At 40.3% G+C, this 72,089-nt stretch overlaps 1 protein-coding gene across 1 annotated transcript; it reads left to right on the top strand.

Annotated features, from left to right (window-relative positions):
• The first annotated feature begins 15,162 nt into the window (after positions 1 to 15,162).
• On the top strand, positions 15,163 to 69,098 carry ITCH (itchy E3 ubiquitin protein ligase). The gene is made up of 24 exons (XM_014886254.2): positions 15,163 to 15,271; positions 40,113 to 40,203; positions 42,625 to 42,763; positions 44,629 to 44,753; positions 45,979 to 46,116; positions 48,183 to 48,225; positions 50,224 to 50,393; positions 51,489 to 51,723; positions 52,586 to 52,681; positions 53,941 to 54,115; positions 54,971 to 55,037; positions 56,510 to 56,594; positions 58,078 to 58,206; positions 58,856 to 58,928; positions 60,338 to 60,409; positions 61,045 to 61,133; positions 61,782 to 61,941; positions 62,223 to 62,356; positions 64,504 to 64,644; positions 66,294 to 66,414; positions 67,339 to 67,443; positions 67,667 to 67,763; positions 68,127 to 68,199; positions 68,851 to 69,098. Exons 2-24 carry the CDS (start codon positions 40,134 to 40,136, stop codon positions 68,948 to 68,950), a joined length of 2,637 nt encoding a protein of 878 aa, XP_014741740.1. The 5' UTR covers positions 15,163 to 15,271; positions 40,113 to 40,133; the 3' UTR covers positions 68,951 to 69,098.
• The last annotated feature ends 2,991 nt before the right edge of the window (positions 69,099 to 72,089 follow it).

Raw genomic sequence — 72,089 nt, 5'->3', positions numbered from 1 at the left:
TGCGCTGCTGCTGGGCAGGTTGGTGGGGCTGGGGGAGACCCTGAGGGGACAGGGCACTGGGAGGCCACGAAGGGATGAGGTGCTGGTGAGGTCCTGACGGGACAAGGCCGTGGGAAGGCACGAGGTCCACATGGGTGGGAGGGATTGGGTGCCAGGAGCTTCCAAGGGGACAAGAGGCCCCTGAGGGGCCGCGCTGGTGGAAAGCCCTGAGGAATTGGGCATGAAAGGCCATAAGCAGCACCCCAGCAGCCGCCTTGTTCCTGCCACCTGGCTGCCCTGGTGCTTCACCAGAGAGTCTGCCACGCCTGTGGCAGAAGCCCTCGAGGCTGGGCCTCAGCAGGAGGGTGGGGACAGTCCCGAGGGGCCCAGGCTGGGCTGGCTGAGGACAAGGAGGCCGAGGGGGCCCTGCCAGGGCCCGGTCACTGCGGGTTGCAGGGCAGTGGGAAAAGGCAGGGCTGGTGTGCCCAGGCCACAGAGCTGAGACCGAGGCACCTCTGACACAGAGCTCTGGGCCCGCAGAGCTTCTGCCTCCATGGGGAGGGCAGCCATGTCTCCTTGAGCAGGGCGGCCGAGTCGCTGCTGCCCCAGTGCCTCTGGGCGCCACACAAACAGCACCAGAGCCAGCACAGGAACAGCAGCGCCCTGAACACCAGCACCTGCTCAACGCGGCATCTGCACTGGCCGCAATGCCAAAAGGGCCATACTGTGGGCACCATTGCATGTGCTTTGGCTAAAGGCTTCAGCAGAATTGGCCACAATGGTTTGCTCTTGACTTGCTAGCCTCACAGCAACGCTTGGCAGCTGCAGCTGCAGCCTGTGCCCCAACCGACTCCAATGGCCGTGCTTGAGGGCAGACTTGCCTTTCACAGGCAGGCATCCCAAGGCAGAGACATGGTGCCATCGTGAGAGGGACATGTGCCCTGTGCAGCAGCTGCCATGCCTCTCCTCCATGCAGGCACCTTAAAGACACATGCATGAGCTTCCAAACTAAATCCTGGACTGGCTTGGAACAAAGGAAGAAGCAGCAGGCACTGAAGAAAAGTAAGCACTTGTGGCTGATGTTCAGGGCTGGAGGGAAGCACTGTGGTGTCTGCTGAGGAGGTGGCCCCCTTCACAGTTTTGGGCTTTGCTGCTAGAAGATCCTGCTTTGCCCTTGTTGGAGGCCATTCCCTACCAATGCATGGCTCTCCATTGTTCCTGGATCAAGTCTGGTGGACCTGTGACAGCAAGTCTGTCCCATGTGCATCTGACAGCAGAAAAGGGCAGGACACGTCAGCTTGCAGCACTTGTCTCGGCTGCTCCTTCAGGGGGGTGGCAGCATCATCAGAGACACAGAACAGAGTGTCCTGGTTTAGGGCAAATTTGGGAGGAAACCTCTGAATGAGGTCCCTCGGGAAAAAAGGAAAAAAAAAATTGGAGAGAAGTGGAAAAAAAGAACTGTTTATTCAACAGGCAACACACCTCCCAACACAACAATGAACAATATCAAACAGCAAAACCTCTCGCTGTTCCGAAGAGACGGCAGATTTAGACGAGTTCTTTCCGTGGTTGCCCGGCTCACTCAGTCTGCTCCCAGTCTCTCCTGTGCTGGGGATGCCGCGGCCCAGGCCGGGCCCGGTGGGCCACAGGTGTGAGCTCCCGGTGCTCGTCTGGGTTTTCAGTCCAAAGCAGGTTCAGACAGTTCCAGGAAAATAGGAGGGAAAAAACAAAAAAACAAAAAAACAAAACAAAACAAAACAAAAACAAACAAACAAAAAAACCAAAAAACAAAAAAAAAACAAAAACAAAACAAAAAAAACCAACAAAAAAAAAAAAAAAACACAAAAAACCACAAAAAACCACAAAAAACCACAAAAAACCAAAAACCAAAAACCAAAAACCAAAAACCAAAAACCAAAAACCAAAAACAAAAAACAAAAAACAAAAAACAAAAAAAAAATCCAGGGGGCTTCTCTGCCTCAGCTAGCCAAAAAACTAACCAAGAGCAAAGGAGAGCCCTCTCTCTCGCTGTCCACCGCAGACTACACAGTCTGAGAGCAGGAATGCGGGGGAGCCAGTGCAGTCTCTGATAACAAACTCTGCACTTCTTCTTCTTCCCCCCTCTGCCCTTTCACTCCTGGAACCAGTCTAAAAGTTGCAGAATTTAATATTCAACACCAACAGAACAGACGATTTGGGGATATAGGCATCATACAGTCACCCCAAGACACAGAGTTATCCCTAGCCTCTGCACTTTCCCAGGTGTCTGCCTTGATGTTCAATGGGGACCTCCCTGTTTGTGGCTGTCCATTGCCATATTCAGCAGGCACCCAGTTGCGTTTGGACATGAGCTGCTACAGGCAGACACACAGCAACTGGATAGCAGAGGCTGGGCCAACTCTTTTTTTTTTTCCAAAATGCAAGAAAGACAGAAAAGCACAAGAAAATATGGCAATGTCTCTGTGGAGTCTCTTTGTCCTGTGAAATTCAGTAGCTGTTGGTGTTTTTGTACTACTGCTAATCCCTTCCATGAAAAAAAGCATTCCAGGAAGGAGCAACATCATCATACACATACCAAATGTTGCCACCACTTGCTGCAGGTGCTCCTGCCAACAGCTCCTGTAGTCCCCAATGCACCTTGGCTTCGGCTGCCCTCTGGCAGAAACCCCCCCGGGGCACAGGTCTCTGGGACAGGAGATGGGCACCCGTGCTGCCGGGGCTGGGGGGTAGCAGGTCTGCTTTGGCTGGGACTCTGCCATACCTGCTGATGTCACTGCTCCCTGGGACCCAGGGGTCAGAGCAGCATTTGTGCCCTGGTCCACACATTCCTTGTCTGTGTCACACCGCCACATTTAGGATGGCCACCAGGCAGGATGTGTCCCACGGAGGCTGTGCCAGCTTCTGTGGAAGGCCCTGTGCCCTTCCTGTCACTGCTGCCTCGGCAGCCATGGGGGATCCTTCTGCTGCCCTGAGCCCGCAGAGCAGGACAGTGTTTGCTGATGCTTTGAACCATTCCTAAGGATCTTGTCAGGCTGTCTGAGACACTTGGGGCAAGGCATTCCTTCATACCTGGGCCACTTTGGGGGAGCTGGGGACAGCCCCAGGGCAGGTGGCGGTGTGTGCGAAGGCTCTTTGTGACATGGTGCTGGGAGTTGGGGTGTTGCCTGCATCTGGTCCCTGCCTTGCTCTGTTGTCCAGTGTCAGGATATGCATTACTTCCAAGATTTACCTTTCAGGTGTAAGAAACTCTGAAAGAAGTCACAGTGGAAGGTCAGTGGCAAGTGGGGCACAGAACCTTATGTATCCCTTGGAGAACTTTTTGTTTTGGAGAGGTTCCCGTGGGATTTGCTAAGACATGGGTTCCTGCTATTTCATTTTGTGGGTTTGTATGTACAAGAAAGATACTTCAATTGTGAATTCAGCTATGTTGGGACTTACAGGTGTGCTCAGGAGGACACAGAACCTGCCAGGCTGCAGGTGCTCTTCCTGTCCCAGAGTGGCACCTACAGCAGGTTTTGGGGAGTATGATAGAGTCTAGGCCCTCTTATAATCAACAGCCAAATATAACAACAGGTGGGGTGCCTGTTCTGGTCCTCCCCTACCAATCAATGTAGTCCTCCCCCACTTGATCAATGTCATGCTGCATGGACCAAAGTCCAAAGTATATCACTGACCTAGTAAATGTAGCACAGAGGGGCATGGCCCAGCCTGTCCTAGTCCCCATACAGCTGGAGCCCTCCCTCCTCAGCCTGGCATGTTGGGTGGGGAGCTCACTGGAAACAGCTGCAAAACAGCTTCTTCAGGGCCACTGCACTGTTCACCAAATATAAGGAAGGTCCTCAGGGAAGGGATAAAGCCTTGGCAGGCTGGATACTGCTCTGGGTAAACACAGCATTGGGTCATCCCATGGAGCTGGCCCCAATGTGTGAAGATGGGTGGGATGTTGTGTCACTGTGCTTTTCCTGAGAGTCTCCTCCTGTGGGCTGTGGTTTTCAGCACCACTTCTGGTGGAGTTTTTTTCCTGCCTTGTCCTAGCTCTGGATCTGACAGAGAAAATAAAATCCAAATTGCTGTCTTCAGGGGAAGCAGCCAGAGGTGTCTTCAGTGAGAGGTTCTTGGTTTATTCCCACAGAACTGTGAGTTTTCTTTGCCTATCTTGTTTATCTTTGGTGGTCCCCAAAAGCCTCTTTCCACTGAACAGCTTCTACCTGTTCAGGTAGTACTCAGCAGATGAATGGGGGTGATTCTAATGAGAACACAGTGGATAATTCCTCCTGCCCTGCCCATACCTCAGTTAAAGCTGCAATTTTCTGTCAGAACTCTTGTCCTTCTCTGTGTTTTGTGCTCTTATTTGCCCTTGACTTTGTTGGAGAAAGCCTGTAGAAAGTGATGAATGAGATATGGTGGGCCTTTGTTTGCAGCCTGTGTGGGACACTCAGGATGTGTGGTGCTAAAGGCTGAAGGCACAGATCTAACTGTGTGAAGAATTTGGGAATTTGTACATGCAGGGCAGAGGATTTGGGAAAAATGATAAATTCTAGAAAAATTATGAATGGTGGATTCTTTTGGACTCTTCCATGGCTACTGGAAGGAAACCTGTTTACTTTCATTAATCTTTCTCACAGTTGATCAATTCTCCAGGTGTTTGATTTAGGCACTGAAAATAAATGGGCATTTTTAGCACTGCTCTTTGTGTCTGTCCTGTCACGGACTTACCACCCTGCACTGCACTATTTTCTTTGAGGACATGGTGAAACCCCGGTTGAAGAATAATCACAGTTGCATGACTTCTTCTCTTGCACACATCTGGATTCCTGAGTAATTCCTGTGTTATGTGTAAATCCCTTTTCTAAGGATATCAAAGTCAAAAATATTTGGGGGGAGAGGGAGTGTTGTCAAGGTAGCAGGACAAAAGGGATTTATAGCAACTCTTCTTCTTTAAAGCTTTCCACAAGGTACCTGTAAGCAGCTCTGTGAGTAGAAGTGAGTAATTCCAGAGTATTAAAGTTTGTTGTAGAGACAACAGTGCAGCAGAAGTTATTTATCTTGGCTCTCGCTCATCAGCACAGTCTCTCCTTGTCTCCTTTGTGGCTCAGAGCATTGTTAGTTTTGCAGCTTCAGTAAAAGCATTGAAGTATCAGGAACAGAGAAATGTTTGCAAGAAACTTCTGGGTATGTTAAAAAAACTACAGCAATAGATTGGGCAGCCAAAGCAGTCTGTGTTTTAAGGATGCTGCTGGAGCTCTGTGCCCAGCCTGGCTGCACAGGTAGCTGTAAGTAGTGGGGTATGTACTGTACAGTGTGAGCAGGGGATCTGGGACCCTGCCGGCTCCAGAGATCCCACTGGATGCATTACAGGCAGTGGAAAACAGCAGACTATCTTTTTGCCAACAGTAGTGTTGGGTCATGCTCTCCTTTGGCATTCACAGGTTTTTTCTCTTACCTTCACAATCACTTGTTTTATTAAATGAGGACAGATCAGCTTCACTTGGTGTGAAGATGCTCCAGTGACAAAACATTCTCAGTGGTTTCTGGGTGCATAAGGAATGCTTAAGGAGAAGCCACTCTAGCTGCATGGTTTATCCTGACCCTCTAATTTAAGAGATCAATACCTCACAGCACACAGTACTGTAGTACTACTATGTCGCTGGTGGGGTTTTTGGGGTCCCTTTGGGATCCCTGAAACTGCTTCTGCAGCCCTCAGCGACAGAGCAAGTTCCCGAGCCTTGCCCAGATAGAACTTTGGCTCGCGGCAAGCTCTCAGACCAGCGGGGAAAAGAGACTGGAATATGCAGAAAGGCACAAATCCATAGTTTATTCTATGAAGGCATCCTATCTAGCATATACAACGGTTAGGGTTTTACAGGGGTTTTTATATCTTTTGAGGGTTTTACAGTTTGCACCAATTACCAAGGGAATTTTACATTCTAACCAATCGCCGAGGGATTTTACATTCAAAGCTGGCTTATGGATACTAAAAGAAAATGAACCACTAATACTGAAGATAGATAAGAGGGTCTACCAAGGGGCGGAAACTGGATGCCTTTTTGTATTTGTCATTTAACAAGCCATTTCTTATCTTTAAGCTATGGTTTTCCATGGGGCCTGTTCTTAGGATGCAGAGGGACTTTCTTCTTTATGAATGTTTTCTGCTCCCTCCACACTACTACTACATTTTCATGTAAGTATTTCATGCCTTGAGTGCTCCAATACACCTTGGTCCTTTCATTGTTTGCTATCACTGGTGAATCTAGGACACCAGGTGGCACAAGATGGTCATGAAAGGAAGAGAATAGATATACTGAAAAAGAAAGACAGGAAAAAGAAGAGTACAAAACCCTGTTACCCAACAGAGTCCATGTGTCCTGGGGTACAATGCAAAAATGTGTATTCTATCACCATCTGTTAAAATGTAGGAGGGGTGGTGATCCTTATCTCTGTGGGAGATATCCTCTGCTGATGTGCCATCTGATAAGATCGGGGGATGATCATCGTTATCTATTCACAACCCATCCTTCCTCCAGAAGATATATTCCGTTAATGGGCCATTAAGTCCTATTGTGTGACTGATAAGATTACATCACCCCATTGGGAGATGCCCCAGCCAGGGGCAGGAGCCAAGCCTTTCCTACCTAGATAAAAACTGGGGTTTGGGACGCGAAGGCAGTCCTTTCCACTGGATCCCAGAGGAAAGTCGGACCATTTCCACATCATCGCTGGATCTTCGGAGGAAAACTGCACCTTCTACAGGAGCACTGCTTCAACGGAACCACATCTGTCATCCAGGAGGACTGCAGCCACCATTTATAGGGACTGCTACCAACACCCTGACTGACAGGGTGTCAGGTTGTATTTCTGACTGTGTCGGTGGTTGTTTCTTTTATATTATTGCATGTATTTTATTTTTTCTCTTTTCTCCTATTAAATTGTATTACTGACTCGGAGTCTCGCTCTGGTTTTACTTTCAAACCAACACACCATGACACAATAACAGGATGTTATTCATGTTACAAATCCTGTGACTGTTTCATTTACTGTAGGAGTTCAAGCAGGGAAGATCTGGGATGTAAATTTACATTTTTCACAGTCACTGAAATGCTGTAGAACTCAGGGGAGAAAGTCTCACTGCTTTAAAATTAAGAGTATGACATTTTTTCAGAAGTATAAAAAAAAAAAACCCTGGGTTACTGGTATGGCTAGGAAGTGATGTAGACGTCAAGACGAATAGGAAAACATGAGTCTGAGCTCTGTAATACAGGGGATACTGACACAGGTGCTCCATACAAAACCAGCTAGTGGCTTGATTGGGATGATTTATATGCCATAAATATTATGAGAAGGATTTTATACAATCTGATATTTTATTATAAAAGTAATGATTTTTTCAACAGGATTTTCACTTGACAGAACACCGGGAGGATCTGTATGAGTGTGAATTAGAAACACAGAAAATGAGGCTGTTGTTCACAGGATTTCACTTGTCAAGGCAGGTAGAAGATGGGCACCAAAGAGTGGCAAGGATGGTCTGACAATAAATGCAGTGCTGTGAGCACAGAGAACAGGGTTCTATCCCCTCACAGCACATCATCCCCTTGTGGTGCTGCCTCAGCCCCTAGGACAGGCTTTGAAGTGATCCTTAATTTCATACTCATTTTCTCAGTGTCCATGACAAGTGTCCTCGCTCTTTCCTATTTCTTGATCCATGCTCTTGATCAATGTCAGACTGCGTGGACCAAAGTCCAGAGTATATCACTGACCTTAGAAAATGTAGCACAATTCCAAATACTCTGACAAAGTACTCCCTGCATGTCTCAAAGTGGTAACTATGGAGAAAAAAAATCACTTAATGTTATATTCTGTACCTCAGGTTGCCCTTGCATGCAAACTGCAATGATTTCACCCTTCCACAAACTCAGATATACATTTGCAAACACAATTTCAGTTCTGCCTTTCAGGCACTATAATATTATGGTGGTGGCCTTCAGGAGACCCTGGTCAGGGTGTTGTGTTGCTCTATCCTGCATAGTGGTTTGGTGAGGAGTGAAGAATCCCCATGTTGAATGATGCAGATGAAAGAGGAGGTGTCTAACTGGTATTCCAGCCAGCACAGCTGTTCTGTGCAGAGGGACACATGGAATGTTTGATGATCCAGTTAGGTCACACCATGGCAAATGTCATAAGGTTCCTAGTGAAGACCTTCTAAGCAAAGTGCTTTGTCTGTAGCCTCACACTTTTGAGGGCTCCAGCCAGCAGTACAGAATGGCTGGGATCCAGTTCAGTTAATACTGTCTCCATCCACAGAAATGTTTATATTACTGTAGCAACCATTTGCATCATGATTATACCACTTACCCCAGTGATATTAATTTTAACACATTCCAGTTTTACTGCAGCTGACTTTCTCCCACCTTGTCCTCAGTAAAGGCTTCTGCACGATGCCAGGTCCCGATGCTGTAATGGTACCATCCCTTCTCACCATGAACTGCCCAACAGAGGGCAGAGAGAGACTTCATTTTGCTTCCCTGTGAATAAAGACAAGCAACATTTAAAAGGTAGGTATGATTGAGTTGCTGCCTTTTGGGACTAGTGTAGTTCGTCCAAGGGTTAAAAGATGACTGTGTTTTTGTTTCAAGAATTCTAGAAATTATTTACTCATGAACATGCTGTGTGTACACCCAATGCGGGCAGAAATTGAAGCAAGATCCAGAAGACAACAAATGAACTGGTGTGAAGGGAATCTTGGACTTTTTATTACTTATTGCCTCTTATTTTCCTTATATCCTCAACAAGAGGATAAAACAGAACATTTTGTTCCTTGTGGGAACCCTGAGGCCAGCCTGTTACATAAGAGGCTGGTTCAGTCCCTGAGAGCCCCAGGCTCTGGGTTGGTGGTAAGTCAAGTGCATCATCTTCTCCTCCGTCTCCAGTCATTGCAAGCATGTGCAGAACATAAACTGAGGACCAAACCCTGGGCCTTGCAGAGCAAGTTTATCCGAGTAAATTCTCCCTTTATCCAGTCTGGGAAATCATGAGCACCGCACCTGGTATGTTAATGGCATGTGATGGGACTTGTACAACAACCTTCTTGCTCCTGCTGTTACTCACCCTCAGATTGCAATTCAGTGCCCAGTTACTCACTGCACACTGAGCATAAGAAAGGCTAGATAAAAGAAATATTGGAGCTGCAGCTCCAAGGGACAGAGAGATGTAGTGAAATACACAACTCCACCTCTCTCTCATCAGAATTGAAAGCTTGCATGGAGTTTTAAATTTTAGTGAAGGACACTCAGGTATTCTGTTACGAGGTGCTACATAAAGTAAGGAAGGTACAGACCCCTAAAGCTGATAAGGACTATTAAAGAGTTATTAATGGAAATCAGTTCATTAGCTTTATTTGGCTTTGGATCTAGCTCCAGTATGATTTAAATCATACTTCCTCCCTTTGTATTAATTTTGACATTACATGGCTTTTTATCAGCACCTGTTCTGCTCTGAAACACAAGCTGATTTATACCAGAGCAATTTGCAAGGAGGCAAACCACTCAGGAGATGTCTGCCTTTCAGATGTAGACACATCACAACTGTATAACTGAGGGAGGTGATTAGGTTGGGACAGGAATAAATCTGCGTCTAAACAAACGTCTGCTTGTCAAAAAACTCCTCTCAAAGAGCGTGGTGGAAGCAGGCATCCAACTCACACTGACACTGAGCAGCACCTCCCATCGTGTGTCCTCAGTGCATCATTCAGAGGGCAAAGCTGTAAGTGAGACCCAAGCGGTGCCTGTGGACACCCTGCAGATCTGCTGTGGTGCCTCCCACGGGCCCAGCTGACCCTGGTTGCAAGGCCCCTGTGGAGACAAGAGCTGGACAGAGCCACCGGTCAAGCACTGCCTGGTGTGTTTTACTTTTCTCAGCAACAACATCTCATGTCTGCTTCTGAAAACCCCCTAGCACATTTACAGTGTCATGTTCTTCACTCCCAGGGAAAAATAATCTTCAGTCTTTTGCGTGGAGAAGAGAGGCACAATTTTCCCAGTAGCTGCTCCTTCCTTTAAAATATCTGCATATCTTGGTTGTGTCATTTCCGTTCTCAAGACACCTAATCACTCCCTCCCACTTCTCTGATTATGCACTGTAGAGCAATTGAGTAATAAAACACTTAATTAAATAGCCGCATGTCTTTGTTATACCCTTTAATTAGATTACTTGGAAATAATAATAGTTTCTCGCCAACCTGAAGGGTTCATTAATCCCCTCTGCAGATAACAGGAAGTAATCTATCTTTTCCTACTGGTATTTTTCTAAATCTGAAATCAAGTGAATCAATTCTGATTTTAAAGTCAATTAGAAATAGATACACTCTGATACTACACCATTTTCTTCATGAGTGAAATGAATTCAGACTCTTTTTACAAGGCAGCTCAACAAAATTTCTCCTCCTAGGGATGACCATTTCAAGACAAGAAGTCAGTTTTTAAAATATAAAGCACTTCCTGGAATAATTACCCAACTAACAAAATGCTCCAGAAGAATAAGAAGATTGACTTTATAGTACTTATAAAGTCTTTTAACACCAGTAAAGAAAAATTATGTGAAAACAAAGTAATCTTGCATTTACAAATCACCAACTTTACACAGCCTTAAGTCAGACAGCAGCATTAAGCTATAGTTAGAGACTCCATTGCTTAGGAGCTAATGGGTGCTGATGACACCTGATGATTATTATACAGTGTGATACTTGCTCGGGGCGCTCTCTATCCGCAAACAGGTAAACATCCACACTACCAAAACAACCTCCATGGAGAGATGGTCAGTGTGGTCTCCCCAGTACTAGGACCAGCTTTGTGTTGTCGAGTTAATCAGCAATAGGGACTGAGGTCCTACAGGAAGGTGAACAAAATTCTCAGGAAGCTCAGCAAAGACAAATGCAAGTGGTCAAAGATAGTGCTAGGTCTGGGAGGGAGTAACTCAAATTCAGCAGGACATGGGGTGCTGTCTCGAAAGCTTGAATTTGATGGAATATGTGCTGTGGTCCTCATACGTTGAGTAGGACCCCAACTGAGCACTCTGTGTCAAAGAAGGACTTTCGAGGCTGTGTCACCAAGAGCGCAGCCAGCAGGGTGAGGATCTTCACTTTTTACTCTGCAGTGGTGAGAACCCACCTGTGAGTGCTGGGACCAGCCTGAGCTCTGAGCCTGTCCTATATAGGCACCAAGCTATGAGGGATGTATCACAGGACACGTGAGGAGCTGCTGAGAGGTTGGATCTGTTCAGCCTGGAGAAGAGGCAGCGAAGGGGCACCTTACTGCTGCCTGCAGCTGCCTGCTGGGAAGGTGTAAGGAGGACGAGCTGTACTCTTTGCAAACCTGTGAAGTGAAATCACAAATAAATATAAGGAAATAAAATGGACTGAGGGGCATCAAACACTTGACCAGGGCATGAAGGGGCTGTGGGATCTCCAGCCTTTAAGGTATTTATCTCTAGGGTGGACCTAGAGACCTCCAGAGGTTCCTTCCTACCTGAATTATTTTGTATTTAAGTGATTCTGTCAGGATTTTTGTGTGCCCCACAAAAACAAACAAACAAACAACAACAACAACAAAACCACCACCCCCCCCAAAACCCAAACAAAATACCAAACAAACACCCCAACCCCCCCAAAAAAACCCCAAAAACAAAACAAAAAACCCAAAAAGCCCCAAACAACAGCAACAACAAAACCCTATACCACTAAACTAAAAGATCATTAAACACTTGTCAAGGAGCTAAGAAACCCAGGCCTGTTTCCAAGTCTGACAAGAGACTTGCTGTGCAACCTTTAGGAAATTATGTAATGTTGGAAAGAAGAGGTTTTTCATGTGTGAGGGCAATGGAGTTGGTTGAGAATGGAAAAACTGAGGGAATGAAGACAGTCTATTTCAGGAGAGGGAATCCCATACTCTAGGGATAGGAGAATAAGAGTGTCCAGTGCTTTGGTTACACAGTCTTGTCCCAGCCCTTTAGATGAAGGAGCCCAGGGCCCAGAGGTATCAGGGAGCAATCTTCATTTGCAGACTTCTGCTCAAAAATCAAAAAGAATCCCAATATTTTGATGATCTTGCAGGATTTTTTTACTACCACACAAAAGGTTCAAACATGGAAATCATTTATACCACTCTGCCACACAGACCCTTATCCTCAGTGGCTTCCCAGTCAGCTCTCAGCACCAACAGCACTCACTGAGTGTGGCAGTTCTGTTACAATAGGTTAAGTTTCCATTAGGGATGTTAATATTATCACTTACCATAGCCCAACCAAGAATAAATGCTACACATATTTTGCCACAAGCACCAATCTGTGTCCAACTGACGAGTCTGTAACTGACTGAGTAATAAAAGAAAAATATTATGAAAATTATTAAATATTACTTCTCAGAAATTATCTCCCAGAAGCACAGCTTCACCATATCAAACCCAGCAAATGTGGAAACCTACTAAACATTCAGTTTTCATGAAAAGCCTTTGCATAAGACCATGCTGCACTGTTGTGGGAAACTTTTGTATCTGTTGGGGTTTGTACTCGTCAAAAGAAAGCGATCACATGGAATAGCAAGAAAATTCCATCCTGCTTGAGTATCTTGTAGTCATAAAAAGCATAGAGGAAAAAAGACAATAATCAAGCATTCTACTTCTCTCTCCAAAGGTAAAATCTTAGGTACATAGTTATTCTGCCACTCAATTATATTCATCTTCATTCACCACCTATTCTGTGTTAATTGTTTGTTTTTCCAGTTCACTGACAGACCATGATTTTTACCAGGAAAAACGATATCTGAAAGAGTGTGCCTTGAGGATTGCTCTGTGTTCCTCTTGCCCTGGCATGCACAAACTGATCAATAGTCTGCACCTGGAATACATTATTTTTCTCATTAATTTTACAGAGCAGATGGAACCAATGGAACTTGACTGGAGGCATCAGAATCTGGAAAACAAAGAGATTAGAGCTGCTGAGGTTGAAAAACAAGCACTTTGTCTGCAAAAGGAGGGGAAAAACAGTAACACAGAGGACAACTGATGTAATGTTCTTAAAAAGAGAGTGTCATTCACGTCTGCTTTAGCAACCTTTACCTACCAAAACCCAGTAAGACAAAAAGACACTGCAAATAGTCACACTACCCTAGGGATGGATATATGCACGTCTGCTGGATTCCATAGGGGGTACAGGGATGTGTCCTTGGGGGTAGCATCTGGCTTCTTCCTGCAATCACTCAACTCTGCTAAAAGTAAAATTAATCCAGGAGGCTGGGGAAAAGTGTACAGTGCAATGTTCCCACCGTTGGGAATCAAACCACAGGCAATCTGCAAAACCAAACAGTGTTATGTGCCAGCTGGAAGACAACAAATCCACCACAAAGGATGCTCAGCTGGGCAGAACTCCATCTGCAGTCAGCCAGAGCGTCACTGGCCAGGACAGGAACTGGACAAGAGACACCATTGTTTATGTAGGTGATGCATGAGACAGAGATCTCTGTTAAGCAAGGCTTGTAGAACTCATTTTTATCATAATTAATTTGAATAGATTATTAATTATTGAACTTTAAATGTATGTGTATGTGGTCAAACATCTCTAAAGGAATGTAAAGACTTAAAGGTTTAGAGAAAATAAAAAACTCTCTCGACCTTATTTCAGCTGATCAATTTGCTTGTTCTTATACTGGGCTGTAACCTTGGCTCCAAACTTGCTTCCCAGGGATTTCCACCTGTCTGACAAAGCCGCAGGCTCCTGACTTTTCCGTACTCAGCCTCTGGCTGAGCAGCACACATTGTTCTGTGCTGGAGTTAAAGTGATTTCTGTGCCTGAATTGATGTGTGTGTGTATCTTGGTCAGTGGGAACTACAGATGGCTGACTGGCATCGAAACGTGCATGTTGGTCTGTTGGGGAAACAGTTGGAGCTCTTTTCTTGCTTAGGCCTTATCAACAGAAATAGTCACTGAATTGTGGCTGTGAGATCTTACTGAAGTTTATGCATGGAAAACAAGTGGATTTTCACATCCCTACCAGTTATAAAAAATGCTAAACTTTGTACTTGCAAAGTGTGTAATTTTTCTGAAGAATTATTGAGGATATTCTCCTACTCTCTGAAGATTCAGTAGCCTTTCCTCTGATTTCAGAGCGTGGACTCTCTCATTCCTTACTGTCAAAAGAGGAGGTGTATTGTAATTTCTATGCGTGCACTTATGCAATAGTGCATTCAGGTTAAGAAAAAAATACACTTGAAAAAGATTTTAAGTAAAGGTTAAATAATATCAATGGCTTAAGCACCTGCAGCACCTATTTTAAAATCATAAAAGTGATTTTATTTAAGAAGGGCATTGTGTCCCAAAGCCCACAGTCACAACAGTGATGTCCCAGCTGTTTGACTGTCACAGACTCATGTTAGCCAGGATATCCCTTTGTGCTCTCAGGACTTCCCATTACTGGTGTCACTGCAATAACACGGGGACAGCGATGGACGTGGGTTCCTCAAGGTGTTCTTGTGCCAGTCGAGCCCCCAGGGGTGCTTTGATTATCCAAGATTTTTACTGTAGTGTGTGTTTACACACACACACACACATATATACACATACGCATACATATATATACACTATTTACGGAATCATATATTCATGGAATGATTTGGGCTGGAAGGGACCTTAAAGATCTTGTTCCACCCCCTGCCATGGGCAGGGACACCTTCCACTGTCCTAGGCTGTTCCAAGCCCTGTCCAACCTGCCCTGGGACATTTCCAGAGATCCAGGGGCAGCCTCAGCTTCTCTGGTCAACTTGTGCCAGGGCCTCACCACCCTCACAATGAAGAATTTCTTCTCAATATCCCATTTAATCCTACCCTCTGGCAGCAGGAAGTCAGTGCCCCTCGTCCTGTCACTCCTTGTTCAAAGACCCTTTCCAGCTCCCTCAGAGTCCCTTAAGGCACTGGAAGAAGCTCTAAGGTGTCCCTGGAGCCTTCTCTTCTCCGAGTGAACACCCCCAGACGTCTCAGCCTGCCTCTATAGGATATGGATTTCAGCTCATTACCGTGGACCTCACTGGGCCCCACGGTCCCACTCCTCCCCTGTATTCCGGGAGACCCCGTAGCCCGCACCAAGCATACGCAATGACTGGCGCGGTGTAGGATGGGAGCTGTAGTCCTTGTGTGGCAGCCAGGCGACTCGGTGCCTGCGCACGTCGCGCCCGACTTTGATAAGTCGCTGCCGGAGGCCGGGCGGGCCGCGCTGCCATCTTGGACCTGAGGGACGGGGGAGCCGCTGCCGGTTAGCAGAGCGGGACTGGGGGGCGGAGAGGGGGCGCGGGGGTAGCGCTGGGGACCGGACCCTGCGAGTGGCGGGGAGACATGGGGGGCGCGGGAATCCCGTGGTCGGGCCCTGATCCGGAGGGGCCGCTCGTCCCGGGAGAGGCTCGCTGAGGGCGGACCCGCCGCTCCGTACCCCCGGGCCCTGCGGGGCAGCTCCGGGAGCGGGGCGGCGCCGCTTCCTTCCTGGGGAGCGAGCAGCAGTTCTGGGACCCCCGCGCTGCCGAGCCCCGCCGCCCCTCTCTGCGGCTGCCGGGGGCACCTGCCCGCACCCCGGTGCCTCCAGTTCTGAATCCGTTCCCCAGCTGTCCCTGGCAGGTTGTGTCCCTGCCCGACCGGACCCCGCCAGCCTCTCCCGGTTCCTGGTCGCCAGGGTCTGCCCCTAAACCTTCACCCTCTCGGAGGCTCGCTCCCTTCTGGGCTGTGCTTTCCGCAGCCCTTCCAGCACAGCCTCCTTCCCCCGTTTGTGTCCCCCCTGTCCCGGGGCTTCTTCCAGGTGTACGAGGGTTCGGTGTCTTTGTCTCGGCCGGGTACAGCCGGACATTGAAGGAATGCTTCCTAGCATTAAAGCGTAACTAGAGCCGGAGGTTTATCCCGAACTGTGTTCCCTCTTGTAAACACGGCAGAATGGCAACGTTGGTGCCACCGCTCTATTTTGGAAACACGGACAAGTTCTGGCTGTTAACTCTTCCGCTCCCACGCAGGTTGTCTTTGACCTTGTGTGCCAGTGCTATCGAGATAAAAGAAAACAAAGGTGAACGAGGATGGATATCTCTTAATTTGCTCTGATATTCGACAATTCAGCTTGTTTTAATCGCTGTAATTTGTGATGTTAAATTGGCAGAAGACCTTCTGATCTGTGCGTGATGCAGAGAAAGGGACAGGTGTAGCATTCGGGGTACTTGTGTTGTGGCTGCCTTTATCCTTGATGCTTCAGGAAATGCCCCCAGCAAAACTTACCTTTATTAGCTTAGTTAGAATTGAAGAAGTCAGAAACCGGGGTATTTTAGGTTATCTTTTCCCAATATATTGCTGCTTATTTTTGTGAATTTCTCGTTGTTTTACTTGATCTCTGCTATCATGTCTGTCAGCCTTTTCAAAGAGAAGTGGAGAGAAATCTGGACTGATATTTGAAAGAAAGCATTCTGTGCTGAGAGAGTGACAGTAGATCCAGCTATTGCTTGTATTTACCTGGGAAAAGGCACAGGCGTTTAAGAATGAAACATGAATCACAGCCTGTCTCGGTTCTGAGGATTTTAATGCTTAAAAACTTATTGTTTGAAAAAGCAGTAAGTTCTTTTCTGTTTTCTTGAAGTGAAAGTCCAAAGCAGTTCTAATTTAATTGCGATTACCTTGCTATTCACTACAGCTATTTAAATCTGAACTATGTCTAGTGCATTCTTAGTGTGATTTAGCTGACATTCAATCACTGCACTGAATGCATTCACCTCCAAGCGATCTTTGGAATAATATGTAGCATTCAGACCCAACGTGAGTTTTCTTGTCTTTAAAACTAGAACTTATACAGTAGATCTGAAAAATAATGTTAGAGTGGAAAATAACTGAGCCTTCTGAGTGCTAACTTTGAAAGCTTCTTACAGATTAAAGTTGTTTTGGGGCTTAAGAGAGATTGAGAGAAGATTATTTATATGAATTTATTAGTTAGGCAGCATCACCTCTTTTTCTTCCCTCAGTTTTCTCTCCCTTCTTAAAGTTCTGTTTCTTCTGTCGTGAAACAGACCCGAAACATGAGTTACCTTATTTCTTTGTTTCTGAGTTTCAAAATGGTTTGGAATAAACAGAATAAATAATGTAATAGGAAGAAAGGCAGTAAAATAGCATGGTGTTTGTCTTGAGGAGTTTAAATTAATAATTTTTAAGAGATCTTGTCATAGATTGTAAATCTTTCATGAAACATTTTTCAAAGTAATTTTCTCCTATTTTACAACATGTGCAAGAGATAAGATGCTTGTCAGCGCATTATCAGTCAATGATAGTATCTAAGTAAACATCTTTTGTGAGTTTGAGCTGTTTAAACAAAACGGTAAATGTATTCAGCCATAGTGAAGTACTTTTCAAGCGGTAAAACCAATTTGGTTTCTTCTTAAAAACAAGGAAAAGAGTCTGCAGGGTGAAAGTAGAAGAAAAACCCTCACGTGGTAATGGTGAAGTTTCTGGGAGTGCTTCTGGGAGTTTATTTTTAAGCTTTTCTGTTTGCATGTCCAGTTATGTTCATGTAATGTTCTAGTTTTTGTCATTCTGCTGTACTTGCATGTAATTGCAGGAACTTCTTTGTGCCTTCACAAGTGAGGAAAGTGAAGGTGTGTGCATAACCCAGAGGAGTGCTGGCCACAGTTCCTTACTGTAACCGTACTTTGCCCAGCTGCAGAAGCATTTTGAAGTGAGTGCTTGCCTCAGAAGAGGAAGTAGACAAGCCATGATTATAGTCTAGCTTGGGAGTATTCTAGATATTTAGTTTTACTGTCTCATAACTTGAGTATTTTTAAAGACTTTAGGCAGTCCTTCTTGAGCTTGGTTGGATTGTTATCTGAGCTAATTCTGTATGCACAGTTGGGTGAGAGAAAGGTTCTTCATCCTTCTCTCTGAAGACTAAAGCAATAGAGATTTGGTCATTTTCTCTAACTGACTGACAGGTTTTACTGTAGTGCAGAGTTGCTGGATCTGATGGATTGATATTTTTCTTCATAAGAATTACGAATTACACATAGAAGTGAAAGTATTGCAACAAACTGGGAAAGAGTGTTTTGAAGAAGCCAAGTCCCTGTTTCACATGACCAGCTCTCAAGTTATGCCTGGAATTTCTACTTTTACTATACCAAAGCACAGCAGGTTTTTTTCTCCCCTCTGAGGAAACATGATATCAGATCTTGTTGTGCTTGTTATTCAAATAGTTTTTCAAATTTGGCAGTATGTTGCTGGGATTTTTTTTGGTTGGCTGGTTGGGTTTTTTTGTTTGGGTTTTTTTTGTTGTTGTTGTTGTTTTTCGGGTTTTTTGGTGAGGGGTTTTTTTTGGTTGGTTGGTTGGGTTTTTTTGCTGTTGTTGTTGTTTGTTTTGGTTTGTGTTTTTGTTTGTTTGTTTGTTTTTGTTTTTTAAATTTTAGAAGTTTTATTACAGTCTTCCTGTTTAGGAACTGATAATTCCTGCCTTCCACCCACCTGCCCAAGCTATTCTCAACTGCTGCTGGGAGAGGCCTATTGTTTCAGTCAGGCGCAGAACTCCTGTCATCTTTGCATTTACATCACTGGTTCTGAAGCTGGATCTCAAATGGTGCTGTTGCTCGGCAAGAAAAGGCCTATTCAGGGAGATTGTTCCAGTTTGTGTGGAATGTTGTTTTTAATTAGGAAGTGAAAGTTAGGCAACTTACCTTTACCTGAAATGTGCAGATCTCACATTCTGGATTTGTTAGTGATGACTGGAAGCATGTTAATGGACTGAGAAATAAAATAGGCTCTTTGATCCCTTCAGTTTCATGTGATTGGGATGGAACTTTTGCCTGGGCAAGTTATTAATAACTTACTACTCTCTTTAGCTTTGCCTCATTCAGTGGAAAAAGTGAAGGAAAGCTCAATGCTGAGCAAGCTGAAGAGATGGACTGAGACATAGGAGAGTGGGTTGTGTTAATTTTTAACATGCTTTTGGTCAATATCCATCCTTAGTGCCTCCTCAATCCCCAGTGCTAGCTAACTTTTAATTATGTATTAATAATCACTGCTCTTGCTTAACAGAGTGCTCAGATATCCAGATTTTTATTTTATTCATTGCTGGCTTCATAAACGTTTGAATGGATTAAGACTTATTGCTCTGAACACTCCTCTTCTACTTTTCTGACACCCTGAGCTTTCTGCTCTGTCAGTGCTTCTCTTTTCATCTATTTGCAGAGCAGCTAGATGGAGCGAATTTGTTATGTATAAGGATTCCTCATGTTTAAAGTTTTTTTTTACTTTGGCTCTTCAGAGCCTGAATTAAGTGATCTGTGGATCACTCTGATAATTTTTTCTTAATAAGGCTTGTCTCTACAAGTGTGTGTGCCTTGTATGTGTACATGTGTATTTCCTACTGCTGCAAGTATATAATTTCAGAGACTAGATCAAAAATGTGGGGACCAATATATAAAAATGTTCATTACGTGGTAATGGATTTGGCCTAATATTTAACCAGGCTTGCTAATTTCTGGGAACTTGGTGAGCTGCATATTTTCACCAGAATTTACCTCAACACCCTTTCCTATCTATTTGGATTAAGACTTCCTGGGCCATCCTGCATATGAAGGGCACTTTATAAAGGAAATGAGTGAAAAGAAAATTTGTGAGCTTAGAAGTGAGGCTTGTGACACTGACTTGCTTTTTGTATCAGGATCACAGCATGATTTGGGTTGGAAGGAACATTAAAGACACCAGTTCAAAGCTGCTTTGATTCTTAAATGTATATGAGTGACCCAGTGCATGTGATATCTTCAGTGATGAAGCCTTCAGAGCAGTTTTATTCCAGCTGTTTGATGAGAAATAATGTGTATAACGGTTGCAAGAAAGAGGAGGGAAATGCTGAAGGAAGACACTTTGATCCCCTTGCTCTACAGAAAAGAAGTTTCCATAGCTGCCCAAACTAAACAGCTGTCACCTGTTTTCAGATGGACCTCACCACATGTAACATTTCTATTTCCATTTAACTGCTCATCACCTAAAAGTACAGAGAAAAACTTAGGATCCACGGGCAGTAGTCCCGCATGTAATTGGCATGTACCACTTTGTACATGTTTAAATTGAATTTACCACTAAGATTTCAGAATATCTTTGTTTTGTCTTATATGAATGAGACATTTTGTGAATATTAAAAAGACCAATTTCCAGAGCAGTGCCGCATTTATTAAACATTTGCCTGAACCAAATTGAGTTCAGGTTAATGAAAAAGCTTTCATGAGGCAGTGATGTTCTCATTGTTCTTCTGTGCACCCATTGAATCAGGCTGTTTAACCCCTGTTCTGAAATCTGGTTTGGGCAGATGGATTTGCTCTGTGTGGAGACCTGTTGGCATTGCTGGTGGTTTATTTGATATTCTCCTTGATTTAAAGATATTAAACATAACCCTTTGAGGTGTGACATGGCATATTTTTTTCTCCTGTCCCTTTTACACTTATCATGAGGCTCTCAGAGCTATAAGACTTAAGGCACTAGTGAGAGCTTGAGTTGCTAAATTGAAAAATAACATTTGAGCAATGTCTTGCTTTCACACCTCTGGTGTGAACAAAATAATACTGTCTTGAGGGAATATTAGAGGTGAAAATATTTTCAGACTAATGCCTGTTCATTTTGAGGCTGGAAGCTGCCCAATATGTTCTGTGTTTGAGTGGAGAAGACACCAAAAAAGTGAAATTCATAGTTAAGGGTGGCTGATGTGGGAGGTGAGAGAAGAGGGGACTTACAGACTATAATAATAGGGATGAGATCTATTCTAAGAGAGCCTGTGTCACAGCTGGGATTTCTTTGCTTTTTGGAATTTCACTTCCTGCTTTAAAAATAGTGAACTCTGTACTTCATATTCTGTATTTCTGCCTTCATGACTTCTAATCTCACACACAGTAATGTTCTAATGTATTGCAAGCTAGATAAAGTGTCTGAACAGAATTCAGAAGACTGTCACAACTCCTCACATGGTTCAGACTCAGGATTTGTATCTGTAAAGATGTTTTGCTGATTAAGGTGGTCATTGCACAGCACTGACCCTATGGGCCTGTTCTTTTGCTCCAGTTTTGCTTTTTGATGTTCCACATGATTCATGGCCAGGGAAACCATGAAAGGGTGGATATATGGTGTAGTACGTTCACAATGAATTACTCTCCCTTCATAGAGTATTTTGTCAGGGTATGCAAAATGTGTCTATTTTGTTTTTAAAAAATACACTGTTTCACAGTTATCAGAGCCTAGGCTTTTTTTCCTAAAGATTTCCTGGATTAAAACAGGTCAGTGAATGTCAGTTTATGACTAGAATTGACACAAAGATAGGGAAGGACTGTGAGACAGGGGAGTGTCAAGGGGAAGGAGGGCCCACTCCTTGGGCAGTATCCAGCTGCAGGAGAGGAATTCTCCATCTGCACTGCCCAATAGCTGCAGCAGCTGCACTGCTGCCACATGTGGATGGTGCAGTTACCTCTGGTTCACTTGCAAGTTTTGGTTTAGGAGCTAGTCCCAATCTTCTTCACCAACCTGTGGGCTTCCAGTTGTATCCCAGCAGTAAGGTGAATCCCTTGAAACTGAAGGATACAAGTCAGTGTTTGTTAGTAGAAGATGATTTTGTTCTTTTGGTTTTATTTAATGTGCAATTATCAGTTTTTCACACAGAAGATCTAGGATGTACAGACTGAAACTTTTGTTTAAGGATTTTACTTATTACTTATTATTAGTTGGAAGAATTTAGATTTCTGGCATCTGCTTTATCTTTTGATAAAGGTCAAAGGAATTTTAGGGCCACAAAAGCAAAGTTTCATGGTTTCATGGAAGTGTTGAGAATATTGAAATAGTGGTATACTTTCTGTTTTATTTTACATGGGCTGGAATGTAGCAAGGAGTCGGATTTTGCAGGGTTGGGATGGGTGTGTTGTCCACCCATGGCTGTACTTCCATGTTGCCATCTGGTCACTTATAAAAAATTCCTAGGAAGCAGGTAATGGACTTCTGTTGAAATTAGAAAGCATGAAGACGATTCCTCTGGAACTCAAGGTTTTGCTTGCAGCAAAAGACAGTGACTCGTAGCAGACTTTCAGATACCTCGGTGTTGACTTAAATCATCTCAATACTTCTTCCCCTCCCTGAAATTGTAATTTCCATTACATCTTTTGGCTTTACTTTAGTAATAAATAATTTAGCTTAGAAAAATGCAACCTTTATTTTCAGCTGACACTGAATTTTGCGCACAGCAATATTACTTCATTTTGTTGCAAGTACTGGCTTTTCACTCCTAATTTCTTTGATTCTACTGTTTGAGAATACTCAGAGAAGCAGCTTATTTTTCTTAGGGGGCAGTGTATGTGTAGTCATACCTTGGTAATGAGTAACCTGTCAGAATTTTAGTGCGTTGTCTACAGCAGCTTGTACCCACAGCTGAGTCAATGAACAGGAACTGTCTTACACTGTACTTGGCTGAAGCAGGTACAAGCAGCAAGTGACAAAGAGCTTTCTTTTTCAAGACATTTCAAGTCATTAGCACATTTCAGATGTGTGGTTGTCGCTGGTGGTAAGGAATGATTCATCATTTTTTTGATGAGCCTTGCTTGGCTGAATTGCAGGGCTGTGCAGTCTGTTTCAATTTCGTTTATTGCTCAGGTACCTACAGTGACCATCTGTTTAGCAAGTTTTTATAGGCATTATCTCCTGAAAGCTCCATGGGCCTTTTTATCTGTGTTCTTGGGAGAGAAGGAGTGGAGGTGTGTCTGGGGCTCTCTTCATTGTATACCCAGAGAGGGAGGTAGTTTTGTGCTCATTAAACCTTCACCAGTGCTGTTGGACACTTAAAACAAAGTGTATTGTGTGTTGGACAGTCCTGTACAGAACATCCTGAGAAATCATGTTGAGGTTCATGTAGACACCAGCACTGCACTTTTGAAAATTGTATCTGCTCCATTTGAAGCTTCCAGCTGAGATGATCAGGGTTGACGTTTTGCTGGTAGACAACAATCTTTCCAGAAGTTACTTGTAAAACCATTACAACTGTACAATTTTACAAACATATAAACATGTACAACAACTGTAATGGCTGCTGAAGTTCTTAGTGTTGACTACGGGTAGTTGGGTAATTTAATGGTCAAGCTTTCTGTTTTTTTCATTCCCCAGACTTAAAAGCTTTTTGCAGGTTTGTTTAGGTGTGTGTACAAGCCATCGATAATGAAATGTAGCTCTGAGAAAGGGATGGGGAAATAATTTGAAGCAAGCACTATAAATAAGAAGTAAAACTAATGGCCGGAGAATATGTAATCCTCTGTAGATGCTGCCCCATGTTAATAACTGAATGTGTAACTGCTTCTTAAGGGACTTGTTCCAAAACTGCAAGATGGGTGGTGAAACAGAAGCTGGTGGCCTCATAGTTTGTTTTACTGTGCTATTTTACAGCAGAGAAAGCATTTCTTATTGACACTTTGATGTGCTTAGGCCTGAGCAGCAGGCCTCAGCCAGAGCTGACTAACAAGATGAACCCAGGGCATTATGTGACTAACGCCATCAGTATTATTTAGTAAAAAATAAACGATGCAGATGTGCTTATGCTAGCTCTATATACATACAGCTTATGTGTAACCTTGTGAAGCTATCTGCAAGAAATAGGATTTTAAGGAACTTTTCCGACTGACATGAATAGAGTTTTGTTTGTAGGGTATTTTAGGGGAAAACCTTCCCAGCCAAGGCCTGGGCTCTGGCCAAGCTCTGGCCCCTGCTGGTCAGGAAGTGTGCCATCAGATCTAGGAGTTTCTGTGCTAAAATTATAATCAGGTCACTTTGACTTGCTGTTTTGGGCCTATGAAATCTGGACCCATTTTCGGGGTGAATTTGGAGACCTTACCTATGGGTGGATGCACCATGTGGGATTTTCCCAATTGCTGGGAAGGGTTCTCCAGGTCATCACTGTAAAACGGGGCTCCCCAGCAACTGCGGGCTCTGGTTGATGGTGGAGTGTTCAGGCAGTTGGTGATGTATCTTTCTCAGTCGATATCCTGTCTCTCATAAGGCATTTATTAGGTGCATTACTTTGCTTCTTTTTACTTATTGCTAAAGCCAAGCGTGTAGTTTTATTGAATGTATTTTTTTACTTTTGTGTTGCCTTAATATTCATAGTCAGATAAATTCTTTCCATTGGTGTCTGCCTCTAAATCGCCCGCATCAATTGGCAGAACATACTTCAAAAGTAATGCCTTTGAAGTACATTTGAAAATAGCTGTAATACAAAAACCATGGATTTTCTTCCAATGACAAGTCACAAAATAACGTATCGAATTAGTTAAAGTTCCTGTGGTTCTCTTAACATATCCAGTGATACCAGTCTTTTTGTCCCTTCCCATAAGCATCAAATTAAGTTCTGCAGTTTCTGAAATTTGCTCGGGAAGATTGACTATTTCCACCTTTTAAATTGGAAAATGACTTAAAGCAGTAATGTGAGCTGTGATGCTGTGTGGGTGTGTCTGTACTAATGAGATAGGGAAGATTAATGTGGGCACTGAAAAATGAGGGAAAGTCAGTGGTTAAGTGAAAATCAAGCTGAAGTGGTAGAAGAGCACATTGATGAGAAAGGCAGCTACGTTATGATATGCAGCTATATTATACCTCCAAAATCAAATTACCGATATAGACATCATGGGGATTTTTGGGAGCATCATTTTTGTTTGGTTTTAGTATTATAAGTGAAACTTCAGTGCCAATCTTTCCTGATGAGATTTGGATTAATCTATATAGACACTTAGGAGAAGCTTTTCGAAACTGTTAGAGGATCAGCGTCCTTTAAGGGACTCTCCAGCCTAAATTTGTCACAGATGGGATATATTTAGGTAAAAGAGAGTAATTAGTTTGATTGAAAATTCCAGGACAGTGGCTTTAAAGAAGTATGGGAAAGATAGAGCAACATAGTAGGTAACTGTCCAGATTTGTTTGGGTAAATAATAACCATTTAAGTTAAAATCAAGGAAATATATAAAAGCATCAACAAATTATAATATCATTTTGGATAAACAGAGTATCAGTCATGACATTTAATGACTTTCTCGTCTCTGATGTTTTTATCATTCCAAGGCAGTGATATGTGACATTTCATGAAGTTTCTTATTAGGGCAAAAGAAAATGAAAATAAACGAGGAAGACAGTGTGAGTATGAAGTGTTCAGTAACATCTTTATGTTGAGACAGTTGAACCAGTTGACTTTTGCATGCTTTTCAGTTTCATGGTACCTGATTGCTATTAATTGGAGCTGGCTAACTCTTGGGTCTGTATAGTGCTGGACATGTAGGAAATTTACTCAAGCTCTCTTGCTTTGTTCCTTATAATACACAACAGCAATAAGAGAAATGGAAGTAGTTTTTACAAGTGAGAATACCTGGTGTAGACTTGTGCATTGAATTTTAGTGTAGGACTTTGGAAAAGGTGTAGAAATAAAAATCTTGATGTTCAAGATTACTGAACCTGAAGAAAGTGCAATCCTGATTTACGCAATCTTTGCCTTTCTATTCAAACTAATAAAACTTAAGCTGTATTATTTACTAGGCAGTGAAAAGGATCCTCAGCTTGGAAAAAGAATAGCATATATGACCAGCTTGATTGATGTCTCTTTAGAGGAGGAATCTGCTACAGGACAGAGAGCCAAAAAGAACAAGAAGAACAGGACAGGTGCAACAGGAATTATTGAGGTTGTTTTAGGGAGCTCAAAGAATCACAGAATACTTGAGGTTGGAGGAGACTTCTGGACATGGCCTGATCCAAATTGATCTTCTTAGAGCAAGGCCAGTTAGAGTGGTCAGTAATGTGTTCAGTCAGGTTTGGAATGGCTCTGAGATCTCAGCCTCTTCTCAATCACTTTATTGTATCTATAGCCCTTTGCTGGTGTCACTCTTGATTTGGGGAGCCTGGAATTATAATGAGAGAGAAGGATCACCTTCCTCATGCTGCTAGAGATGCTTTTTCCTAATCCAGGATGCTGGCAACCCTTTTATTTGTTGTTATTGTGACGAATTATTGCCAGTTCGTGTGCAACAGCACCAGTGCCTTCTGTAGAGTTGTTTTCTGTCCAGCTGCCCTCCAGCCTTAACTGGTGCATGAGTTTATTCCTCCCTACCTACAGAACTTTACACTTCCGCTTGTGGAAATTTTGTTCCATCAGCATATTTGCTGAGAGTGAGCTGGGTCCAGGTCATCAATGGGGAACTTAAACAGTACTGGTCAAGTCTGTACCCCTGGGCTACAGCACTGATGCCTGGGTTCTAGCTGGACAGTGCACTTCTGATCCCAGCCCCAGGCATCTTGCCCTTCATCCAGGCTTGCAGTCCACCCCCTAGTCCTGCCTGGCCCCTGCTTCATCCCCTTGTGTGAGGATGTTGTAGGACATGGTGTTGTCCCAGCTACCAAGTCATATTCTCCAAGAAAGCTCTCAGGTTAGTCATACTTATTTTATTTCCCCTTTATAAATCCATGTTGACTAATATAAATCACTTTCTTGTCCTCATTATGTTTGGAAATGGCTCCTATGAGAATTTGCTCCGTGACCTCCCTAGAGTTGAGATGACACTGGTCAATCTGTAGTTTCTTGGATCATCCTTCTTGCCCTTTCAAAGAAAGGAGTGTAGTTTGTTCTTTTTCAGTACCAGGAATGTGGAGAATCACTCACAGGAGCTGGACTTTTCACTTTAATGTGGCACAGAGTGGGCTTCACTGATTTTCTCTAAAGCACAGAATGAACAGGAGAAGAAACTTCGGTTTTTCAGCATCCCTCTAGATGCCTAATACTTCTGGAAATTTATCCTCCTTGTAAAAAAAAGCCATTTGTGCTTATACAGATAGTGGTACTCAGTTACTGCTCCTCCTTCTACACGAAACAAGCAGTTCTGTGGTCTGGCTCATCACTTAGGCCTCAGGGAAGCAATCTGTTACCCTGTTTGATGTCACAAATATGTTGTGTTTTATGACAGGCTTTTTTTTTTTTTAACTTACAGGATTCATAATTTGTGTTAAACAGGCATATACTCTAAATGTAATCTTAATCTATTTGACTAAAAATACTCTGATTTTTACTTATACCAGAGCACAGAAGTTAAAACTTCCTAGTAGTTTGGTAGAAGCAATTTTCTAGCTTTGATTTTGCACAGAAGTGGAAAAGGACGCATGTCCCACTCATAGAGTGTGAGAAACTTTGGGATTTCCTTTTGAGAGGAATGTTGAATTTGTCTTTACAAATGTGCTGTGGATCTGCCTGTAGATAAGGCTAGCACTGAGAGATAAAAGAAACAATGGGATGGATTCCACTGATTGATGAATGGAAAGAGATATTTGCCTTTACAAACAAGCTGTAAGGCAGCTGATAAATGAAATTGGATATCAGAAGATGAAAGAAGCAACGGGGGCAAAACTATGAATTCTGTAAGAATTAAAAATTAAAAGGGAGGGTTATACATTAGAGGGGAATTTCAGGTATCAGGCGTTCCGGGAAGTCTGTGCCTCTCAAGTACCTCAGCCAATAGGGAAAGAGTGAGGGAAATGCGGCCGGGAAAATAGGATAAAAAGGAGGCTGCGTCCTCCGAAAATTTGAGAGATCCCGGGGGAATGCCCCATGGCCTCTCCCTTTATTCGAATAAAGCAAAAAGGACTCCTCTGTCTCCTTTTTGGACATAAACCTCTGGTGTTTGTGGATTAATTTTCCTGACACTTTTTTATAAAGGAAAATGTTCTGAAAAAGAATCTCGTCTGAAACTGTCAAAATGGAGTGAAAGATGGCAGTCCAGAAACAAAGTGGCCAAGCAAGGTCACACATGAAAATATTCCTGTCCATGGGCAGGCATTTCAAAGAGAACAGAAGTAATACAAAAAGATAAACTTGAGTCAGTGGATTGAGAGACCTCTGGAAGTTTTCCTCAGTGCCAGAATGCATAGCAGAGAGAACAGGAGAAGAAACTATCTTCATTAGTGGTTTAATTGTTTTAATTGGGATGAGGAGGCCACTTTGGAAATTAATCCACTGTGTTCTCACAGACTTCACTTGATTTGACTTGTGAAGTGAGCTTGGGTCAAGGAAGCCGAGTTGATTTTGGATGAAACTAAACTAGGAGCTGTGGGACTGTGGGATCCCAGTAGAGCTGTTCCAAACTAAAACTCTAAGCGCATATCCCACATGGATTTCAGGTCTGCAGACTTTCCTGCCTCGCCCCACTCCTATTGCTTGTGGGTGTGGGCACAGCAGATCCTTATGGGGGAGTTCAGAGACCATCACTGGAAAAAGTTGTGCCATTGTGAAAGGGGCTGTAGCAAAAAAGAGGCAGGTTAACTACTGAAATTAACTACTAATTCTGAGAGGTGTGGGCAGAGAGTTTTTAGGAAGATTACAGTGAAGGAGGTGAAAATGGATTTTCTGTAGGAAAACAGAAATCTGTTTTGGCAAGTAATTCCCACAATGAAGCTTAGAAGCCATATTACAATGCAATTGGCTGGTACAAGCTGAAGTGTAATAGTCTTATTCTTAAATACAACTTTTATTTTTATTTTAATTTTCTCTAAATGTATACTACATGAACAAGTTTTGAAAATGAAGAAGCAGTGGAAGTCTTCAGGAAGAAACAAAAAAACCCCACCTAAACTGCGAATAAGTGAAGCATTTGTATGGATTGTTTTTAATAAAGGTGCAGGGAAATACGCATCCTAAGGTGTTAAAGGAGTAGCTTAAAAACTGAGGAGGATAATCCTTCCAAAGGAGTTGTCTTGGAAACTCTTCTCAGTCTCTCAATTGAAAGCCATCTGAAATGAATGTACAAGCATACACTGAAAAAATGATTGCGCTTCTAAGAATTAAATGATGTAACAAAATAAATCTTGACATATACAATGTTTGGTTTGTTTTAACCGTTAGACTTTTCCTGTGGTTTTAGTGAAGCTGTTTGATTTGTGGTACGAAGCTCTGACAGAAGTAAGCAATCCTGACTGTGCACAATCTCTTACCATATTATTGCCAATATCAAGAGGAATAAAATGTCTAAGGAATGAATCTTTTTGTAATTTCCTATTTAATATGTTTTAGTTTCCTTGATAGGTTTCAGCAGCAGTGTGGCAGGGAGATGTGAAAGGCTGACCTGTTAAGAATGGAAAGCATTATGCACATTTATGCCCTCGTAAAACAGCATGTATTTGTGTAGACCCTCATAGCCACTCACTTTGTTGTCATTGTATCTGCAAACATGAATATCTGTTAAAATGCCTTTCTTTTACAAAAACTTGTATTTTGCCCCTAGTTGAGTGTAGTGACCATTTCTACAAGACATTGAACAGCTTGGATTAACACTGGTGTTCCCTGTTTTGGAGGGTGTTGGATGGGATGAACCCCAGAGACCCTTTCCAGCCCAAATTATTCTTAGTTTCTATTAAAAAAAAAGAAAAGAAAGAAATTTAAAGCAATTCCTAGAAGTGTGTTCTTGTTTTAAGATATCCTTGTATGCTCTTTTAGTAACCCATTTTAATTTGTTATTTTGAGATCATTCTTAGATAGTGTTTTGCTTAAATGCACAACATAGGGAAGAGCAGAAATACATGGAAAGGGTCTGAGAGTAAAGATCTAAATGTACCTTGGCACTTGTAGACTGTTTTCAGAAGTCTCCGAGAATTAAATCAAGCATACTTTCCTCATCCTCAGTGAAAATTTTCACAAGATTAGGTACCCTGACTTCAAAGTCAGTGCTTATTCTGTGTGTTTTGTCTCCTTGTTCTTAATTTTCTGGGTGCTTCATAACAGGCAGAATTTGGGGTTTTTTTCTGGAGTCTTCTCATCTTTTCACGTTTTGTTCATGTGTTATGTGTTTCATGTTTTTAATCCATGAATGCCTTTGCTTTAAATATGTAGATGTTCATTTGTTTTTTTCTTGACTGCTTCTACTAACTTCTTGGAAACTTGTAGGAAAACTGTTGAAACAGCAAAAAAGTGGCTAAAAGGAAGGTGATTTGAATTACCTCTTCCAGGCAGTCATCAGTTAATAGATTATAAGTAAGAAAATTGCCTAAGGGGGGTGAAATAACATAAAATTTTGACTTAATGTTTTTCCTCTGAGTGATCACATAAGATTATTTCATTGCCCTAATCAAAAATTAATTGAATAACATGAATAAGTAGCTTAAAGCTTGTGGATTTATGTGACTGTTTCTTCTCACTACTGTGTCATGCAGCTGAAGCAGTGGTAAGCAGAGGCCTCCGGATAAATTCCTGTAGCAACAGGCAGGAAGGGACTTTGGGTAAACTTCAGAAGATTCCTTTGCATGCTGTCATGGTAAGGTCTAAAATAACCTGTTTCGAACAGCACCATGAATATTTGATTTAGTTTCTCAAGCTTGGAATTTTTGCTTTGTAGAGCCTCTCTGAGCTATCTGAAGCTAAATGTGCCTATAGGGCTAAATAAGCTTTTACAGGACAGATGGAACAAAACATTATTGTTTTGGATAGCTGTTTTGTTAACTACCTCGTGCTACTTCTCTTCAGTGCTTCTTTGGGCTCAAAGTTGTCCTTTCTCATAAAACGTGAGTTGAGTTAGGAAACCTGATCTCCAAATTGCAAAACAGATAAATGTATTTTTGCAGTCAGGGTGGGATGTTGCCTGGGTGAGCCATTACCGAGGTTGCATGCTGTAGGATACTGTATTTATCAAACAGCTGCAGTTTATAGGATGCACTAAATATTCTCAGATACCTGGTCAGGTTAATGTCTGAGCAGTTTAACAGTGACTGCTTGGAAGTGTCTGGCCACACTGTGTGTTTTTCCCTGGAGAAAATTATCTTCCAAGGTTACCACTGAAAAAATACTGTTTATACTTTCTAGGTACTTTTTTAATAGAAATCTCAAAATGTAACAGTTGTTGTTTTTTAAAAGTGAAATGTAAAATGTCTTATTGCCTGTTAGGGAAATACATGCTGTTGATCACATTGCTTCAGTCTGTCTTCTTCATCTCTGAGGAAGGATATCCCTAAAGTTGCAGTGCAGAATATTTCTTTACCTCTGTTTCCTCAAAAGTCCATGTAGGACATGGTTCACAGTGCAAGGAAGTAGAAGAATTAAGAGGGGAAGCTGTAATAAATTTCTGCAAGATACAAGAGTTCTGATTGCTAGAACTTGATGCCTTTTTGTTAGAGATCTACAATAACAATCTAACAATATTTAAGTTAAGGAATATTTAAGTTCAGAGGGACTTTGGAGATGCTAAAAGGGTATTTCCCTATGGAAGAAGGGTATTGCTCATTCTGAGAAGTTGGTTCACTGTATAGCCAAATCATTCCCAGTTCTAGGACTTTCACCTTTTAACAGCATAGACTCTGCTCACAGTACTGTTGGATTTTAGATTGTGAGTTTAATTTGTGTTTTGAAAGCTGAACTTCATTTAAAACATTCTGTAAGAAATGTGATGGTCACAGCAGAGCAATTAACCATGTCTGGCTGCCAGGTCTCACTCTGCCTCCTCAACCATATATGATTAGATGTATTTGATAAGTAAAACTGTTGTGTGCTCACACATTTAGGGGTGTCCATTGAGAAAAGGAAGCCAGCAGTGAATTAAAACTCTTGACCTTCCAGAAGAGGGGCTAGGAAAGAGTTTAGCCCATCATGAACTAGACAAAAGAGCTCAGACCCCTGTAAATGAGCTTTTACTTTGTGTGCTGTCAGCCCATGATAATACCTGGGAACTCTCAGCTATAAAGGAACAGGCTTGAGTATCTGGTTTCTTGAATGAAAAGCAATTTGTCTTGCTTTGCGGGTAGCAAGGTAACTACTTACCTTCTACTCCACAGAGTGTAACTTTGTTCTAGTTGTGAACTCCCACTGGGAAATTTTCCTGAAACCTCATCACAGAAGCCTTAGAATGAAACAGTTCTGAGTCAGTGCAGTTTTGTGTTGAAAGTATGTGATTACCAAAAATTTTTTGCAAAGAATTTTAAAGCCAAAATTAATTTCTAAAAGCAGTGGTTTGTAAAACACAGGAGTTAATGTCCAGTTAATATGTGTAAATCCAGTAATTCAAAAATCTGTTTGAGGTTGTGTTTGTTACTTACAACTATTCCAGTTTCACTGCCTTTCTTCTGTCATCTTAATACTAGTTTAATTCTCTGTGCTGGGGATTACCATGTGTGTGCCAAGTTTCATAGATGTTTTCCAATGGCAGCGTTTAAAAACCAGCCATTTTAAGTATTGCTCTATTTAGAAGATTACAGCACTGAACCAGTTTTAGCTTAGTGGTTTGCATATATGGATTGTTGTCCTCTTTGAAATGAATTGTACCATGAGAAGGAAGTGGCTGAAATAAAAATAGACCATGTCTTTGTTTTCACAAATGGTTTTAATTATCCTGTGCAGCTCTCTGCAGTGGCTTCTCTTTCCAGGCTTTTGAAAATGAAGCAAAAGGCATATGATGTTCATGGACATTTTTTTTTTTCCCCTCTTCGAGCATTTCTTAAAAGTTAGTAAAAGCTAACATCTTCCTAGTTAGGAAGGAAATCCATTGGGAAGTTTTCTGAGTGGCAAAGCCAGTTTTATCCCTTTTGTCCTGCCTGCCAGAGTTTTAGTCTAAGAACAGCTTGTGCTTGGGGAATTTCTGGTGTACTACTGAAAGTGTGAAAAACTGTCAAATTGTCTTTCTTGGAATTTTTAATATTTCACTTCTATTTCTTTACACGTCTTTTCCCCTTTGTTTTATGCAGAATCAAATGCTACATGTGTGTAGAAAAAACTGAACTATTTCAGCTGAGGTGCAGGTTTTACAAGCAGGCTTCTTGTTGCAGAGAAATGCTAATGACTGAATTCTCTATAATTTTGCTGAAAGTCTTCAGTTTGGGAGGCGTGATGACAGTTTAGTTTGGACTGCAAACAATGTTGGAAGCATTTTTCTCCTCAGGCTGAAGTTGATAGATGAGTTTTTCTAACCTGTGCTATTTGCACAAGGAACACTACCTGGTGATCCTGGGTATTCAGGGAAAAGTTAAAATAAGTATCACTGGGTGTCTGGCCACAACACTTCCAGAGTTATTCTGCCTTTCATTGGGTAATGTCTATGCTTTGGTAGGTAGGGTGAATGTTTTTCAACATTTCCAACTTAAAAACTTCAGATTCAGAAGAATTTCCCATGCTCAGTTCTCTCGTGAACTGGTAAGATATTTAGGAACAACAGGGAGTCAGCACTGATTATTACTTTTGCATAAATAATTTTTTCTAGAAAAGGTGTTTAAGGTTGATAGTATGTAATTTCTTAGTCTTTACTGGTGTAATTTAAGATCTGTTTGTGACAATCATTTTTTATTGCCATTTTTGGATATCAATATAGTATCACACATTATCATTTATGTTGCATTGAGGTTGCAGGAAGTTAGTAAAACAAAACTCAGTATGAGACTTTACAGGGTAAAGAGTCTCACTCTTTTTACCACAGAGAATGTGGTATTTATCTTTAAAATCTCACATTACTTATACCCTCTCACACATTTCATTAACTCATCCTCTCCCTTGTGTACTGTCAGACACCAGAACATTTTTGCCTATTGAGGTGGGATGGCCAGTGTCTCTTTTATGCTTTGCCTAAAAAGCAGAAAAGGAGGATGGAACTAATGGTATCTATCACTGTTTATTGCGCTTCAGGTTCCTGTTGGTGACAACTTCACATACGGATATTTTTTATCATCTGGGAGTCAAGAGTCGTTTTTTGCTAGTCCTTTGCTTCAGAATCTGCTTACTTCAGCTCCCATAAATCTTTGGGAGAAGCTAATGCTGCTTGTTTTTTTCCTTATTTGAAATATCCATCTCTTTAAAGCTACAGTATGTTTTCCTCTTGGGCTAGCAGGAAATGAAATGACTTAAGTGATGTGAAGTAATCCTGTTGCCACTCTCTACTTTGAAGCACAGGCTGTTTTGCTTGTCATGCATCTGTGCTGGAGTCTTATCAGAGTGAAGGCATCCTGGCCTTGACACAAACATTCCTCAGTTTTATTCCTGCAAGAAGTGCCCTTTGTTATAAATCAAAGCCGTTTTAACTCCTGTTTAGCTGATTTATGCATGTTTTCATCCCCACTTTGTTAATCTCAATTTAGCATCTTCATTACATTATCTACAAGGTATGTTTGCTCATAGCAGTAAAAGATTCAAAAGAAAAGTTCAGAATAGTGGGTCTAGAGAACAGATTATCTCACTTTTAGAATTAGACCTGTTGATTTAGAGAAGTTGTGGCTTCTGACTCTTGATATGCCGCTCTCCTTGCAAAGAATGCAGAAATGATAATCTGTAAGGAGATGTAACAAGAAAGTGATTCCTGTATTGAGCCAGGAGTACAGTAGATAATATATATTGTTTACATGGATCAGATATGAAAAAAAATAAATTTTTAAGACAGGAGAGTAGATGAAGCTTTGAAGTTTCTACTTCAGTCAAGGGTTTCTCGTTAGTATGTCTACTATAGGGCCAAGATAGAAGTTGGACGCCTCTTTTCATTTGTTTCGTGGTTTATATATCTTTCTTGTCCCTCCTTGCAGCTTCTGAAGGTCACGTCACTTGGTTTGCTTCCGTAACCGATTAAATTGTATTCCCACAAATATATTTTTAGCCTGTGTATTGAATTGGCTCCAGTCTTATCTTTCAGTTGGGATCTCTCTTGTTGCCCTCAGAGCAGCTGTGTGGATGTTGGCTTGTACTTGGATAACCTGAGCATGGAGGCTGCGGGGAACTGGGCCTGTGCTTGCTCTGATGGCAGGGGAGACAGGATCACACAGCTCAGTAACCCAACCCACAGCCTGTTTTCAGACCCAGCATGCATTTCACATTTGTTCAAAAATCAATTTGGGCATTTTAAATTCCAGCAGCTGCGTTCTGGCACAGACTGCTTGGATTTTCCAGACTTCTTGGTGAATGGATGTGGTGCTGCTCACAAAGTAATGGCCAAAGGGAGCCAAGCTGCATTCTGTGTTAAACCTCTCTGATCCATTCCTTATATTCCTTGATGCAAACCTCATAATTGTTTCCCTTTCCAACGTGTACTCAACACTGTTATAATTTGTATCTATTCTTTTCTCCCTGGTTGATTACTCAGCAGTTTCTTCCTTTCTGTCTTTTGACTTGTTTTAGTAAACCTGACCACATCTTTACAACTTACTTTAGGGGCGAAAAAGTGTAAACCACTAAAACCAGCTTTGTCAAATCACATTTGACTTTAAAGATGAAACTTGAGCAGTTAAAGTAACTGCAAATTTGCTAAGCAAGTAAGTTGCCAAACTCCCTGTCTCTGCCTGGGCTCACTGTGTAGTTATAGCTAACATTAAAGAGAAAAACCTTTTCTGCAATATGCATGCCTTCAGTTAAAGAGAGGCTTCAGTGTTTGGGGAAGAAGGAGAGGAAGCCTTTCGGTAGTTTCTCACATACAAAGAAGTGCATGTATCTATCCCATACCTGTTGATAAAAGAGACATGTTACATTTTGCATGCAGTTTTTTAAACAAAATTGTGTGTACTTTATTCTTTTTCCTAAAGTATCTATTCATGTTACATAGTGAGGTTCTCAAAACAGTTTTTAAAATTTCTAGGTATGTTCAAATAATTTTTTTCATGATGCAGATTTTTTCTCCATTATTGAAATTGTAAATGCACTTTGAATAGGAACACCTGCAAAGAGCAGCTTAGCCTATTCTTAAAATTAGTTGCTAAACATAAGACTTAAAGGAGCCAACAATGTGCAACTATATAAGTTTTTTTTTAATTATAAAGAGCATGTGCCAACATATTTCCAAAGCTATGTATGTGTAATACAGTCACAGGGTTTCATTCTCATCTTGGTGTCTTCTGTTCTTTTAGATAAATACAAAACAAAATCACCTGCTTCAGTTAGCTAGTTCCTTACCAGATAAATTCCAGTGCTGAATAAAGTCACCCAAGTTAAATTGGTGTGATACTGAAGGTCTCTCAATCTATTGATAGCATTTTTCTTTTGTCTATACTCCGTGATTTTGTGGGTTGAGGACCTCCTCCCCAGCTCTTCGTTTCCTTTGCTTTAACCACAAAGCAATAAAAAGAGTGGGAAGAAAAGCAGCTTTCTCATGATTTCTTGGAAAAATAACTGAGGATCCTCCTTTGCTGCCTTCCTTTGCCCCAGCGTAGCATTTGGGCTGCACTCTCCTCCTTTTCCACACCCTTTTCCACTGTAAACTGTGGTGGAAATTTGTTGTCTTGGATGAAAATACCCCAGCAGCACTGGGTCAGGCCAGAGGGGAAGCTGCTGGGAAAACACTGCAGGTGTGATTCAGAGAACAGGACCCAAAGGATGCGTGGTCCGGTTTCCTGCTGTGAGGCAGATTTATTTTAAGCAGTGTTTGTTCAAACCTGCCTGAGTACTAACAATGGTGCATGCAATTATGAAGCTGAGTATAATTTATCTAATAATTTATATGTTATGGTAGGATGTTATAGAACCAGACTTCCCTTGGAGCAGGTATGCAGCCATGGAGGAAATTCAGACAACCATTTCAATGGTTTATTTTTAATGGCAAGAAGATATTCTTTCTCTATTCCATCTTTTATTATGCCAAAGAATTTGTCTTGTTCATTTCTGAGAAAATCATACTTACCTGATCATGTTTTGAACATCCATTGCATTTCCCCAGTCATTCTGTCACAGCTCTTGAACCTTTCAGCTGATGTTCCTAAATTTCAGATTCTGACAGTTTCTTGGAAGTGAGTTGCAGCATCTGGGAGAAGAATGGCAATAGGAGTTTACTATAATTTAAAACAAAACAAAACCAGAACAACAGAACAAAATACCAACCAAGAAAAAAAAAAAACCTCAAAATCCAGCCTAAACCACATGAAATCCCTAAATATCCGTAAGGATGTGTTTGATTTTTCTACTCCAGAAAAAAAACCTGAACATTCTCAGCTTTGGAATGACAGTTTCAACTTTTGTGAGAGTGCTTGTAGCATTACATTGAATTTATAAAGACGTTTGCTTTTCCCATTTCTAAGTACCATTTCTGTTATAATAAAACTAGATGGAAGCACTTTAATAATGACTGAGGAGTTTTTTTTTATTTTGTGATTAGGCTTACAAGTAGCCTTAGGCTGATTCTGAGTTGAAATCGTCTGCAGCTTTTAATAGAGTAGTTTTTTTACAGACAAACAGAATCTGTTTGGTGTATTTGTTACATAAATAAAGAGGAGTAAAATGTTAAAAATTAAGTGTAAATAGACAGTAGCTGAATATGTGACTGATGGTGCTACTGGCTTTTGCACTCTCTTTTTCTTCTTTCCAAGTCTAGTTCATTAATCACCATGGATTCTCTTTGGCTAATCAATATATTTTAGCTTAGTTTCCTAATAGAATGAGGTGTACATAAATCTGCCTGCTCTCTTCCCATTTTCCTGTGTGTTGCACTACAGACTTCCTAAATTACTGATCCATTCCAGCTAAAAACTGATGGAGATGGAGGTAGAGAAGCTGATTAAATCTCTGTGAGTTGTGAAAAATCCAGATAAAGTATATATGTGCATGGTAGGGAAGGAACTTAAATTAGTGCCCAGCTGAGAGAAAAGCTTCAGTGTGTTTTCCATGATTATTCCTTGCTGGAAGCTTGGCATGAAACAAATTATTCCACGTGTAATCTTTCTCAGTGGGCACTTAAGGGGGGAGTAGAAGAGGCGCTGGAGTCAAGGTATTGAAAAACATGGAAAGACAGGTAGGGGTGTTGAAGTGCAGGGCGGAGATAAATTGTTGCTTCCTGCTTCTTCCTCTGGACTCTGCTTTTCCTGGTTAATTAATGGAGCTTGTCGTAAGTGCGCAGCCTCTAGATTTTAGCAAGAGTAAAATAAAATAAGTTTTATTTTTCAAAAATAATTGGAAACCTTCTAGTAGCTGAAAGAACTAAGCAATGTGTAGTAGTTGCTTTTGGCAGCCTTAAGGAATTTTCCTTGAGCTGTTTGTTGGTGCAGGCTGTGTCTCCCAACATACGTGTTGATACATCTACGTGTGTTAACTCAGCTGTGTTTGCAGGACACTTATTTCAGATGTGGTTAAGCTGCTAGATTTTCTCTGCATATTCTCAATGAAAATGATCAAATGTTAGTAAAATCATTTTATTGAGTGTATTTGCTGGGTCAGAAATGAAAGTTGGCTTTAACACTGCTTCTGAATAAGCGTTGTATGGTGTAAATGCTTGGTGTGGGAGTTCAGTTGAGAGTGATCCCCTCCAGGGACCCCAGATGTATTCTGTGCAGTTTTATTTCTCCAGGTGGGAACTGGCAGCTCTTTCATAAATACAAACTCCTTCAGACTATCTAGTGTGTCTATGTTGGTCTGGATGTAATCTGATTGCTTTCATACAGCATAAAGGATACCCAGGGAGGTTGGTCACAGGAGCAAAATTAAGAATTGTCCTCTAAATTATTTAAATTTAGGCTACTTTTTAAATACTTACATTAAAATCTTTCTCACTCTAACATGATTGAAATTTATAATTATTATTATTATGATGCGATTCACATCTGAAATTTAGTAACAGCACTGAACTCTACAAATTTGAGCAAGTCATTAGTACCTTTTTTTGGCAGTAATTCCTAATTTCAAATTAATTACTAATTTGGTACTAATTTTGGTGCTAATTTGGTTCCCTTCTGCAATAGGGAATACTCACATCAGCAAGCTGCAGGATGCAAGAATTACCCGTTTCACAATTTTCAGCTACTTGTGGGATTACAATTTCCACAGTCACTGTCGCATACATTTGCTTCAAATCGCAGCCTCCAAAAAGAAAGTTGTCATATTGAGATCTGATCTCCTTGTACAAGTTCTGGTTTCCTTGATGTGGCTAAATATGTCTGGGGTTAGATAAACTGTTTGTGGTGTTATCAACTGTAAATTCGTAAATGGCATGTTTTGACTCATGATACAAATAGCAGCAGCCTAAGCTAACGCCTCCTTGTTGGAAGTAATGCATGCAGAAAAGTGTTTGAGAGCTGGCAAGGGATGTTTGCTCTGCGTTGGGATCCCATCTGGTGGCTGCCCAGAGCAGAGCATCCAGGGGGGCTCAGGGCTGATGAGCAGCCCCTTGGCCACAGCAGCTGAGCCACACAGAGAGGTGCACAAATGGTTTGCAGTCGGTTCTGAGCAAGGAAGACTGTGTGGAAGTGGCACAGAGGAGGGAACATGGCATGACAGGGATACAGCGAGTGGTCTGGAAGTTGTATCCAGCAGCAGGCTGTACATTTTGCAGTGATCAGTTCATAAGACATGCTGAGGTGAAATGTGTTTTAAGAATGAATAGATGACAGGGGTATCTGGGTATTTCCAGAGTGATGTCTGTGTTTAATGTAATAGTACACTATTTAAATTCCCTGGAACCTCTATGATGCACATTGTCCACTTTGTCTGCCCCCGCCCAAAACCAAATACTGCAGGGAGGAACCTGTGCTGCCTTGGGCTGGGAGGATCAGACAAGCCTTGATGTGAGGGTTGGGGTGTGCCAAGAAGGACAGTTGTGCAGTAACTGAAAGTTGTCTTGCTCTCTTTGAAAAGTGATGTATTTGCTTAGTTATTTAAGTGCTTTGTACAGTTACAGCCCCTGTCTACGGACTTGATCTAACCAAGTAAAAACAAAAAAGATATCAAGGCAGGTTTCTCTAAATTTGAAATTCCCTTTTTAATTTAATAATTTATTTTCAGTCTTTTTGCTATGCTTGTGGATTGTGATGTTTGTTTATCTTTTAAAACAGTGGTTGACACAGATAAACGTATCCAGGATTTATGACACCAAGACAAGCACATGTTTTAGACATAAGAGGTACAGCAAACTTTGGAATTAGAACATCATTCACTCATTAATCGGCAGAAGTGACAAAATCAAAAGACCTCTTTTGCCTAGAACCTGAATAGTTATAGGTCATGTAATAGAGACTGAGCCCTTTGTAAAGGATTTTCTGTACTTTGGGGAAATGGAAGGGAACTAGACAAAAACCAAATATACTGGGTTTCTTTGCACTATAATGTATCCACATGTCAAAAACCAGATGAATTTTTGAGCTTCTGAGTATTGAAATGTTTGCATTATCTCTTCATGCAGATTCAAGATCCAGCCCATATTATGGCTGGCAGTGGGTCCAGATCAGGACCAGCCAGTGGGTTGTCGATGAAATCCCAGCTTCAGATCACTGGTGAGCCTTCTGAAATTATGTGTCTTTTCTGGTTAGAAATGTGACACTGTTTTTCCACAGTTAAACAGAGTTTACTATGTTGCATTTCAGGAAGTTTTGCATTGTAAAATGCCCAAGAGAAGTCAAGATTGATGTTAGGCCATCACTACTTCATTACAACTATTTTATTCTGGATTTTATCTAAAATGCATTTGGAAATGCTGCATATTTGTGTAAAAGAAAAAAGAAAGGAATAATTCTTTTTGGGTGCTGTTAAGTAAATTGTACAGGCACTCCTCCTGGAAATGTAACAATGCATGATGATACTTCTTGCAGTTACTGAAAATTGGCATGATATCAAATCTTAACACTTTTTCCTGATACTGCTGTTCATTAAAGTTGACTTACAGCTTCTCCCTTGTTACATGTTTTTATGGCCATCATTGAAATGGATAAAAGAAAGCATAAAAAAATTAATTAAAAGTGTTGGTTAGAATATCACTGTAATTGAACACTTCTGGATTGTTTGGAAATGGATTTATATGACAGGCTTTGCTTTTTTGTAGTGCCTCACCAAGAGAGCAGCTGTTGAAACTTAATTACCAAAGTTTCCTCACTTTTGCTCTCTGGAAATTTATCTTAGGCATCAAAGTGAATGGGAAATCTGGGGGGGTGTGCATGTCTCTGTTTAGAAGCATCAAGAGTAAATTTTGCATCCTCAGTGTGAAGACCTGTGGGCATATGCAGTAGTTTCAGAAAAGGGATATTGTGGAGATGAAAAGAATTGTCAAAAATAGATAGAAAGCTTTGGACTAGAAAGAAGGTTGGATCTCACTAACTTACACAAGCTGTAGCTGTCTCCCTGAGGTCAGAAGCTTGTGTTTCCTCAGTAGGTTGTGAGGCTGTAGAGAAATCTTGTCCCTACAGGTTGATATTGGAGAAAAATTGGAAGAGGTTTTCACAGAGGTACCTCCACACAGGGATGGAGAGCAGAGCCAAGGACTGAAGTGGTGATTGACCAAGGCTTTCCCCATTAAAGGCCTGAGATTCACACAAAGACAGTAAAGCTGAATAAATACCTCCGTGTTTAGAATTGAGACTGCTGAGGTATTTGAATTTCAGGTCTGAATTCCTGTAAATGTTCAGCCATGATCTGCAGCAAACTGTTGCTGGTGTTGCCTCCCACCTGCCCTACCCTCAGCACCCCATTCTGCTGCCCTCATTAGTTTTAAATGGAATTTCAGAGTGTCTCGGTAAGAACAAATGAAAGTAGGTACAGGTCTGCTTGTTTCTGCTGGTCCAAAGCGTATCTTTTAGATAGTTAGAGATGCTGAGGTATGAGGTGCTATAGCATAGAAGTACTGGAGACAGGAAGGCAAGGATAGGGAGCTTTGTGAAAATTAATGAGTTAAATTCCATGGAGATGTCTGTAATACACAGGGAAAGAGTTTTCCTTGGGAGCAGTTCAGAGCAGTTTATACTAAGCTACTTCTCTAAATCTCTAAAGGAGTATAGGCTATAAGGGGAATCTGGGAAGATTAGCCAGATGGGCTTGAATTAGTCATTTCTTTTTAAGGATGTAGTGAGGCTATGGTGGGTGACAAACACAGAATAGCAAGCTGTTTTTTGTTAGAACAGTGAATTCAGGGGCCAACTGGAAATAACATCTTCGTCTTCAGTACTGTTTTGTTAGTTCGGTGTTGCCAGTGAATCCAAGAACACCTGGGACTCAGAATCAGGGTAGACACACCTCGTAAATGAGGCAGCATAGCAGTGGTGTTTGGAAAGATGGGAATGCTGCACTCAGTAATACTGGAAAAAACCCCAGTCAACACCCAGCACACCCCCTCCCCACCAAAATCAAAGCTCTAGAGCTGCAAGTCCTGTCCAGATTTGTTGTTGCTAGAACAGGAGGTAGTTACTGGAACCCAGGGTTTGGATTTAGCTTTTCAGTAAGTTTGCTTAGCTACAGAAAACTTTACACTAAATTCATTTTCTCAGTGGTGTTCTGCTCATGAGAAGTTGTGGCAATTTTCCACAGTGCCTTGATAAGAGGCAGATCATGTTTTGAGTTTTTTAACAAGCAGTGTAATAAACTCCAGGAATTCTCTTGGCTGGTGATAGACAGGAGAAGGTTGCAGAGGATATTTTCTGCTTTCAACACCTAAGCACTTCTGTGGATCTTGTACTGGTTATGATTAATAAGAGTGTCTGATGTTGCAAAAGTATTGTTGCATGTTTTAGGCATTTGTGTGAGCTGTGGCATGGTATAAATGAGCTGGAATGCAAGAGGGTCTTTATCCATCTAATGTTTTTTTTTCTTCAGTGTTACTGTCAGGCATCAATGACCTGACACTTGAATATTGAAGCACCCAACTGAAAAATACCATTTGCAATTGAAATCTTCCTGAGTAAATTACTGTTTTTTCTGTTTCTTAACAGTTATTTCAGCAAAACTAAAGGAAAAGAACAAATGGTTTGGACCTAGCCCTTATGTGGAAGTCTCAGTAGATGGACAGTCAAAGAAGACAGAAAAATGCAACAATACAAATAGTCCAAAATGGAAACAACATCTTACAGTGTAGGTTTGGGGTTTTTTTCCATTTAATTTGAGCCAAATTAAGGCACTTGACAGTGGGCTTGAATACTGTGTTTTTATTTTAAGCAAGGAGTAGAATGTTGCATGAGGTGGTAACATTTGTATAATTTTTAGAGTAAATATAGTATAGTCTGAAATAGATATTTACAAACTATTACACTGCTTGTGCTTATATTTTGTATTACTATGTGTGGCATAGTAAAAGAGCTCTAATTCTGTGAGTAGTAAGGACAGTAAAGTAATTTAATATTATAACTGATGGCGTCATGCAGATTTTTATTGTCATATTTAAAGTTACAGTTTTCAGAAGTTCTGTGGCTGAAAAGTGTAGCTGTTCTTTGTGTCCCACTGTGGTGTACCATGCCATGACACAAGGTAGTTGCCTGTCTTGTGCACTTCTAAATTCAAGCACAAATCCAAAATTCCCAATTAACTTATGCAAATTGTTTGTACAAAACTAACATCAGATTCAAGATAAATATACCTATTGATGTTTGCTTGGCTCAGTATTTGTGTTGTGAATAAAGAAGAAACACAAGTTCTATAAAATTTAGTTTTCTCTTAGTGTCACATGGAACTCTGGGATATAGGTCAGTCTGTGCTTGCACATTGGACAGGGACTTTTCACAAGGGCATGCCAGGTGGGATATTAGGAAGAAATTCTTCCCTGGGAGGGTGCTGAGGCCCTGACACAGGTTGCCCACAGAAGCTGTGGCTACTCATCCCCGGGAATGATCAAGGCCAGGCTGGATGGGGCTTGGAGCAACCTGGGATAGAGGAAAGTGGGGTGGAACGAGATGGGCTGTAAGGTCTCTACATTGCAAACCAGTGTTTCTGTGATTTCTTGTACTTAAATTGTAGATTATTCTTCTTGAAGCATCTGGAACATTGCCTGAGGAAAATCTTTATTGTATCTGTACTTAAATTGTAATTTAGATTATTGTGAAGTTTTGGTTACTACTATTTACTACCTTACTTTTCACTGAGATATGCTAAGAAAAATAAAATCATGCACTTTAAATGTGTGAAAGTGTAGAAGAGCAGAATTTTCTTTTACCTTCTAAAATGTGCCTTTTTCTCTTTTGCTTTTCATGGGAATGTTTGTGGTGTGTGTTGCACAAATCTACACAATAATATGTGGGCAATTTTTGCTCTTGTTGAGTAAAAGCTGAGCACAGACACTCTGTACATCAACTTCATTGAAACTTGCACTAAAACTACATGGAGCTTAGTGAAGTGAATTAGTTTTTATGAAATATTTTGGCACAGCTGTCTGTATTCAGATTCAGGATAAAAAGGACAAGTGTAGTGGCTTCTACAAATGAGGGTGGAATCTCTTGGGGTTCCTCTCCTTGGAGTTCATTAGATGGATCTTCTGAACGGATTGGCTTATTCTGAAAGTCTGAACTTACCAACCATATACAGGTGAAATTATCCACTGAGAAAATAAGCAGTCATTTGTACTCATTTCTCAAAATGAAAATAATTTAAAACTATATAAATATTAGAGTGTTCCTTGTAGAAAAAAAAAATCAGTATTAAAAATTACTTTGAAGTTGCTGTCACAGAACTTACTGTGTGTTACTACAGAGTTGCTGGCAGCTTTTCTATATTTCCCTTAAAAGAGTAATATGAAAAAAATGTATTCGGCCTATGAACAGCCTTGCAACAGTCTTGATTGACATGACATATTCAGGTGACATGAGAATGTGGTAATTGGAAATGGTTTGATGTTACCACCATTATTTCTTGTTTTTAAATAATTTCTAGTGACAGTGGAAGTAGATGTCTCAGTTTGCCCTCTTCCCCAACAAATGCCCTTACAGTACTCAACTTTCTCTTTTCAGAATTGTCACTCCTGTAAGTAAATTAAACTTTCGAGTCTGGAGCCATCAAACATTAAAGTCTGATGTCCTTCTGGGAAGTGCTGCTCTGGATATTCATGAAACGTTAAAATCCAACAGTATGAAATGTAAGTCCGAGATGAAGGGTACCTCAAAATGCCACAGAGTTCCTCAGGAATTGTGTGTTATGAACATGAATGCTGTGTGCACCTCTGGAAATGGCCTCTTAAGGCTTCCTTTTGGTGCTCCTGCTTGCTTGTATGAGCTTCCTTCTGCTTTTTCAGAGTAATCTTTTTTGGTTATCCATAGGCTGCTATGATGTCCCTGAACACAAGATGCCTTTTACTTTGCTAGTGTGTGGAAGACTGAGTGAAAGGCTGATTAAACAGAAGAGTTTCCTTTTACGTACCTTAAAAATTAAAACTATGGTTGGAATTGGTGCTAGATAGGAAATGTGTAAAGTTATTTTTGTTATAAATAGTGCTGCAGGGGTATAATGTATTATTTCAATTATCTTAGAGCTAGTTAGGCTTTGGGCAGTATGTGCATCCTGGGAAGCTTGAAGGAGAAATGCAGAATTTTACAGACCCATTACAGCACTCATGGGGCTGCAGTACAGAGCTCTGTGCTGTACTGCTTTTGTTTTGTCCTTTAAAGAAGTGTTGGTTTCCCAACTGTCATACATGGGTGTTGCAGATGGAGAGTGTTGACAGCAGTGAAAGCTGCTCTCCTGGCAGTGTCTATCCTGCTGAATCTGGGTGAAAATCCCTGCAGGTCAGTGCATTTGCTGTCTGAAACCAGGCACCTGTTGGAGCTCACTGGTATTTATATCAAACCGTTTCAGCAAGAATGTTTATTTACTGTTCTGTTTCAATGAAAACCCTAAATGTACCATTGGTCTGGGAATATGATGGAAAACGTTCACATTCTGAATGTGAATCTGGATGTCATTATGTAAATGTGAAGCTTTTTTAGTCAGAAAACAGAAATTATATCTCCTTTTAATCAAGAATAAAGTGAATTATACTTCCTAACTCTCTTTTGGGGGCAGGTGCATTAATTGTAGTAATGTGAGACTCAATCTTTGATGTAATGATACTCCTTTCCAGGCAGCAACAAGATTACGCTCCAGTTTTTTCCCTTTTTGTAGAAACAATGACTTTCTAATGATATATGAAAACGCTCAGTTTTACCACACAAAAAAATAATGGAGAGGCAGAGCTGTAGTTCTGGGGAGTGTTTGGGGGTTTTTTCCCCCCTTGATCACTGAGGTATGCAATTGGCTTCTTGAATAAAAGGCTTTTTTTTCTCATGCAGTAAGATAAGCTCCCTTTGTTCTGTGTTCTTCTCCAGTGGAGCAGGTAGTGGTGACATTGCACCTCGTCAGTGACAGAGAACCAGCAGAAGTGGTGGGAGATCTGTCGGTCTGTCTTGATGGGATGCAGGTCGACCCTGAGCTCCTGACTAATGGGGAAGCCTCAAGTACAAGAAGTGAGTCACTTGCAATCCAAATCTATATTTATCTGCTATGCAAAGTGATTTTTGGGGAAGCTTTAATGTAGTCTTTAAATAAGCCCATTAACAGCAGTTTCTGTAACTTTCTGTTTATAGAGATCAGAAATCTCATACATTTTTATTTGAGGTGGAGTCCTAGTTCACAGGGCAGACCTTCAGCGTTATTGCAACAAAATCACAATCAGCATCTTTATTTTCTGGACTTCGCAAACTTTTATCTAGAGATTCCAAATGTTAATGAAAGCCCTTAGCATCCCTGAATTTTAATAAAATCATAAACAAAAAGTATAAAGTTGGTTTGATCTCATCATCATCCTAGTAATGAGAATTCTGCTTACTAGGAGACATGGGTTTATATTAATTTTTTCTTAAAATAGCTTATTTAAATAAATGTATTAATAGATTTAGTTCCCTGTGGAGAGCTGTAGAGAGGGATCCACTTTCTATTTAGTTGGTGTGCACCTTTTTTTTTAAACTGAGAACTTGAATACATGTAAAATATCTAATTAGAATAAAATAAAAAGGTAATTTTAATTCCCTTGGAGTAGGATAGTGGAGCATATCTAAAATACTGTACATTGAGAAGTAGAGCTAGGTAAGACTTACTTTCCTAGAAAGGAGCAAGAGAGACTGTCTGCGGTAGTGACCAGCTGGACACTTAATTGGCAAGTTCTAGGTTTCCTAGAGGACATTGCTTTGGAATTTCATCTAAGTATCATAGAAAAATTGAATTAATACACAAATTCTGTAGCCATTATTACTTAAACTTCTAGTCCATTTTCTTTGCATTTTGTTAAAGAGATCAATTGCACAGACTGATTGTGTGGAGTTTTGTTCGTAAATAAAAGCCAGATACTGGGATTTTGTGGCGCTTACAGAGCAGGGCTGAGGTGTAGGGATAGAAATATCTAGTGAAAGGACCAAATTTTCCTTTTATGCAGTACTTGATTTGCATCTGTGCTTTCTTGGATTTCCCGAAGTTCACCTACTGAGAAAAAGGTGGGAAAAGTCATGCAGGAATTGAGTACTCTTTACAGGGTTGGGCTTGACACAGCAAGCCCCAAGTTCAGCAGAAGGTTCCCAGATAATCAGGGGACTGGAGTACATAAGGAAGGAGTTAAATATTTAAAGTTTAGTCTGCACATTGTACAGCCTAAAGGCACTTCAGGCAAATACATTGTTTATGGAGTTGCTTTTAGGTTAAGATTTCTCTTGCTGGGATTTAATTCCTTCCATGCACAGTCCACTAACAGCACATTATCCTAAGCCTTTCTGTGACTACATCCTTGTCTTTGGCCTAGATCTGTCCACAGTTCCCATCAGAACTGAAAACTGATTTCTTTATTAATGGCATTTGTTTAACTCTATGGAAATAAAGTATTGGTGCTGTCTACATGAATGAGCAGTTCTGTGCTGCATATTCAAGGCTGGCACAAAAGGCAAATATTTCCAAGCTGGCTGAATAAGCAGTTGCAAAACATTTGCAAATCTAGGCTGACCTACTCCAATGCTTTTGGAGTGCAGCCATATTTAGTACCTGCTTCAGTGCCTTTATATTAAATAATTTACTGAGAAAGGGAAAGGTCTGGGCTAGAGAGCCCCAGAAAACAAAGCCCCCCAGCCAACCAGAGAGGAGATTTTAGTGAAGTTTTTGCCCTTTCTGCTCTGCCCGCCATCACTGAAAAGGGAGAGAGTATGAAAATCCAGCTCCACTTAAAAGAATGAACACTGCTTTATTATTGCTAGAAATACAGTGTTATTAAACTGTTCATGTGTGTGTTTGGGAATATTCATGCAGTCAAATGATGTCCTGTTACATCTTCCATAAGGTGGAAGTATTACAGTGGCAGTGGTTAAAAAAATTGTATTCACAGTCAAATAGAGACATGCAAAATACCTACAGCTTTGAAGCACAGTAGATAAACAGTACATTATGTCTCACCTCCATACTTAAAAGAATTGTAAGCATTAAGGGCTGCTGCTTTCCCTGGAAATGATTTGGTGTTGCTTATGCTTCTGTTGTCTTCTTCCTGATATTTAAGGTCCTACACAGAGTGAAAGCTCCAGAGTAAGGAGTGATACACGGTAAGACTTTTTTTCCTCTCTGTTTTTTTATTCTGCCTTTTAGTATTCACAGTTTTGAAAGAGGAATTGTGTATTTTGTCCAGAAGACAATGAAAATTTTATGAATATGCCCTGCAGCAGTATCTTTAAGATATGAGCATGCTCTAAACAAAAATATTGAACTTCTGCTCAGCTCCATTGTCTGGCCCCGGTTTTGCTTCCATACCTGACTGATCTTTTTGGTTTTTCCCTTTGTGTTCCTCATCCTTCTCCCAGTGATTATCCAAAGTAAAATACATATTTAAAAAAACCCAAACAAATGGCACTGGTTGTTTTTACATGGGTTTATAGCATGGAGATATCAGAATTATATTTAGCTTTGTTGAGAAGATTCCAAAAGCTGTCTGGCACTTACAGTGTGTTAAGGCTGATACCAGATTATGAACCTTGCTGCCTGGTGGGATAATAGTGTGCCCAGCACCGTGTTACTTTAATTAGTTCCCAGTACTAAAAGTATTTTAAGGATCTGTACCAGGCACAGCACTCTAGATGACATCCGGAGTAGCCAAGCTAAATTTCACTTTTTTTTAATAGCATATATTCTTGGCTATGTTGTCTGAATTCTTCCCATGAAAGTTTTTGTTCTGTTTCCTTTTTCTGTTTGAAAGAGTGTTTAGATGCCTGAATACCTGAGTGTATATTAGAATAATAACAACAATAATAATAGTTATTCAGTTTTGGTATCAACCACGTGGCTTCTGGTGGTCCTTGTGAGGATCATGTAAATGATCAGGAAAGTGACTTTCTACAAGGGTATGATATGAAAGAACAAGGGAGAATGGCTGAAAAACTGGGGCTAAACCTCCTATGGACTTGAAGTCACTAATGATTTGGACCCACTTTCATTTGCTTGAGGTTGGTGTAGTATGAATTATATGCACCACACCTGGTATAGAGCTAAAGTGTGTTTGACCATGATATTGAGGTTGAATGAACATGATTTTACTTGGTCCTTTATGACTTGTGATTTACTTAGCCTTACCTACTGGGTTTTATTTTGTGTATATTTAAAGGAATGTAATTTTAGAGGAACTGGGTTGAAACTGTAACCTCTTTCTTTATTTCTGATGGCTTATGTGCTTGGCCTGTAAATCCACTAGAATTTTAGTTGACAATCTTTTTGTATTGCCCAACATATTCTGAAAATAAATTGTTTCAGAATAAATATGTAGATACCTCTGACTCTGCTTAAGGAGCTACAAATATATCAGAATAATACTCTGCTAGGTGTAAGTGAACAGCACAGCATGGGTCAGTACTACTGTGTAGTTTCTTAATTCTTGTAAGGTTGAGCAGTTTATATTCATAGCTGTTGGTCAAAACTTTAATGCTTAGTTCTAAATTCTCCAGCATGTTCCAGAATTGAGTTTAGAGTCAAAAATATGTATGCATAAGTAGGATTTCTAAAAATTTGTAGCGTTTGTGTGCTCTGAGCAAATGCTGGCCCTGTGGAGTAAAGGCACACAGACGGTTCTCAGGTGTTAGCTTTTCATTTCATTAGGGACTCATGGGTAGAAATAGCTGAGCAGCAAAATCCAGAGCCTGGACTGAAGGGCAAGTGTATCAAATTGGGAAATGAAAGAGGAGATTTTGGTAACAGATGTTATATGCATCCATTTCATCACCTTTCCATCAACTGAGGTTTCAAGTACCTTAGGAGATAAACTGAGTGTGTTTATACAGATGTATAGATACTTGGAATTACTGTGACTGTTACAAATCTCACTTAGTTGTAACTATTGCATTCTAGTGACTTTCATGTGTCTTTTCAACCCTCCATGAAAGTGTCCCAGGCCAGGCTGGATGAGGCTTGGAGCAACCTGGTCTTGTGGAAGAGGGCTGGAATGAGATGAGCTTTAAGGCCTGTCCCAACCCAAACTCTTCCATGATTGTGATTTGCAAAGTTTCATGTCACCTGTGCACTACTAGAACAGTTCTCTTTGTCTTTTCCTGCAAAAGAACTAACTCAAATGGCCTTGAAAACTGTGAGGATGCTGCTTCCAGTGAAAACAAGACTGTTAATGGCAGTGACTCTCCGTTACTCACAAATGGAAACTGCAAACCTGTCAGACCTCCCAGGCCTGCCAGGCCCCCGCCCCCCACTCCCCGCAGACCCCCGTCGGTCACTGGTAGGTCCATTGGGCTGGCTACTCCTTGAGTGAACGCAACTCTTTCTGCTCCTGATGCTTAACTGCACTTTTGCTGGTAATTTCTTTGACAGGTCATATCTAAAGTAGTATTTTTTAGCTTGCATTCAGTACATGTTGTTTAGTCATTGTTCCTGTTCACTGGAAACTTCTTGTTTCCACATCTGCTTGGGGGTGGTGACAGTCAGTGATGGTGCTACAGAGAGTGGAGCTGGGACCAGCAGAACACAAGTCAGTGCTGCTGCTGCACTAAGGCACCCACTGAAGATGGCATGAAATCCACTGAAGGACTTACAGAACTGCCTCAAGTTGATAATACTGGGTTCTGAGATAAAAGTTACTGGTTTCTACAATTGCAGTTAGATTCTGTGAAGTTGCAGCGCTTAAAACATTCATTACTCTTCTCTGCTGCAATGGATAGATTTTTTTGTTTTAATCTAGTTACTTTAAAACTACCTGAAGGCCATAATTCTGAAAAGTTATTTGATGTTTTTGGTATAATTCCTTTACACCCATAGAATGCACTGTTTCAGTAGTCTCATCATTACAATTGATAAATGGTCTGGATGGATCCTGCAATACAGTAATTACTTTAAAAGATTAATCCAGTGCAGTTAGTTAATTAGACTAGACCTGTGTTCAACTTCTAACCCCACCTGCTAAATGGCATTAAGATGAAACTGAAAATATTCTAAAAATGTCTGTGTTTCCCTCCCATTGTGCTTGTTACTTTCCATGCAATGGAAAATCTCCTCTTGAAAATTTTATGATTATCATCACTTAAATTATTATTCCAAATAATAAATGGAAAATTATTAATTCATTAGTACAGGGAAGTAGTTTTTTATCATCATTTAATGTTTACAGAAGGCAGACAAAGTGCTGTTGATGGCAGTTCTTGTATTAAACCATTTTTACACTGAGACAGAATTGCTGTTTAGTTTTTGTTTGAGCTGCAAAACGTGGCTGTGGAAACAGCAGTTCTGGCAGGTTTGCTTTTATAATATGTAACTTCTACAATAGATTGGTGATAAATGTCAGTTAAAGGCTTTTTCTCTTCTCTCTCTGACATCATAGCAAATGCAAATGGTCCTTCATCCGCATCCACAGAAAGTGATGGGGCCAGTGCAGGTTCACTGGCAGGTACAGCCTCAAATACACCTTCAGAGCAGAGCCCTGAGGGGGCAACAGCGGGGACCACAGCTCCTGCCACTCCTGCACTCACCACTCCTCCTGTGTCGAGACAAGTCCAGCCAGTAAATCCTTCACCTCAGGCCCTTACTACAGTCAGCCAAGGTCCTCTTCCACCTGGGTATGGGTTTAATGACTTCTCTCTCCCCATGTGTGCTGACTTTTCTGGTTTTACTTTATTGTACTTATAGCAGATGTAAGAAACCATTGATAACATCTGCCTTTTGCCCCAAAGCTCTCAACTTAAAAAAAAAAAACAATAGCTAAAACGTTTCTGTACTTTCTGAGTGAGGGAAATCAAAAACTTCCCAATGTAAATGGTGTAATTGGTGAATTACCTGCCTTTGTTTGCCGGTAGTTGAACCAACAGGTAGAAAAGGTCTGAATTATCTCACCGGATAACAGAAATAAAATAGTGGTCTTAAAAACGTCAGTTGTTGCTTTATCATTTTGATTTCAACAGAAATGGCAGATAGCTTTTTTTTCCCCTGTGATGTTACATCTGATGCAAATACAGGGGTAAGTCATTGTCCCAAGTGCTGTATGTGCAGAAAATGGGACCAATGCCCCTATGGTGATCTCTGCATACTTGATCACTGAAAAATGTACATATATTGGATTAATGCTACTACAAAAGGGGATTATGATCTATAGTTGGTTCTGTTCAACAGGTTATTGATACACTTGATATTGAATACAAAATTTTGCTAAAATTGTACACCTGGACATGAATTTGAGCTTCTATTTCCCAGAAAAATGATCATGTACAATGTGGGGTTTTTTTAATTTTAGTTGACATAGAGTCACTGTTAATATGAATGCTACCACTGTATGCTGCACACTGGGGTTAGTTTTAAGCATTTCTTTCAGAAATAAGCATTTTATGAAAACAAGTGTTTCTCATCTTTATGCTGTTAGATGAATGGTTGGAGTACTTTGAAGTTTAAAGTTTAAAAGTTTTAAGTTTTTGATCTTTTTTTCAGTTGGGAACAAAGAGTAGACCAGCATGGTAGAGTGTACTATGTGGATCATGTTGAAAAAAGAACAACATGGGATCGGCCAGAGCCTCTTCCTCCAAGGTGAGCCAGGATCAGCCATATGATCATTTCAGATGTCTGGGATTTTCAGGAATTAATTGCCTGGCAGTTTGCTAAAACTGGAACAGATATTTGGAAATAGAAATGTGAACCCAGTTGCTCCAGGTTGTCTCCAAGGAGTGCATACGGAAAAGAGTTGAATGTCAAAAATAATCAAATCTGAATTTCCTGTCAAAGATTAAACAAAGTGCATCTTTCCTGACTGAGAAGCATATTTTGGTTGAGGACGGTAGACACCCCGAACAGTAAAAGAGAACCGAAACCACTGAAAAGTGTTTTGGGACTGAGGTAACTATCAGCTTCAGCAGGAATGCTCTTGGTTACCTCTTATCCCGAGGTTACTGTTTGCAGGCCTTTGATCTTGTCTCAGGGCTCCCAGCTGCCAATTTATTATATTCATAGAAACCAGCTTTCATTATTAAACTTCACCAGCTCTTGGCATCAGAACAGCCAGTTATGTTAGTTCACAGTTGCTGTTTCTTATTTTTTAACAATATAAGAAAAATATGAGAGTTGTTCTGTTACACTTTTTAATCCTCAAATGGTTCATGTGCTATAAAGAATTACAAAGTGAAAATGTGGGAGAGTAAAGAGAACTTGGTATTAAAGAACAAAGACTGGCAGTCTCATAAATGGAGCCTATCTGTCATGTTTCATGGTATTTTGAACTCTTTGAGCAGAGGAACTTTTATATATATTGCTTAAGCTTACTTAGAATAGGAATGTTGTCTTTCAAGTGTTATAAGTAGTACTGATCTTATATGAACTGAAAATTAGGAAAAAAAAAAAACCAAACACAAAACATCAAAACAAAACCCCAAATCCCATGCCCAAACCTTCCTTTAGTGCCAGATCAGTGTGGGGAAGTCTTGTATTGGATAGCTTAAAATGTCAGGGGGTTTGCTTTATTTTAGGAGAAACCAGCAGGCTTGTGTTATGGGGCTGGATGGGATAACTGCAGTGATGCCAGCACAGTATGGACAGTGGTGTACACAGCTCTTGAAAACTATTTTAAAAAAACCTAGAAGTACAGTAAATTGTATGGGTCTGACTTTGTATAGTATGCAACAAATAAAAGTGATTTTTGTAGAACAATTCTAGCTCTTGCATAATTTTAACAGAGGAGAAAAAACTGCTGATAAGCCCATGCTTTGTTACCTTCCACGACATTGGCCTCCAAGTGCCTCTGAGCCCTTAAATTGCCAGCTATTGACAGCTATGGCTTGTCTTTTTTCCCAAAGCTGGGAGCGCCGGGTTGACAACATGGGGCGGATTTATTATGTTGACCACTTCACCAGAACAACGACGTGGCAGAGACCAACACTGGAGTCTGTCCGGAATTACGAGCAGTGGCAGCTCCAGCGCAGCCAGCTCCAGGGAGCCATGCAGCAGTTCAACCAGAGGTTTATATATGGGGTAAGAATACGTGGATCAGTGAGGGTTTAGGGTGGTTTTGGGGTTTTGGGCATGCCTGTGACCTTTCCGCATAAAGACAGCAGACTGTTATGGTTTATGATTATATAGCTCTGTGTGTAGCATGGCAGAGAGGGCTCATTGTAATTTAGTTCATCTCCTTGCAGTCAGCACATGGAGTTTAGTTGTCACCTCAGTATAGGGCTTCTTGGATAAAATTTATGTACAATATTGATAAAGCCTTTGGTTCAAAACAAACTGCAGCTTAGTAATAAGCTGATTTATTTGTATTTCATCTTGTGTTACCCTGGCCAAACACCTGGAAGGTGCAAGCTCACAGGCCATGCATTTCTGCTCTGGGTAAAATGAATTATGCACAATGAAAGTTAGGAGAGCAGGGAAATGGAAAATAATCTTTCCAGCATTTTTAATCCATTGTTTGCCTCTGATGAATAGCAGACATTAGATCACTCCAACTGTGCTTATCAAGAATGGTGTAGGTTCTGATTTGCTGTATGTGTGAGAATAAAATGGAGCCTGTAAGTGATGGTAGGAAGAACTGTACTGAGTGCAGGAATGAAGTTTCTGATTGTTTTGGGTGCTACTGTACTGATTTCCTCTTGCGTAGGCAGGGGTACTAAGCAAAGAATAATTATTTATTGGCAGTGTAGTTAATTAAGCATGCCAAGGTCAGTAAAATAGGCCTTCTCTGTGGAGAAAAAGAAATAGTTGGCATCTTTGCTTATGTGCAACATTAGCAAAAATGCGTTTACTTCAATAATTCAGGATGGCTATGGCAGAACATCTGGAAAGCAAATGACTAGTCATTAATGCTTCATTTGTTCGTGTGACTTGCAGAACCAGGATTTTTCATCCACACAGAACAAAGAGTTTGATCCTCTTGGCCCTCTGCCACATGGATGGGGTAAGACTAACTTGAATGTGTTTTGTAGTGCAATGTAATTAAACATTAAAGCATACTTCTGCCAAATTATTTGTCAGCTGTTCTAAGCTAGTTTTTAAAAATTATAGTCTGGATTAAAAATATTTTCAAGTTAGATCTAATCAAATGTGTTATGAAAACAGAATCCTGACTAGGCTCTGCCATTTCAAAGTGATTTAGAAACTATAAAGTGTTCTGGTTTACTCCACTGGTAACAAATGTAATAGCTGCTTTAATGCTGTCATCCTTTTCAGACTTTTCCATTCCTCCCCACCATCCTGTTCCTGCTAAATCAAGCTCCAAATCCTCTCTGAATAAAACTGCCAAATTCTCTCTCCAAGGCAACTCTTGAAGAGTTGGTCTGAAAATGTTTTTTATAGTGACAACTAACTGCTTCTTGATTTGGCCCTCTCCCTGGAATAAATTTGTTCTTGTACTTTACAGGGCTGAGAGTTTGCAATTAATACAAATTTTGGCAGGATAATAAAAAAAATAGAAGTGTAAAACGGCTTTCTGGTGCGACTATCAAGCAGATATAAAAATTCATGTTTTATGATACATAGGCGAAGCTCTTAGAATTCTCTTGTGGAATTTGGAGCAAGTAATTACTTGCCAGAGTTGGACCTGAGGTTTTGGGTTCATCTGCTTTTCAAACAGAACTATTTGGATTTTTAGTCCTGGTATTGGTGCAACTTCATGCCATAAAACTGTCATACCCCACACTTAGGCTTAGATACATGACATAGATAGCATTTCACAGAAAGGTCTTTAGGCTGGCATTGTCCAGGAAATGGCAAACTTGAGTCTCCACATCGTGTGCACTTCTGCTGTTAGGCTCATAGGTAAATGCCTACTTCCAGACTTTACTTGGAAGCTGGAGCTTTTGACCTGTAGTAGTCAGATTTTGATCCATTTCTGTCATTTGTTTCTCTTGAAACACTAAATAAAAACGGTATGAAGAGCTGCAGAATGGTACAGAGAAGCAAGCTGGGCCATTTCTAATAGGCAGTGTTAGGTCAGTGTATGCCCATGGCTCATCTGAGGGAAAACTGCATTGACCATTTTTTATTCTCTGCTATAATTTGAACTTTAAGCCCCCTTGTACCTTCTTGATAATTCTGTGTACATCTGTTCCCTCTTTTGTGTTTGCTTTCTGTATTGCTTGTCAGGCACATCACAATATTGGACACAATTTGAGCTGAAATTTCCTATGGACAAAACAGCTCACAGTTTTCCCTTTTTCCAATTAATTTTTCCTACAATTGAAAAATAAATTGCATAGTAAGGAATAATGTCAATGAAAGTGAAAATATGTTGTGTCAGAGGAGGCACAGAGAAACCTGAGAGCAGGAGAGGCTGTGGCAGGGTCTGGTGACTGATATTATTTATTTGATACAGTCTTAGCAATATTTTAAAGGGGGAATTGAATTTTTTCTCCTTTTATATCTTTTTAGAAAAGAGAACTGACAGCAATGGCAGAGTGTATTTTGTCAATCACAACACACGAATCACTCAGTGGGAAGACCCCAGGAGTCAGGGGTAAGAAATCAGTTGCAGCTGCATGTATGATGAAAATGTAAATGAAATTAAAATGTAGTCAGGTCGTAAGAGTGAGCCAGGAATTGCTACCCACAGGTGAGGCATGGATTGTGCTATGCAAGCATCAGAGAGCTTGATTAAATACTGGCCAAAATGGAAACTGTCACAATATTATTTTGTCATCCTACAATTCCCAGGAAAACCTTGGTCAACAGTAAGCAATAAGCTCATTCCCCAGAAGGGCTTCTACTTTTCATAAGTAATCAATTACATTTGTCTAAACATCTGTGTCATGAGAGGAAGAAGAGATTTCCTTTGTATGATGATGGGATAGTGCAGAGTCTTGAATAAGACTTTGGTTGTTTCTCAGACAGTCATAGAATCATAGAATGGTTTAGGAAGGGACTTTAAAGCCCATCTCGTTCCACCCTCCTGCTACAGGCAGGGACACCTTCCACTGTCCCAGGTTGCTCCAAGCCCTGTCCAGCCTGGCCTTGGGCATGTCCAGGGATAGGAAGGAGACAGAAAGAAGACAGAACCAAAACCTATGAGCACTTTTCCTCACACCTTTTTAAAAAAGGAGGAATAAAGAAGACAGAGAACTTGAGGCACTACTAGAAACACTAGAGTTCTGTTTATTTTGGGCTGTGTCACTGCAAAGTCTTTGAGGTAAGGAATGGAGACAGGAAGTTGAGGGTGAAGTGTGTTCAGTCCCAGCTGCTGTTGGAGCTGAAAATGTCTGTTTGATGAAGCAACTTCACCTGTTCTCCATGGAAGAGGGGAAGGGGAACAGCCAAGGCTGTATGAGAGGGGTCACAGCTGTAGCCATTCACCTCTGCAGCAGCCAGCTTTGGAGAGCAGTTACTCTTTGAGCAGCCCAGCAACAGAATGTTGGGACTGCACAGTCTGGACATGGTATTTATGGAGGGAGGCCACTGGAGAGCACTTCACAGTGATCCTACTCAGGTTTTCCAGATAGATTGAGATCTACTTTTGTGTATCACAGAACTGAGTTGGAAATTGTCAAAAAGTTCTGCGTGAACAGTATTTGCATTTTCTTTTTATTTTTGTCATTCTGAAACATTATGGCTGCTGTGATTATGCATGAGGTACCAAAAGCTGCTTATTAAAATTATGTCAGTTTTTGAGTAAAAGCCTCATAGTTAGAAGATAAAATTTTGTTGTTTGTGAAGGAAAAAATTAATCTTGCTTATGCTTTTTTCCCTTAAGGCTTTTTATTGCCTTTATTTAAGGTAGTGCCAGCAAATGAGCTAATGTTTACTTAACTGGTTATTTTGGTCTAATTGAGAGCTGACTGCAAATTTAGGAGGGGAATGGGGGAAAAGCTAAAATAAATCCAAATGGAAACTTTCTCAATCTATACGTTTTCTACATTTTCCAAAATGCTTACTGTCTCAGGTATTACTTAATTGACTTAATAGATGAAGTTGATCAGTTACCATGTATTTTCTTGTGTCCATAGTCAGTTAAATGAGAAGCCCTTGCCAGAGGGCTGGGAAATGCGTTTTACTGTGGATGGAATTCCCTATTTTGTGGATCACAATAGAAGAACCACTACATACATAGATCCCCGCACGGGCAAGTCTGCTCTGTAAGTGTTGTTCACATTTTTGTAAGGTCTCAGAAGTCAAGTTTAGAACACATCAATTTTTAAATCTTTATTTTTTTTCCTTTTACTACATTATTAGGCAGGAAGGTTTAAATGAACAATGCTGCTTAATTACATGGAATTTTTCATTCACCGAAAGTCCCTGAAGAAGGCAGAGTTCTGAGCACTGCAGAATCCTTCTTGCCATGTAGTGTAAGAGTTTTGAGAGTAATGGAGGAGCTGCATCTGTCCTGTTGATGACCGAATCCCTTCCTCAGAGTTACTAGTCTCCCTCTTTAAAAGAGACTCAACCCTTTCTTTTTTTGACTTTTTAAATTTTTTTAGGAACCAGAATGAAGTTGAAACCAGAATTTACCTCCCAAGTTAACTGAATGTCATCACATCTTTAGCGTTAGAATCTAATTAACCATTAATAATCAGGTAGTGTTTTAAATGTAGTGTTAAGCGTTCCACAGTTTACAAAGGAAGATTTTTCTTTTTAGTTTAAAAACAAGAAATTACACCTCAAAATTAAAAACTGTGACTAGATTGCCAGCAAAGCCATACGGCTGTGTAACTAATACATTTGCAGGCTCTTACCTCATTTACAAAAACACTTGGAAATTCATTCTTTTCCTCCTTTTGGTTGCAGAGACAATGGACCTCAGATAGCTTATGTGCGTGATTTCAAGGCCAAGGTCCATTATTTCAGATTCTGGTGTCAGGTATGGATTAATTTTTTGGCAATAGCTGCTTGCACTTTTGGTTTTGCTTACATGCTTCCAATGCCTTCTTCAGTGCCTTCCGAAATCAACCTACTCTAAGGTTAAAGCTGTGTTTAAATTAGGAGGGAGTAGATGCAGGTATTGTATAATCTCATCTAAGCTTTAAAGTGGTGTAACTTTTGGCTTTAAAATGTTTTAGAATAAAGGAAAACATCCATTCCCCTACTTTTTTTGAAGTGGTGTGTTTCTGAATGGTGTTTTCTTGCTACTATTAATACAGGAATATATAGAGGCACAGTACTTTTAGAATTACTGCTTTCTGTAGGCTGCTTTCTGTACCATTTCTACTTTCTATATAAATACCATTTCTGACAGAAAACGCAGGGCATTTGGAACACAACAGACATGTCTAAGCACTGAGGGATATACTGTGGTGCACGATAGGGTACTCTAACATAATATCAAATTCCAGCATGTCAGCCTTGGTCCTCTAAGCTCCTTATATCAAGAGATGAAGTACCTTGATGTTTAATGAAAAAGTCTTTAGTTTAAATGTTCCAGTTTTCAAGAGTTACTGAATTATCCTTTGAAAATAGTGGAGAAGCTAGCCTTGTTTTTCACTTGGAATTTTGTGCAGTATAGCCTGAATGTTCTAATTTTTTACTAAATTAATAGAATCACAGAATGGTTTGAGTTGGAAGGGACCTTAAAGATCATCTCATTCCAACCCCCTGCCATGGGCAGGGACACCTTCCACTATTCCAGGCTGCTCCAAGCCCTGTCCAGCCTGGCCTTGGACACTTCCAGGGATCCAGGGGCAGCCACAGCTTCTCTGGGCAACCTGTGCCAGGGCCTCAGCACCCTCACAGGTGCTTGGAATTCCTTCCCAGTATCCCACCTAACCCTTAATGGCAGTGGGAAGCCATTCCCTGTGTCCTGTCACTCCAGGCCCTTGTCAATAGTGTTTTTCCATCTTTCTTGTTGGTCCCTTCCAGGTACTGGAAGGCCACAATTAGGTCACCCTGAAGCTTCTCCAGGCTGAACAATCCAAATTCTTTCAGCCTTTTCTCACAGGCGAGGTACTTCATGTGTCTCATCAATTCTTGTGTAGAAAGCCTTATTCAGTTGGAATATGTTATTGATCTTCATGTTTTCCAGTATCTTGTAGGAGTGTGATATTTAACCTTTTCTGAGCAGCATCTGGAAGTATTCATGTCACTGTAGATAGCAATGTTGGAACCAATCTGTTCTTGGATTAAATTGCAATTCCGATACCTTGATTGCTGCATTAGTTTTATATCAATTAATGAAATTCAACTGTACCTTTTAATATATACTACAAATAGCAGTCCAAACTCAGTAGCAGAAACCTTAATTGTACCCTTCACCTTTAACAAATTTCGTTTCAGCAACTGGCAATGCCACAGCACATAAAGATCACAGTGAGCAGGAAAACATTATTTGAGGACTCATTTCAGCAGGTATTGTATTAAAACATGGGAGTAATGGGCATGAAAAGTGGAGTTATTAAATTTATTCTCACATGTCATTTTTGAGCTTTTGATATCTTGCTAATGTTACTTTAAGTCAGACTAACAAAAAAGTACTCGTTTAATGGGTTGCATTCGCAGTTACAAGATCATGCTAAAATATGAAGTTCTGGCACTGATTTATCTGACAAAGGGGAGGGTTTTTTTCCTCAGAATGATTTAAAATCTGAGTTAATTTTGAGGAAAGTGCTGGGGCAGAGCAGCACCCCAGTCTCAGGATGTTTTTGTGTTGTGCTTACATTTGTTGGTGCATTTTTCCTCACAGTGTGTTGTACTAGCATAGGCTACATGCAAAAAATATATTAAGTCAATCTTAGTCTGGTTGTCTTGAAATGAGTGATTTTTTTAAAAAACAAAAATTAATTATATTTGCATTATTAGGAGTGAAATTCTTATTAATCTCTGTAGACCTAAGGTTTAAATGTTTAGGTTTTGTTAAGGTCTGCAGATCCTGATTAAAATTTTTCCAAATTATTAAATACTCTAGTGCTTGTTATAAAATAGCAATAATTCTAACCAGTGCTTATAGCTGTTTTCTTAAAAAGAATTGTTTTTCTTTCACTAAGATAATGAGCTTCAGCCCTCAGGATCTCCGGAGACGTTTATGGGTTATTTTCCCTGGTGAAGAAGGTTTAGATTATGGAGGTGTGGCAAGGTAAACTACACTGAAATGGCAGATAATAACTTGTTCTACAAGTGGTGATGTGAAGACTTCCCCAAAGTAGATACTTAAACTGCAGTGCTTTCATAATAGGAGTGAAGTTTATTCCTTGTCTTGGAACATCAGAGGAAGGCAGTTCTGCAACATGTTTGCATGTCTTAAAACTGTATAAAATGATTTTCAGTTTGCATTAGGAATGACTTTAATCATCTCCATGATTAAAGAGATGCAGTTTACTGAACTAAAGCGAACCTTTGACCCAACTGTAAATGTCAAAGTCGAGTTTATTGAAAAAGTGAGTAGAAATCTACATTTAAATCCAAAGTCTTGACTGGAATGTAACTGAGAAGTGCATATGTTAATTGGCATTACTCAACCCCAGATGTTTAGATCAGTGGTAGACTTGTAATGTGCTCATTTAGATAAGAGTGGGTTTTATCCAAGCCACTGACAGTTGTGTATCATTGCAATTTTGCATTTGTAATTTGCTGTAGTTTCCCTTTGGTGACAGTGTGGGCCATCTGCTCTCTGGGGAAGGAGGCAGACTGTGCCAGCAAGGGCCTGAGTCAGCATGAGTTAGCTTACAGTAATTTCTGCTGTGATTTATTTTGAAATGTGTTTTTATTGTTTGTGTGATTTCAGGGAGTGGTTCTTTCTATTGTCACATGAAGTCTTGAACCCCATGTATTGCCTGTTTGAATATGCAGGGAAAGATAACTACTGCTTACAGATAAACCCAGCCTCTTACATCAACCCAGACCACCTGAAATACTTCAGATTCATTGGGAGGTTCATTGCCATGGTAAGTCCTAAAGCAGGAAGCAGGTCTGTCCTGTAATTTTCCTATAAATAAATATCATGCCATCAAATGGATAATTTAAAAAATCCATTTTTGAGCTGATAGTGTGAGGTATTTTTGCTATAACTTCTGTTGGTATAAGCTACTTCAGCATATTGGCAGTCATGATACTCAAGTTGGTTTAATTCTTTGGCTGTCAGATTTCACAGGCACAGAGAACAGAATGTTGTCATATTAAGTACTGAAAGATCCTTTGCATTATTTTGTCTTGTTTTGTTCCTCAGGCTTTGTTCCATGGGAAGTTCATTGACACTGGTTTCTCTCTGCCATTCTATAAACGTATCCTAAACAAGGCAGTAGGACTCAAGGATTTAGAATCTGTTGACCCAGAGTTTTACAACTCTCTCATCTGGGTAAAGTAAGTTTGACTTCATTTTGTTCTTGAAATAGCAATACAATGTTTTTGGTTTTCACTTCTGCCAGGAAGTAGGTGTAAATCAACCCCACGGAATAATACAATCTACCATTGCAGAGCAGTATGAAATGATTACTGTGACTTCAGATACACAAAGAATGACGTGTTAATGCCGAGCCTTTCTGGTTCGTTGAATATTCTGTGCAGCATCTTGTGTTGTGTTTGTATTGCCTGTTACTAATTCTAGTTGGACAGAAAATGTGGCAGTCTTGAGCATGGTTGCAAATAAAATGGCTTGAGTAAATTCGAGACTTCTCAGACAACTGATTAAAAGAAATCAGAAAAACCCATTTAATATTTCTCTAATACCTCATTTAGTTAGAAAACAAAATATTTAGTGCTACAATACACAAAGTTAACAAATATAGTTTATTACTTACTACCACATAATTCTCTTAGTCACACTTGCAATTTGACTTCAAGGTTGGTATTGAAGATTTAATGCCTTAAAGAAGTTCTAGCTGTTCTGATATTTTTGCCCCAAGCTTAATGATTCCAGACCATACCTACCTGCAGTCTTCCACGTCTGCATGATCAGGCACCTCTCTGTCCATGCTCTTGTGGTGTCCTCCACTTCCCAGAGGACTTTGCAAATTCCTCTCCAGAGACTAGCAAGTAAAAAGCATGTGGAGTTTCTAGACCACAGTTATTTTGGAATTATGTATTACAGATATGTTAAGAAACTATTTTTAAAACCCTTTCAATCTAAAGCATTTTAATTCTATACTGATTTTGTCATAGGAGGATGCCGTATATTTTAGTCTATGGTTGTTGTGCACCATTTGTTTCAGTAACACATCTTTTATCTTTCAGTTAAAACTGTTAAATATATTAGAAGGAAGAAAAACAGAGTAAATTTTTTTCTTCAGCTATAATAAAAACAATTTTGCAGAAAAATTAGTCTTTCTTGCGACTAGCAACAAAACATTTCACTGAAGAATCACACTAAGAATAGTTTTAAACATGCTTTGAGAACTTCATGGAAGGTATGAAAATAGATTGGGTTTTGAAATGCAAAACTAAGTATAAAAGCCAGGTTTTACTTCTCCTGTAGTAGTGATTCTTGGAAGGTTTATCTTAAATACTGAGGAGCAGAGAAAGCAGCATATGAGATGCTTAAGAATTAAAATAGGAATTTGCTTTGGTTTTCAGAGTAGTATGTTCTGCACTCCATGAATGTGCTGCTAATGTGCCTTCATTTGAATTCAAAGCAATTTCTATAGTGGTAGAAATCTTCCAGGCTGGAGTCCAGAAAAGGCTTTTCCCCTTTGAAAAAAACTTAAGGATGTGAAAATAGGAGAAAAGGCTTTAGACCTCCAAAGGCTGCGGAGTCCTCTCAGTCCAGACCCAAACTTCAGTGTAGCTGAGCCTGCTTGTCTGTAGTGCTGCTGGAGGTTCCCCTGAGGAAAGGACTGCACATTTACAGGGGAGAAGGCAGGGCAGACATAATTTTGTTCCTTATTAAAAAAAGCAAATTTTATAACTTTGCAGGAAGTATTACTTGGCACTTCTATCGGGGGCTGTTTTTCTCATTCCCACGAGCTTGAGGATTTCACAGATTGAGTGAGTTTGGAAGGGGACTCTTAGAGGTCATCTGCCAAACCTCTGTGCCCAAACTGAGCTGGAGCATGTAGCTTTCATTTTAAAAGGGATGGATGATGAAATAAAATCAGCCCTTCATCAGAAGCCTTCCCTCCTCATCCAAGGTTTCATGCAGAACCATATATTTTGGAAAGATGAAGTTCAGAAGTGCAGTTGTATGATGGGGCTCAATAAACCACAGCCATGTTTTCAAGACTGGCATTGCTGTGTTATGGGTCAGAATAAATATCTGGATTTTACACTTCGTTTTGAGGGAAAATTGTCATCAAAACCTCTGTATATACAGGCAGTTCTTCACTTTGCAAAAGCATAAATCAACATCTAAACTCCAGGACTTCTTGCAAGGCCATAACTACTGTGTAAGGAAGATTTCCTTATCTTGACTATTTAGCTCCAAACCCTCTACCTTAAGGTTCTTCATACTCCTCTTCTCTACAGTGTGCAAGGTCTCAACACAGTTATTTAAAACTATATTTTTTTCCTTCCAGAGAGAATGATATTGAAGAATGTGGCTTGGAAATGTTTTTTTCTGTTGATAAAGAAATACTAGGTGAAATCAAAAGCCATGATTTGAAGCCAAATGGTAGCAACATTTTGGTCACAGAAGAAAATAAAGAAGACTACATCAGGTGAAAATAAGTGAAGACTTTAAAATACTCTGTCATTTTCTTTCTTGAGTTCTAACAACAAAAGACTGTGTCATCTAAAGCATTGATGAATAATTGCTAGTGTTTGGATCTCATAATTGAAAGAGGAATATTGATAGAAGTAAAATCCACTTTTCCTAAGGATCATAGAAGAAAGTCCACTATTTTTCTGGAGTTATCTCAGTTTAGTAGAATACTGTGATGAGAATTGTGACTGTTATGTATTTAATAAAATGTTACATGTATTTATTATTATAATTATATTGCTTCATAGCCTGCTGATGTTCTAGGCAACCATTTCTGGTTCATTTGAGGTTTTGAGGGGTTGGTTTTTGTTGGGGTTTTTTGAAAATATTTTTGGATGCTTTTGTGAAGATTCTTATTTTTCAAAGATACTTGGAATTCTAATAGTTTTATCTGAGCTGGTCTTGTAGTTGTGTTATGAATGATGTCATAGGCTGTAATGTCATAAAATAAGGCTCATATTTGCAGCACCAAAATATTTTAAAGCAATAGATTATGAGTGAAGGAGCCTAAGAATGATTAAGGAATAAAAATGTGAACAGTGACCTGCTTTCTCCTCCTTCCTCAGTGTGCAGCAGTACAGCAGCTCTGATTTAAGGTGTGGACTTCAACATAAAGCCTTGGAGGATGTGGTTGCCAAAAAAATAGTCATCACACATTGCAGGCACAAACTAAAATGAATCACAGAGAATTTACCTCTGTATTATGATGTGTTCTGTGAAGGCTTTTTCCATGGGCAGGGGGAGGGAGTCGGGAGTGGGCTCTCTTTTCAACGTATGAGAAATCTGCAGACTTTTCAGTGATTCAACAAAAGAGGTGATATTTCTACAAGAAACATACTGGCATTTGGCAGGAGGGAGGATCTGCAGAAAATAATTCTTCTCTAGTTCCTAGGAACCCAGGGAGAGCTTGGATTCCAGTTTCATTCAGATTCTTTTGTCTTATTCCAAGTCCTACTTTAAATCCCCCACATTTCTAGGACTGAAATGAGAAATAGCCACCTCTCCTTTAGACTCCAGTGCTCCTGACAGGTTAGGCTTGAATTCAGCATAATATCTGCTTCTCCCTGGGTTCAGGTTCTCCGGGTCTCCTGCCTGCTTTTCACCCTTATATTAATGGAGAGTGGAGTTTCTGCCACAGAGCAAAGTTTCATGATTAACAGAAACAAATATGGAACTTTCCAAATGGACATAGTCACTGCTTGGTAAGCTGGCAGTCCTGCTGCTCTTCACCAGTACAACTTGACTTGTTTTTTACCTTGTCATGGATAACAACTGAGATTTCTGGGGAGAATATCAGACAAAATCTTCAAATGCCTCGGGACTGCTGTGCTCTCATTAATGTAATCAGTGAAAAGATGCTGTCTCTTTGAGTCCAAAATACTTCTGTAGCAGAACAGTTGAATACTTAGGGTAATTTAGAGAAAAACTGAAATCATTTGCAGAGTAAAGGCTGCTGATAAAATTATACAGTGCTCTATCCCCAGAACTTTCCTGACTTTCCATGTTTTTTTTAATTTAGCTTACAGTTCGTCTCAAAATAGGCAAAGATGTGGACTTGGGTTTGCATGGGCCATTTAAATGATCTTGGTGTGTTTTCTTTTCCAGGCTAGTAGCAGAATGGAGACTGTCCCGAGGTGTTGAGGAGCAGACACAGGCTTTCTTTGAAGGCTTCAATGAAATTCTGCCACAACAGTATTTGCAGTATTTTGATGCAAAGGAACTGGAGGTAAAGAATTGCTTGCCTATTGCTGGATCCAGGTCATTACAAATAAAATACTTAAACTCCAGGCAGTACATCTGAAGAGCGCACATCACTGAGGCTGACAACTGTTTTGTAGGGAATATGGGGGAAACTTCATGGAATACTATTAGATTAATGTTTTCCTTAACTTTCTTCTTTGCAGCCGACTTAGATATTTCTACAGGCCAAGATTCTGTCAGCAAAAATTTCTTACTTTGTTTTTGTGATTCTTTGATTTGCCTGTGTTCAAAGAATTAGTAACTTGAGCGAGAGATAAAACTAGATATGCAATGGATGGTTGCCTATATGGTGGCCAAGTTCTTGGTTTGGGTTTGATCTCTCAAAATTATATTTTCTCAAGCATCTGTTCAATTTGAAAAGTAAAACCATCAAAACAAAACATCCCATCCCTTGTGAAGAATTGTATGCCTAGGCAAATATAAACTGGCTTGGATGTCTACATTGAGTCCCAGAATGGTTTGGGTTGGGATCTTAAATAATCTTGTTCCAGCCCCCTTCCATGTGCAGAGACGCCTTCCCCTATCCCAGAATGCTCCAAGCCCTGTCCAGCCTGGCCTTGGACACTTCCAGGGATCCAGAGGCAGCCACAGCTTCTGTGAACAACCTGTGCCAGGGCCTCCCCACCCTTACAGGGAAGAATTTATTCCTAAAATTGCAAATGATTACTCAGTTTTTCACAACAGAGATACTCTAATCTGTGGCCTCTCCAAATACACTTCATGACCCATCACCAGTCTTGGCTTATAGAAATTTTGGATTAAGTTTAAAATTAAAACCAAGTGCACTGTTATTGCAGGTGCTGGTTATTCCTTTTTGCTGTGTGCAAGGTCACAGAAGAGAAGTGCAAATTTGTATTCCCCTGCTTATTTCCCTTTTTCTGCCCCAAAGGTGCTTCTCTGTGGAATGCAAGAAATCGACCTGAATGACTGGCAGAGACACACCATCTATAGGCACTACACCAGGACCAGCAGGCAGATCGTGTGGTTCTGGCAGGTTTGCAGATTTTGCTTTATTCTCAGACCAGCAGAAGTTACTGAGCACAGCTCGGTGAGCAGTGGTCAGAACACTGAGCACACCTGCAGAGTGTAGATAGAAACTGTTACTGCTAATCCAGCTGTTCTCAACAGCCCCTACTGTTCATCTGGGGATGGTGATGATGTGAAAATCTGAAGAATTAATTTATTCCGAAATGTTTATTTCAATTACTGTTTTTCAGTTTGTGAAAGAAATAGATAATGAGAAAAGGATGAGACTCTTGCAGTTTGTGACTGGAACATGCAGATTGCCAGTGGGAGGATTTGCTGACCTCATGGGTATGTATTAATAACCATTCTAATGCAGGAGATACTTCTAAAAAAAAACCGAATTATATATTGATGGCATTTCTAATTAATTTTATATTAAATGTTGTTTTGTAAGCCATGCATATACTTGAGCTATGATGGAAAAAGATGGATGGAATGTTTGCACCTATTTATTGTGATTTGAAATCAAATTGATGGATTTCTCCACATGCGTACTTTGATCCAGGCAGAGCTGTATAGTGAGACAAATGTCCATTCTCTGTGCAAATAATGGTAACCCTGTGTTTATTTAAGCCTTGCATGCTTCAGGCGTGTGTTACAGTGATACAAAGGTAGCTGGACCTATGCCTTGTCTATTGGAATTTGTTTCAGGGAGCAATGGACCTCAAAAATTCTGTATCGAAAAAGTTGGAAAGGAAAATTGGTTACCCAGAAGTCATACCTGGTGAGTACATAACAAATTAGAATATTGCTATTACTCTGGTTTTTGGTGACCAGTCTGCTTTGACATTTTAGTAAATAGGTAATATGCTGAAGTGGTTGAGACTCTATGAAAGCAAACACAGATTACACCAATAAACTATGCTGTTGATTGATAGCTGAACTTCTAAAAATCTCTTGTGGCATGGAATGGATTCCATTGTGAATTCTGTGGATTTGTGTAATATATTACTGAACAATTAAAGTAATTAACAGTACTGTGTAACAGGGTTGGGATTATCTTTTATCACTGCATTCCTTAGTAAAATAGGCACATTCACACATTTCCAGAAAAAAGGCCACTTCTTCTCTTTTCTTCAGGTGTTAGTGGTAGGCAAAACCACACAAATTGAAATTTGCTATGTGAATGATGACTCTAATTAACCACCTAGAGGTTGGTTTTCCTCCAACTAGGAAAAATTAATGAAAACTATCACTGTATAAGTACTTGAATCCTAACCTCTGCCCTCAGAAATACATATATTGATATCAGCAGTCAGCTTTTCTGAGGGTATAAATCCCAGTATTCATCTCCACAGCAAAAATTCCAGTTACCCATATTCATAATGGATTTTTTGTTTCTATTGAATTCTTCATCAGTACTTTTTTTTTCCAGTTTCAATCGCTTAGATCTTCCACCATATAAGAATTACGAGCAGTTGAAGGAAAAGCTGTTATTTGCAATTGAAGAAACAGAAGGATTTGGGCAAGAGTAGCTGAAATTTGCACCTTAAAGAAAGTGAACCCAGCAACATGATGGATGTGCTTCACTTCTTCTGCTTGTTGCACACTTCATTGTAAAGTAGACATGACTTGGATTTATTTAACAGTACTAATGTGTAAATAAATGGATGTTATCCTCAAGTTATCCACACTTAGTCTGGATTTCTAATGAGCACTTTCAGAAATCAAATGTGCAGTCAGATTTGGCTACAAGTGACTAATGACCGAAGTAGAAGTTTAATACAGCTATGAGCTCTGCTTTGTTTTACCATTCATTAATTAGAATGTCTCCTTAATGACTGACAGATTTTTAACAATAGTTTTGTCTTTCCTTTTTAGTAGCATTTTTGCTACTGATGCACTGGGAAGTTCATTGGTAGCTGCAGTGCTGCAGCAGCATCCTGAGCCTCTCAACAGCAGTGTCAGATCCAGCCTGGATCCACCTCTGTGCCATGACCAGCTCCATTCTTTAAGCTCCTTTTTCTAACTCAAGTGTGGCCAGACTGTTTTTCCTTGCCTGGAGTCTGTTCATGTGCCAGCTGGACTGAAGCTGCTGCTAAGGGGTTGTCAAACTGTGGCACAAATCCAGGGCATAGCTTCACTTTGGTTTATCCCAGTCCTGCTCCTGTCAGCAAAAGAGATACCTGCCCAAAGTTGTTGGAACACTGCTCTGTGCCCTCTGAAGGGTTCTGAGCTTTTGCTGTGTAACACATTTTAAGTTTGAAATCAATATTAACACTGTGGTACTTCACTTGTTTTGCAAAAGACAAACCCAGCTGGGATTGCACTGATTCCATTGAGGTTCCTGTTTGCACGCTGTTTGTCAGCAGTGTTAATGGACATTACCCTCTGTGTTTTTCCTACATGTTGCAGTCATTTTGCTCCGAAGAGTTTGTTTGGCTCTCAGGAAGAGACTACGAAACAACTGGATTCAGAAAATGATCCTACTCATCATTTCTGCAGATGAACTGATGTGTGAGACTGGCTGAGGCCAAGAGGATTAGTAAGTTCAGACACAGCTTACAGGTTTTTGAGAAGCTGGAGTGTCAGTAAATAGTTCTGTAAAGTTTGAAACTAAAGTTCTTGGGGAGATATCTAAGCTAATTCACCCTAAGCTGCTTACAGCTAGTAACTTTTGTAGCAAGTTCCTGTTGAATTAACGTATTTTATTTCCTTCTAGAGTCCGTTAATTCTTTTCTGGTTTACAAGAACATTTTGCATTTTATTGCTCCTTTAGATTGAATGCACTTTTTGGGTCTGGTCAGCCCTTTTCCCTTCCCCTGAAGGGAGGAAGTCAGACACCAGTGAAATGAGCTGTAGCTGCAGTGAGAGACTTGACACTTGAAATAACATGTAGCACATATTAAAGCAAACCTGCAGCTCAGAGCACTAGAGCAGGAACTGCATTTAAGACTGTTTCAGATGACAGAGCTGAAACAGGACAGTGGAAAAATGTAAACCTGAACATTCAGTCTGGAAAAGAGTATTTCTTTCCTGTTGTCTCATCCATCTAAACTGCAAAAGGGAAAAACTGATTCAGGCCTAAAAAAACCAAGACACTACAGATTTTAACTGACTTCACAAGTCAGGGCTCAGTGATAAATGCTTTGAAAAGGCAGGAGGGTGGGACTTGTCAGGCTTAATCAAAGGAAGGCTTGAGGAGAGATGCTGATGATACAGAAATGCCCCTCATTTAAAGTTTCGTTGATGGAGAGAATTGCCAACTTCCACAACATTTGGATTTATCACAGTACACAGCTCATGAGAAAAAAAAAAGCCTTATATATTTTTTCTGTTTATATTAATTCTTACAATGAAATGTAGTTATCTAACATATTTACAAGAGATTAAATTAAACAAGATAATGCAAGGTTAAGCTATGAAAAATAGTCTATGTTCTGCATATTTGCTTTACGATTTGTATAGGGAACCTAGAACTATTGTTCGTGTATAAATATCACCCAAAAGGCTGTCAGCCCTATATTTTTAAAATAAAGAATAGTTATAATTGAAATAGCCTTAGCCCTAGTTCTATAGGGTTTGGCTGTTGAATATTTTTATGGTTGAAATGTTTAGTTCAGGAAAAACATACCTGCTTGTATATATTTTTGATGTCCAGGATTCCACTTATTCCATTGTTTCTTTAATTTAAATGGCATGTTTATATGTCTTTTCTGCTGTACCAGGATGGGAGAAAGGGGGCTGGATATCCCAAGCACCAGATATAATTTTAAAATATTGCAAATAAAGAATTCATTGATGGGGGAAAAATAATCAGTGAAACATCGGATTTGGCCAAATATAAAAAATTGAAAGCAACTTTACAGTGTTACATTGACAATATTTCTGAAGGCACAAGTTCAGATTGCTTAGGCATTTGACTTTTGAATACTATCAAATCTGTTAAATTTTTACAGCATGTTGTGTAGAGATTCAAAGGAATTATACAAGCCACTGGTGCACTTTTTAGTTCTTCCTGGGGATCTGGTGAAGCAATACAGGGATGAGCTCAGAGCAGCTGCTCGCCCAGATAACAGGTTTTTGTGGATTGGATTTATAAATAAGATTTTCAGAAGAAATTAATTAATTTGTCTCCCACTGCTTCAACTGTTTTAGCAACCTGAGCTGCATAAATTCATAGTATGTCACAAATGTACATTCATATGCAACTGTTACTTGATCCTAATTGCCAAGTATTAAAAGAAATTTTATTTAGAATTTTCCCTCATGAGAATGACATAAGAAAATGAAATACTGAAAATTAACAAAGCCTTATTGTTATGAGTAGCTCAGGAACTGTTCATTTACTAATGACATGCACAGTAAATATATCATGTCGTTATCTAGTATGGAAGTTTTTTTAATCCAGTTGCTTGTGTTTAAAAAAACCAACTTTTTTTATTATTCTAAGAAAAATAAAAAATTGTTGGTGGAGTTAGTGGTTTTTTGGTTTGTTTTTTTTTAAATCTTATTTTATTACATGCTGCACTAGATTTGTAAACTCAACTGTTATATTGGTATCTCCAGCTCCCTTTTTTGTGGTGTCTTTTCATTTTCTCCAAGAATCACTGTTTGTGTATATGTGCTCTAGTGAACTTGTGTAGAAACTGGGATCAGCAGCACTGGATTGTA

Source organism: Sturnus vulgaris, chromosome 17 (genome assembly GCF_052056855.1).
Source record: "Sturnus vulgaris isolate bStuVul1 chromosome 17, bStuVul1.hap1, whole genome shotgun sequence".
Taxonomy (NCBI): Eukaryota; Metazoa; Chordata; class Aves; order Passeriformes; family Sturnidae; genus Sturnus; species Sturnus vulgaris.
Note: the sequence above shows the minus strand (reverse complement) of the source record. Positions and strands in the feature narration are given on the sequence as shown.

Excerpts from the sequence above, each read along its gene's own strand:
- ITCH (XM_014886254.2), top strand. The coding sequence starts at position 40,134 with ATGGCTGGCAGTGGGTCCAGATCAGGACCAGCCAGTGGGTTGTCGATG. Across the intron at positions 40,204-42,624 it reads ATCCCAGCTTCAGATCACTG|TTATTTCAGCAAAACTAAAG; the intron begins GTGAGCCTTCTG and ends GTTTCTTAACAG. Across the intron at positions 67,764-68,126 it reads AGGATTTGCTGACCTCATGG|GGAGCAATGGACCTCAAAAA; the intron begins GTATGTATTAAT and ends AATTTGTTTCAG.